The following is a 72,089-nucleotide window of genomic DNA, read 5'->3' as shown; positions in this document are numbered from 1 at the left end:
GTAAGTAGGCTGTTTAGGTTTTTATGTTGGCAACGCCACGTAGCGCTCTGGATGAAAATTACTGACTGTGCTGTGTGCAGTCTGTGGTTGGTTTGCATTGTTGGAATATTCGCTATTGTAGTTTTGGGCAGTTGGATGTGAACAGTGCGTAGCGTTGTGCAGTTGGAGGTGAGCCGCCAGCGGTGGTGGATGTGGGGAGAGAGATGGCAGAGTGTTAAGAGCGGAGGATCTGGACGTGTGTCCGTCAGAAAAAGGAAATTTGTAAGACCAGATGTCATGAAATGATATATAATGACTTTTGAACACTATTAAGGTAAACAAATTGTTTGTTCTCCATCAAAATCTTTCAGTAGTTAGTGCCTTCAGTAATTAGAATCTTTCATTTAGCTGGCAGTATTGGCGCTCGCTGTATTGCAGTAGTTTGAGTAACGGAGATTTTTGTGAGGTAAGTGATTCATGAAAGGTATGTGTTATTGTTACTCAGGGCCTTTCTTTTGTGGGAATTATTGGAAGTCAGATTGCATTGCGCTAAAAATATTCAGTGTCAGTTTAGTGTTGATCAGAATAAGTAAAGAGAGAAATGTCTGAGTACGTTCAGTTTTGCTCAGCTGTTTGAAAATCAAATTACGTAAGAGGTTTACCAGCACTGTCATTCTTAATTTTTCTCAGGAGATGTTTCACCCCTAAACACTTTATATACCCTCTGTTGCTAGTGCTGGCACCTGCCTTCTGTGAGTGGTTCTTGCATATTGACATAGATGGTCGTTACATTAATGTGACTGGACATAACTTTGAATTGCTATAGGCCCTCCAGAGTTACGTACAAAGAGGCTTACGGTCTTGATTGCAACATACAATCATGAATGGTGATACAATCTGGCAAGTCACCGACTCGTAGATGATTAGTAGCGTCGTATTGCGGCAATGAAGTTTCTCAGTGCAGTCTTCCTTACTAAGATTGATACAAGTCTGGAGATACACTAAATCTTGGCGAAGCTCTGACTGTGGCTTCTTAAGACGGCGCACCGGCCAGTCAAAGTCGCAGGCAGTGATATAACGAGGATTCAGGGTCCTGTCTTGACGTTTATGCATTGTGCTCTGTATCGGAGATGCCATGGAAGAGCGAAAATCTCTGGCGGCGGGTGGAGTGGCATGCGCAGCGTTAAGCACGCCGGGTGCGGTTCACGCAGACGCCGGCGATACGTCACGATTTACGTAACACGTTGCACTACCGCTTCTCTACTGATGCGAAGGTCCGATTATTGCATTCGGAAAATGATACATACCAGACAAAAAATTAGTCACCCGCAGGAGACATCACACTAATACTGTGTAACACCGACTCTAGCCCTGATAATGACTCCAATTCAGCTCAGAATGAAGTCCACAAGTTTCTTCAGGTAATACAACATCAGTCGTCCATTGATGATTGGATGGCATAGAACTACTGTACGAATGTATACTGCTGAGTTTCATACGCTGTTCCAAATAGTCGCAGAAAACCCGTTTTGGCCTAAGGTCGGGTGATTTGGCATCGGTTGGTTCAGCGACCTAATCGAGGAACGATTGGAGGTCTGAGAGTTGGTAAAAGCAAAAACCTACACGTGCTGTCCTGTCAACGCTGCTGTTATCATGTTGGAAGACGGGAGTGTCCACGGTGCTGTCTCATCCGAACAAGACACAGCAAGGGCAAAAGCACCACAGGCTCAAAGATGAGAGCTCGTGCGAGTGCCGTAGAGACTCGCCACTTGCCGTGAGTTCCAGCAGCGCCACGGGCGGCACTGAGGATGAAGATATCGACTTCGCCTCTGTCAATCGCCGGCCGAGTACAATCCGCCAATGACCAGACGACAACGGACAGAAGCCTACTCGGAAGATAGAAGAGCAGCTCTCGCCCACTTGGTTATTGATCATCGTCCAGGGCTGACAGACAGAGAACATCGTTTAGTGGCTCTTAGAAGTGAACAGACAGTAGTTTGCTATGTACTATGAAGCTGTTATTTGCAATTAGCCATTGAGGGCACTTTTTGTGTTATATTACAAGCAGTGTTGCAGACTTCATTATTCATCTAGTTACAGGGATAAGTAAACCTTTTAATTCATTTGTGTGACTTTGTTACTAATATCTTCGAGTGTTGTAGAACCTTCGTTCTCCTGTCCTGTTACCTGACTCCGGGGCATAGCTGTACAATAATGGCAGGGAGAAATTGTCTTAGTGGTGTACTGCGCCAGAAGCGTTTACAAACTCACAAACTCGGCCTACCGTAACAACAGTGGCAACTCGATCTCCACAGAAGTAGCTACGAGGCCTTTGCAAAAATGGCGGCGAGGAGTTACAAAACACAGAATACTCGTTATGAAGGTGTAGAAACAAAGATAACACATGGTTGGCTGACAATGTTCGAAAAGCGCTGTGGTTCATATTTATGGTAACCTGAATTAGTTGGCCCAGTCATGATACACAGATCGTCGCAGAACCATTGCCAACCTGAAGTACACACTCACTACACTGCCGGTTAAAACCCCAGTGAGCCTTCAGCACACTAGCTGACTCGTATTATTCGAAAAGAAGCAAAAGCATGCGATTCTCTTTGGAATGTTCTTTCAAACACTGGTAGAACTTGACTTGCATTCAGTGACAGCAGCAGTTCCCATCGGATCTGAAACCGACTGTTATTGATACGGGATAACACTCGTCTTCGATACCTGCTAGTTAGGATCTTTACAAGGCTATGGGTGTTATACCATTTCTTAAAGGCATGTTAGACCGTACGCGTTCATAAACCAGCAAATCTAGCAACTTCACTCATGGGGCGGTCATGGGCACAATCATCATTACATCTCCTTTCTGGCATTCGGTCGCGTCCTCACGTCGATCCAACTTAACGGCTCTGATTCCATAGGACGACTGGTGCATATACACCACTTCTCTTCCAGGAATTATGTCAGCAATGAAGTCACTTGACTGCCTGGTTCTACAACATCTAAAGTGTTCCAGAGACATCTATATTTACATACATACTCGGCAGCCTACCGTACGGTGTGTGACGGAGGGTACCCAGTACCCCTATTAGCCATTTCATTTCCTGTTCCACTCGGAAATAGAGCGAGGCAAAAACGACTCTATATGTCTCCGTATAAGTCCTATTTTCTTATCTTATTTTCGTGGTCCTTAAGCGGAATGTATGTTGGCGGCAGTAGAATCGTTCTGTAGACAGCTTCAAATGCCGCTCAACAATATTCCCCGAAAAAAAGGTCACTTTCCCCCTAGGCATTCCCATTTGACCATTTGAGTTCCCGAAACATTTCCGTAATACTTACGTGTTGTTCGCACCTACCAATAACAAATCTAGCAGCCCACCTCTGAACTGTTTCGATGTCTTCCTCTAATCCGACCAGGTACGGAACCCAAACATTCGAGCAGTAATCCAGAACAGGTCGCACTAGCGTCCTACATGCGGTCTCCTTTGCAGATGAACCATACTTTCCTAAACTTCTCACATTAAACCTGAATCGACTATTCGCCTTCCCTTCCATACTTCTTACCTGTTCGCTCCACTTAATATCGCTTTGCGTGGATATAGAATCGACATGACCCTGTCAAGCAGCACTGTACACATGCTTTATTTCGACATTAAGGAGTTTAATTTTCCTTACTCATCCGCACTAACTTATATTTTTCGTACAGGAAGAGGTAGCTACCAATCGTCATAGCAATTGGAAATTCTGTCCAAGTCATTTTACGTCGATCTACTGTCACTAAACGACGACGTCTTCCCGTGCACCACAGCATCACCAGCAAACAGCCAAAGATTGTTGCTCATCCTGTCACATCATCTACGTATATCGAAAATAAAAGCGATTTTATCACAGTTCCCTGAGGCACTCCTGACGATACCCTTGTCTCTGATGAACACAGGCCGTCGAGGACAATGCACTGGACTCTGTTACTGAAGAAGTCTTCGGCGGCTGGAGTGGCCGTGCGGTTCTAGGCGCTACAGTCTGGAGCCGAGTGACCGCTACGTCGCAGGTTCGAATCCTGCCTCGGGCATGGATGTGTGTGATGTCCTACGGTTAGTTAGGTTTAATTAGTTCTAAGTTCTAGGCGACTGATGACCTCAGCAGTGAAGTCGCATAGTGCTCAGAGCCATTTGAACCATTTGGAGAAGTCTTCGAACCACCCACATACTCGGATGCGTCTTCGTACATCGGTGAGCGAGATATAAGATTACGGAAAGTAGTTTTATCATCCTGTGACTATGTGTTCCTTAAGGCGCGTGCTAAAATTGTGCCTGTCTACGCTATGAAAAACTTAGCACATTTGCACATGTTAGTTATAAACACCAGATGTAGTGAATTTTCATGAGGCGTTGTTGATTTTATGCCTTTTGCCACAGTTCGATGGAACTCATGTACGGAACAAACCCTTTTTCCATTGTACAAGTATTATTCATTGGGCTCTGTGACAAAGGACGTCTTAAAATCGATAGGCAGTGTCCTCTTTGAAATGCACATGTTTATAACATCGCTGTTGTCACTCTTGACAGCAGAAACCCTATTTGCAAACGACACAATTGTAAAGATCTGAGTTTTTACGTGACGAACATATAACAGCAGTACAGGATGTATTTTATACTTTCTATAAATGTATCATATTTACTGTGTACAGATCAGGCTTCTTAGATAAGTATTTCATTTGCATTTTATTACCATTATGGGTTTACGGTGCTAGGCGAGTGATTTAATGTAGGCTCTATTATCCTGTAGTGTGCTCACATGCGTATCTTTGAATGATGTTTACTTTCAGGTGTCTATTACTGCAATAGAATGTCGCGCATTTTTAGAGTGATTACCTTTCAAGTTGCTTGAAACTAGTATTTTTTGTTAAGTTGCTCTTCAGCTCGAATAGCTTTGAGAAAAAAGTCGTACTATTGCTATAAGCTGCTTTGAGTGAATAATGCTTTACTGACAACTATTATGGGTACGAAATAGCATTTTCAAGTCAATCTTCATAACAGAAGCAGTACCACAAGAGAAGAACCGTGTCTCTCTTAAGAGTCGCCAGCGCATTTTCTCTGGTGTTTCAGCCGATGTCTGCAGTTTTGTTTTCACAATGTGTGGTTGGAGTCAGCCAAAATAAATACCACTCGTCACGTCTTTCATACGACGCGCAGTGTCGACGGAAAGCGTCGGTTTGTTTTTCGTTACAAACAAAATTCTTTTGAAACAAGAATGTTGCGTGCCCGTTAGATCGGACTCAGCTTAGTGTAGTCCGATACTCAGTTTATCGACATGTATTAATAGAGACAATAAAACACGAAGAATAACCAGTACAATAGCAGCGAAAGTACTGCCGCATCTAGTACTACAGAGTTGCTGCTGCTTTGCTGTTTATTCTTCGTGTTTTTCTGTCACTGTTAATACACCTCGATAAAACGAGTTTTGGAGCGCTCTATCGAATGGGAACGTAAAATTCCATTTAAATATACATATATTAATGAGAAACACTATTGTCACTGGCCGTCACATAAAAGACGTGAGCAGCAGTAATTGCTTGGGCTGACTCCAGCTGTTCAGTGCAGAAACGGAACTGCCAATGTCTGCCGAAACACTAGATGAAATTGCACCTGACGACTCTTAGGATATATATAATGATAACTGTAACGGGCAGAAAGCTGTGTTTAAGTACCTCCATAAAATGCGTTATATTAAAAACACCTTGGTAGGATAGATAAACATGTAAAACGTCGTGGCTGAGTTAACAGTTGCCAGGGTGAATTTTTTCGCTGCAGCGGAGTGTGCGTTGATTCGAAACTATCTGGCAGATTAAAACGGTGTGCCAGGAAAAGGTTTCAGTCCTAATTAACGGTTAACAGCTATCAAGATGCGAATATAGAGCCGCTGTCACACAGATTTCAACTTCACCTCTCAGTGGTATACCCAACCGAAGTGATGAAGCTCTGGCAAAGGACCATCAGCGTATAGCTGTGAGATCGAGTTCAGAGGAAATGCTGCAGAATACGCAACACTCATTTAAGGAGAATGGAGCTTTGGCTGCCAAACTGTAAATGGCAGCACCATCACAAGTCTAAATTGCTCTCGGTTGGTATCTCATTCAAGGACATTTCAAAACACTTCGGAAAATAAGACGAATTTTCTATGACGGCTCCAGCTCGAGAAACGTACAGGAGAAAATGAATATCTGGAAAAGCAAAATTAGCTACATGGGATGAAAAAGAAATTACTTGCAAAGAAGAAGAACTAGTAAAGACATTCTCATAGCAAGAGATACGTTTTGCAGCTATCTCACAGACTAAGAAGAAGTTGAAAGGTAATAACAATGTTGGAAAATGCGAGGGCCTCCTGTAAAGTAATCCCTCACAGACTAAGAAGAAGTTGAAAGGTAATAACAATGTTGGAAAATGCGAGGGCCTCCTGTAAAGTAATCCCTCCGAATTTTTTACGAAAAAACTCTTAAAGCGTTTTAAATAAAACATACGTATTTGTTTTTCATGTCTACACATATTTATCCCGACAAAGAACACATTTCACCCAACGAGAAACCGGTTTGTTGATACCGTCACTGTAGAATGTTTGAGTTTATTGACGGAACCATACCTCATCTCTTCTTGCACCGCTTCATCTCTATCAAAGTGAGGTCCTCGACGGCGTTCTTTAAGTTTTGGAAACATAAGCAAAGTGGCTGGGGCAAAGTCGAAACTGAACAGAGGATGATCGATGACAGTGAACCCGACGCGTCTGATTGTTGTAGATGTCGCAGCGCTCGTGTGCATTGTCAAACTGAAGTATAGGGTGCCCCGTGTGTGTACAAACTCTTCGAATTGGTGCTTTCAGTTTTCTGAAAGTCTCCCACGCACCGACATAGCTACGTTACACACCACCACGCCACACGCTACAATTCGGAGCGGAGGGTTGCAACTTGCGTCAGCGAGGAGGAGAAGTTGATTGAGTATAAAATGCATGACATGTATGTAATATCTCAGCCGATACTGAGAACGGAATAAAAAATTCGAGGACATTTCTTTTCAGCACGGACTCGTATGTAATGTTGTATAGTAGGGTACAACAAGATGAAAAACCAAGAAGGATGTAGCAACACACATAAACATGAAATGGGAAAAATAAAAAATTATGAATATGTAAACGAAAGAATTACGACGGAAACGATAAAAACTGAAAGAGGAAACCTAACTCTGATAGCAGTTTATGCACCAGAGGAAGGTAAAATTGAAGAATCAGCTTCCTTTTACTACACCCTCAGAAAATAAATAAATAACTAAATAAAAAATGTACCAGTATAACCAAAGACATCAGGTTGTTCTGTTTGGTCACTTAAATGCAAGAGTAGCAAACAATTCAATGCCTGTTCTTGTTAGAATGTACGGGGATACAACTTTGAATTAGAATGGACAAATACTTAGACATTTTCCCACTTTCAACCATCGAAAGCAGATACCATATAAAGCTTTCTCAACATTAAATAAAACAGAAGAGAATACAATTGCTTTGAATAATATTACGAAAGAAGAGTGATTTAAATACTATAAAAACTATGGAATAGAAGAAAGAAAAAATTCCAGAAATAGAGGAAAGATGCCTGGACGACATAATAATAAAAGAATTCACAGTAGCTTTGAAGATCTCACAAAATCGAAGAGCAAATGGTTTAGATGGAGTTAATTAAATGTGAGGGGTTGTCTCTACATCTTAAATTGTTACACACGTTCAACGTATTATGGAAGCAAGAAGATGTTCTCAAGACATTGAAAGACAGGTAAAGTAATGACGATGTATAAGGAAGGAAAAAAAAGAGAAAACAACAGAAGGATAAGCTTAATTGACACAGCGTATAAGCTTTATGAAGGATTTTAAACATAAGACCAAAAACAATAGCGGAATATTTGCTAGTCGAAGAATACATTGGATTTGGAAAGATACGATCAGCGACTGATGCAGTTTTTGTTTTACGACGGATTATTGATAAGCAAAGACAATTCAACTATGAGATACATATTTATTTCATTAGTTTTGAGAAAGCTTTTGGTAATGTGGTTAGAGGAAAGTTATGGAGAATACAGGAGCAAAGAGGTTACCTTTTAAAGCTTATATTAGCTACCAAAATAAAGATACAACAATAATCTCAGATATAGAAGCCATATTTACAGAATAGATACAAATAAATAAAAAGATGAGACAAAGATTTTGTTTTCCACTACGCTTTTCAATATTTTCGTTGAAAATGCAGTTCACAGAATGAATTTTATGATAACTACTACAGTACAACTAAACAATCTGATAAATCCAAAGCAGCTCCTGTATGCTGCTGCTCTTACACTTATTTTTTAAAGAGAAGATGATTTACAAAAAGGAATTTATGGACAGAATAAAATACGTACAGAATATAATATGAAAACATCTTCTAGTAAATCCAAGTGGAAAACATCCAGTGAAACTTAAGATAGTAGTTTACGAAAGAACAATAGAAATATCATAGACGTAAAATGTAGTCTGAATACAAAGAATATAAGCAAATTATGTTGAATAGCTTTGGAGATGTCTGAGAAACAAATCATGGAACTTTAATGAATAAAACACGGAAAGAAACACGACTGAATTTTTAAAAAAATAGTCTCATTGCCAACCCTATTATATGGAAGTGAATCGTGAGTATTGAATAAAAGAGAATAAAAACAAATACAAGAATAGAAATGAGATTCCTTAGAGGTGTGAAGACATGTAGAAGAATAGATAAAACGTGAAAGGAATTGAAAATAAGGAATGTGAAAGAAAAACTGTATGAAAACAAAGAGAAATGGAACGAACATCTCAAAGAGTGGATCTAGAGAGATTACCACGTCAGATAAAGAACTTTAAACCAAAAGGCAAAATAGATCCTGCCAGACTGAGAAAGAGATGAGAGACGCAATGGGCCATAATTGGCTTAATACGGCAAGTACATAAACGGAAGAGAAGTGTAATTCAGTTGTCACTGTTGACAATATATCAACTAAACATCAGCCTCAGATCATTCCCCAAAGGAGCATCGCTTTCTCAGATGGTAAATCATCGATGGTTCCACTTCGAAGTCCCTCTGACGATAATTTAATGGACGCCCACTATTTCTTGACTATCCAAAACGTGTAAATATTAGTAGTTCAACCATTAGAGGGGCGATGTTTCACTCTGTAATAAGAACTTTCCGTAGCAGTAAGCTTCTTGTTGATCAAAACAACGTTTAATATTCTCTACGAGCCTCTGACTGCCAAGTCGCATAAAGTCTCAGAAATTCTGACTGCCTTTAGCTTTAGTTTCCACCACAGTAACCCGCTTCTGAAATCTAACTAACCGACCAGGGATTGAATTTTTTATAAAATACTTCCCATTAACTCTCTCTGACAGACTACAAGGTCACAGAAGGAAGGATGGCGTGCTGATATACAGAATGGGGAAACTCCTGACTCCTGAACTACACTAAATATAACATCCTATCAGTATGATTCTGTAAGGATAAATCATCATCATTATTCAGCAACGATTTAGCTGGATCAGGGGTACAATATGGACGCACATATGCTCAAACGGAAAGACTCACCAAAGAGTTATCAGAGATACGAGTAATATTCACCGTTTTCTAGCCAAAGCTGAATCGTCAAAACTTGTTTGTGCCTCCCAGCGGAAAGAAAACACGAAACGTCATCACGGTCACAATACATGAAGTGAATTGTGACGGGGAAAGCACAAGTTCTGCTCTCGTCTAAATATAGGTAAATGAGAGCAAAGTTAACACTTACGAGCATCCTAGAATGCTTCTAATAAATGACTTTAAAGTTACAGAAAGTTTACAATTCGAAAGACCTGAATTAATACCCGTCCAAAATAACTGACAAAGTGTGCACAGGAGCGGCACATCGCCACAGATCAAGTCAACGGCTGTCTGCGATTCGACTGTAATGTGTCTAACGTCTGAAAGAAAACCAACATGAGTCGCCTCAAAGCAGGGAGACCGGAAGAAGCCTGTAGCGGCAAACTGAGCAGTCATCAAGACGAAATCTTCAGTTGTACCGGGAATTTGTCCAATCAGGAGACAGGAGAGACGTCGCCCATTTACTCACCCTTAAAAATTTTCCATCGGTTCATGTCTAAATTTTATCGAAGGCGTCCCTCGCGCATGATTCTGGGAGAGTCAATCCCGAGGGCGCCCTTTACGAAAACCCGTGCAGATAACGTTCCGACGCGTCTCCTACGCAACGCCCCAAGCCAAGTTGAACTGCCATTTCCTGGCCCTCCGCTGCAAACCCAAACCCAGAAAATTCACATGAACTCACACAGTTGACTGCATTTGTAACTATACCTACATTCATTCAATCTAGCAATCATCCATGTTTAGGACGGGTGGTTACAGGTACATGGTACACTGAATATAAAAATATAATAAAGATGAAATTAAAACACGTTCAGTTTCTATTCACAGCGTGTTTTCACTCCCTGGTATGGAAAAAATATGAAAGACACGGACAGCTAAAAGGCGCCCTGCAGAACTTGATGAAACTACAGAATTATAAAACCTCAGAATTGTGTGAAAGGTAGATAGGCTCACGCCTTTCACTATGTTTATATGCAGATTAACGTGGAGAATGAAAATTTGTTCCAAGGCCGGAATGTGAACCTGAGTCTCCTGCTCACAAGTCAGATGCACTAACCACTACACCATCGTGGCACAGTAGCTTTGCAGAACTGCACGGACTACCACAGCACACCTCCCTCCTCAATGCAAATTCTCATTTACTCCTCCTGAGTTCAATTGGTATTGCCTCCGAATTTCAATAACATTGCTGAGACTCTCCAACTGTGTTGGAATTGCAGTTCAGCATCGAACGAAGTGGGGAATCCGGCCTGAAATCCAGGCGTAGGTGGTTTAATCAAATGAAATTATGTTATTCCATAGACCTTTTAAAACCTCAAAGAACTCGAATGTATATTTGCAGACTGAAGCGATGAATGAAAATTTGTAGCAAGGTTGGGATTCGAACCCGGGATTTCTGCTGACTAGGGAGATGCACTGATCACTACACCACCCTCGCACGGTAGCTGAATTGCACGGACTACCCAAGCACGCCTCCCCTCTCAATCTAAATTACCATTTACGCTTCAGCCCACTTGGTATCCCCCCCCCCCCCACAGTTGAACAGCATTGCAGATGCTCTTTCAACTTTACTGGAATAGCACCTCACCATCGTGTGTGGAGGGGGGGGGGAGGGGGGAAGGAGGAATACCAAGTCGGCTGATGCGTGGAATGGGTATTTAGATTGAGGGGGAGGCGTGCTTGGGTAGTCCGTGCAGTTGAACTATTGTGCGAGGATGGTGTAGTGATCAGTGCATCTCCCTAGCCAGCAGGAAACCCGGGTTTGAATCCCAGGCTTTGCACAAACTTTCATTCGTCGCTTCAGTCTGCATGTGTACATCATAGATGTTTGAAACTTAAAATGATCTCTGGACCCACATAGTTTCATTTGCCTTCCAAAAATTTCGCAACATTGAAAACCGAATATCTATCCTATATCTGGTGGATCTTGAGCACTTCGACGGACTTTTGTGCTGCTCCTCACGGGCGCGCACCTGTCGGGAGTTGGCAGCCCGGTGGCAGGAGGCAACTGTCCGCTGGCGACTCACGCACTGCCGCGATACCGGCCGCGGGTCCCGGCCCAGTGACCCTGGAGGCGCCGTACATAGCTGGGCCCGCCTCTGCGGCCTGGCCAGCGCCAATCAGCGAGGTCGCCGGGTCACTGAGTCACTACGCGCACCGCCCTGCCAGCGCTCAGCGCTGTCCAAGGTGCTCGTCGCTGCCGGCGGCGAGGTCTCCGTAACGTCATCTCAGCCGCAACGATCAGCGCTCGAACTTTTCTCCGATAGAGAAGGCACAGTCTGTAGCACACTGGCACACTGGACTCCCTTTTCACAGGAACAGGGCCAAATAAAATGCGTGCTCTTAAAAAAAAAAAAAAAAAGAGGAACAAAGAACCTTATTCTTTCTTTTCAGATCCAGATCCTAGTGAGCGGTGGAGCATGACATCGAGAAAAAAAGTAAAAAAAAAAAAAAAAACTTGGCCAGTTGCGAGTAGCACTCGCGCACTGAGGGTACCGTACAAATTTAACTGTGTAAATAAGCAGTTCATCCAGTCCGGGAATCGAGAATGTAGACGATTTTTGCCTGTTATCGGCACGGATACTCGCAAGATATCTGCCCTGCGGATTCCAAGATTTTCCAGAGAGTTTTAATTTCAAGTTTGAAGTCGAATACCAAATGACAAAAGAACTGTATTTTTTTGGGTAATGTAAATACAAGGTAACAATTTTCTGATTTTTTTTCCCCTTCAATCCTACTGTGAAACCTCGGTTCTTGCCATATTTCATGATTCTGCGTCAACTTGAAGTAACAAATGTTTTACGTGAATTTGTGAGAGAGAAAATAGGCAACATAAATGACATAGCTTTTGATTGCCTTGACTTAGAAGCTTGAAGTTTTTACACCGCTGAAGAACCATAGAACTTTGCTAGGTGGCATAAATTTCTGCACGGTATGTCTACCCGTTTCTGAGAAAAGTGATTCTCAACAGACGGAGGGACAAACAGACAGTCTGATAACAAATGAAAAAAAATATTTCGTGTGATATGATTACATTTTTCATGCAGCCATTTCGTCTTAACTTTCCTGCGCTTCCTATTTATTTCATTCCTCAGCGACTCGTGTAATTGTATTCCTGAATTTCACTGAAGATTTTTGTTCGTCCTCTTTTCATGGATGAGCTGAAGTATTGCTTCTGTTACCCATGATTTCTTCGCAGTTACCTTTTTGTACCTATGTTTTTCCTTCCAACTTCTGTGATTTCCGTTTTTAGAGATGTCCATTCCTTTTCAAACGTACTGCATATTGAGCTATTCTTTACTGCTGTATCTATAGCCTTAGAAAACTTCAAGGTTATGTTGTCTTTCCTTAGTACTTCCGTAACCCACTTCTTATCTTATTGATTCTTCCTGACTAATCTCGTAAACTTCACCCTACTTTTCATCACTACTACATTGTGGTCTGTGTCTATAACTTCTCCTGGGTACGCCTTACAGTCCAGTATCTGGTTTCAGAATCTCTGTCTCACCATGATGTAATGTAACTGAAATCTCCTCGTATCACCCGGTCTTTCCAAGTATTCGCTTCTACTAACTGAAATTTATTGCAGAACTCAATTAGTCTTTCTACTCTCTCATTCCCATGTTCTCCCAAAACATTTCCTTCTACTCCTTCCCCTACAATTGCATTCCAGTCCCCAGTGACTATTAGACTTTCATCTATGTACTGCGGTACCCTTTCAATATCCTCGTATACTTTCTGTCTTCATCTTCAGCTTGCGACATCGGCAGGTATACCTGGGCTATCTCTGCCCTACCTAATCAGACTATCAGATGTTTAAAGATTTGTGAGGAACACCGTAAACGACATTCAGGATGTCTAGCGAGCTCAGCGGGGCATTTTGAAGTGTAGTGAGTTAGCATATTACAATAAAATTTGTCCTTTTTTGTGCATCATGTTAAGAGGTAGAGGATACTCTGTTTAATGTGCGAATCAAAGTGTTTCCAGTTATTGTACTGCACTGACTCTGAGGAGAACTAGAGCAGTAAACAAAAAGCTTGCCTGCTGAAAATCACTGTAGTGAAAAAAATTGTACAACTGTCAGCGTAATGGGTCTTGAGAAGCAATGCTTGAGAATAATGATTTCACCGTGTTATGGTATATTGAGGCATTTTGTAAATCTGGTACTACTGACGCGTAAAGAGTTTCGTAGAAGACAAAGTACTGGACTCCAGTTTAAGTAATGGGCTCCAGTATTTACTACTCATTTCAATATCAGTAGCGAGATGATGCATTTAACACTAGATATGCTTCAACTGAGCATATAATAGCGCGACTTGTGGTTGAAACGGGTGAATTCCTTCAAATGGGAGCACTGAGTCGTGCAAAAAATACATAATACCATCAATAGGTTACCGCGATCAGTACGCACAGAACGGCGCTGTAATTGATTCAACAGCACGTGTACATTTTCGCAAATAATTCTAGGCATAGCCATCGAAATTTCCCGTATGACTGATTACCTTCCGTCTATTTATTTAATTAATGTTTTTATAAGTTCATATAGTTCCACTTGTCACGGTATGAAGCACGGCTGTAATGCACGTCAATGAGACGAACAAGATCGTTGTACCAGAGATGAAACAGCTAAATGGCTCAACAATTTTATTCATATATGATCTTTCTACAAAAACAAATAGCGTGGTTTGTGTTCCGAGATCTTAAGCATCAAAATTTAAAGTGTGGGGAATTGATAACAAGTGGCCAAATGCGTTTGCTGATGGAGGGTGAATAGGAAGCTTCTTGCCGACCTCTTGTATAACGAGAAATTTTGATCCTTCGCAGCAGCGTTAAAAAGATGTTAAAAGAGCTGCATGTATTATTCAGAAATAATATGAAAAATCTTTTTTAGCTTGTGTGCGAATTCTGAGAAGGATATGCGATTGTTTTTTTCTCAATAAACGTGGCAATATATCACACCAGTAGCGTGAATTTTAGTACATCAGTACCCTTCGCTTGCAGTGTTCAAACGACAATAACTCCTCACCTACTCGCTGCGTAAACGTATCTTTTCAGACTATTTATACACCACTCTACCGAACTACTTGCCAGCGAATCAACCGCATACGATCACGGGCGTTTCCGTTATGAGCTGCAAACCACACGCAACGTGCGTACCGCAGCCCTCTCTGTTAACCACTGACACGTAACGCCGGCCGCCATCGCCAGGCACGTACAGGTAGCCAAGGAACTGTACAACATGACATTCAAATAAGATACGTTGTCTCATCACAAGTATCCGGACACTCCTTTGAAATGCGAAATTGACTATTACATGTAAGGCGCCATTATCAAAGGAGGCGGAGAATATTGTGCCGTCAGCACATAAACAATAGCAGCAGCGTGGATCGGTCAGGAATGCTCAGTTCCTTCGAAAGTTGACTAGTCATTGGATGTCACCTGAGTAACGAAATCGTGAGGCATATTTCATCACTTCTAAGGCTGCCCAGGTCAGCTGTTAATGTGATTGTGAGTCACATGTGATTAATCCGCCTCGGAAGCTGCGGAGTCAGCGTGGCGGATTACTAACCGAAGGTGCCCGGATTCGATTCCCGGCCAGGTCGGAGATTTTCTCCGCTCGGGGACTATGTGGTGTGTTGTCCTTATCCTATCCTCGTATCGTCATAACTGACACGTAAATCGCCTGCGTGGCGTCACGTGACCAAATCTAAGCCTATGTAAGTTCGTACCAGAGTACGACGTGACCCTAATGAACATTCTGAATTGTCGAAGTACATTGGCCTATCGTTTTTCCACTGTAGAAGTGGCTGTAAGGGCACGTATCGATAACAAATAAATAAAAAAATAAAAGAACAAAATCTAATCTAGCAACGTTGTTCTCCGTGACTGTACAGACAGAGTGCCGTAGCCTGTCGAACCTTCAACACATTTTACACCCCGTTAGAACTTGTCTGCTCATTCGTCACTTGCGTTCGACTCAAACAACTTTCACCATATTGCAGCGTCGTCCGACGGTGAAATTCGAGTGATTTCAACCCTTCATCTAACAGGAATCTAATAGCACTCCCCTGCTTCACGTTGCCGCTGCCATCTTCTTCACTGATGAACAGCATCTCGTTCGTGAATAGTTCTAGGGCACCAGTAATAAGTAACAAAGAAGCACAAACTTTGTCGAAGTTTTTCGTTTTTTATAAAACTTTTCCTGTTATTTACTGAGTGGGCCTTGTACTACCGTCTTTTGGTGCACAGGTGTAAATGTAGTGTTCTGAGAAAGTAGAGTCGGCCGGAGTGGCCGAGCGGTTCTAGGCGCTTCAGTCTGGAACCTCGCGACCGCTACGGTCGCAGGTTCGAATCCTGCCTCGGGCATGGATGTGTGTGATGTCCTTAGGTTAGATAGGTTTAAGTAGTTCTAAGTTCTAGGGGACTGATGACCTCAAATGTTAAGTCCCACAGTGCTCTGAGCTATTTCAACCATTTGAGAAAGTAGACGTGAAGATATCCACCTAGAAGCCGGTATGAAGTTCGCAAACCCAATGCTAACGCTGAAAACGTATCCGCAACTTAGGATGACGTGTAGTGTAGGAAATGAGAAGCGGTGACATCCGAAAGACACTAGCACTTCTCTACATAATTACGCTGCAGATATCGCTGTCTCTGAGGGAGTTTTTATTTTGGCCAGTAGTGATCAGCGGTATAGTCGCCTCGACGGTAGCAGACGCTGCGCTGTTCTGTGCTAGAGGTGTAGCAGGCCACTCCGGCAGCGTACGGCGGAGCACACGTCGGCACGGAGCGAGAGCCCCGTTCGCCTTTCGCGGCGCTGGTATTTGGCTCGATTCCTGCTGCCGCTGCCGCTGCACGACCGCTGTCGCGGCGTTGCCGCTTGCTCTTTCGCCACAAGACGCGAAACGAGACGCGGAAAACTCGGTCTGAGCAATTCACTTGCCGTGAAATCGTCCACGTGACTGTCGAGGAAAAATAGGTGAAGTAAACTGTCCAATATATGTTTGTGTACTAAGCAGATGACTGGGCCATGTCAAATCAGTCTGTGGCCATACTAGACTAGAAGATAACTCACAAAATGGCTGGTTCAAATGGCTCTGAGCACTATGGGACTCAACATCTGAGGCCATAAGTCCCCTAGAACTTAGAACTACTTAAACCTAACCAACCTAAGGACATCACACACATCCATGCCAGAGGCAGGACTCCAACCTGCGACCGTAGCAGCAGCGTGGTTCCGTACTGAAGCGCCTAGAACCGCTCGGCCGCAGCGGCCGGCAACAAATCACTACATAATTCACGAAATATAGATAAAATATTTAAAAAGAAAAGTTAAAAATGTTGAAAAAAGGTTTGCGACTATGATTTACAAACAAGTTACACAATGTAACGGAAGCCCCTAAAATTTTACGAGGAACTACTAGATAGAGCAAAAGTTGATGCATCTGCGAAATCCTGAAATGCTGAAAATGCAGCCTACAGAATAGTGTACACCTTTCTCTACAATAGTTCTGTTACCAGAGTGTAAATCATTCAGCTGTCTAGTAGTCACCAAATTAATTCTACATTTCCTTTCTAATGAGTAAATTTTAGCAGCCACAAATCTCACGAAGGAGTTGACAGAATTCCGGACGCTTGAACAATTTCCTACACGATGTTCGCACACTCTTCAGTTAGCTCTAACTAGCTTTACCTGCACAAAAAATACGGAGGATGAACAAATCTAATTTTGCTATTGTTACTGACAGTGGAGATTATTCACATAGTAAATATCTTTCATTTTCTGCATATAATCCTGAATGTAATGCTTTCAAAACAACTTTTCATGTATCCCTATCGCTATGGATTGAGTTTGTTGCACTTCACTGATTATTTTATCATCCCGCGATAGTGAAACTTCATCTGAACGACCGTTCTATAATGAAAACGCACGGTCTTCCTTTACGTTTAAGCGACAATCTTTTCTTTGTAGTTCATTAGCTAAGCTTAACCCTGTTTCTCAAACAATTTACATAATATTCCTCGTATTTCACATCACTCACGTCATCAGTAGTACGTACCAGATGATTATAACCAAAGTGCTCACGGAGGTCCACTGGCGGTTGTAGTTATCGCATGATAGCGAAGCGCAGTAGATATGCTAGTACCTTAATGCGGAACCGATTTACACTGAAAAAAATTCCAATTTTGGCCACCACGTCAAAATTTGGCGCTGTACACTGTTTGTATGACGGTATAGCATCCATGCTGTCATTTGACAAGCATAACGTGAGCGAACAACAAGGCTATCAAGAAGAGAGACAGTGCTCTGTTAGTGAAACTTTTTATATGAACGGCAGCAATCATAATGCTGCATTGAGAGAGTATCGCTGACTGAAAGGTCCGAGGACGGGTCTGATGTCATTAAATGGTTTACGCTGTAGAAACTGAAACTCATGATTCACTGCAACGTTCTGAATCTGCTCTTCGGTTTCTGGCACAGATCGAAGTTGACGAAACGTGCCTACGAAATATTCTGTAGAGCGACGAGGCACATTTTACATTGCAGAGTGCAGTAAGTGCACAGAACTGTCGAATTTTGTGTACTGTTAAACGGCGTGTTGTACAGGAATAGCCATTGCACTCGCTGTATGTTACTGTGTTGTGTGGATTCACAAGAACTTTAATCTCGGTCAGTTCTTCTTTAAGAAGAATTCTGCACGATATCGAGACCATCCTGTACAGCACGTGATTTCTTCTGTGGAGGAGCGCATCTCTCTGAAAACTACTGGTTTCATGCAAGATGATTAATAATAAAATCAACATTACGCCTTTCTTACTTGTTTGACTTTTTCTGTCCATGTTCCGTCCCGAGTCCATTACATATGGAATCATTTCGATACGTCTTTCTTGCATACGCAATGCCAGGTCTTCACCTGGTGGCCAAACCTGGAACTATTTTTCTCTGCCTAAATCGGCTCCTCTTTAACGCATTAGTATACCTACCAGGTTTCCGTGCTCGACCTCCGTAAGTAGCTGCATTTTAATTACAAAATGGTTCAAATGGCTCTGAGCACTATGGGACTTAACATCTGTGGTCATCAGTCCCCTAGAACGTAGAACTACTTAAACCTAACTAACCTAAGGACATCACACACATCCATGCCCGAGGCAGGATTCGAACCTGCGACCGTAGCGGTCACGCGGTTCCCGACTGAAGCGCCTAGAACCGCACGGCCACACCGGCCGGCTTTTAATTATAACCACCTGGTATATATATAGGGTGCTAAAAAGTATTTAATATTTTGAACGGTAGTAGTATGGACCAAAACAAGAGAAAAAGTCCAGTAAGTTTCTCCTCTAAAAATGCGTACCTTAAGAGCTATGAGCGCTTCTTTATATTCGCTGCTGTGAAACTTACCTTTTTTATAGCAAGCTTTTTGGTATTACGAACGACCTACAGACTGCAGTCAACCAATGAGGACCCATGCCTCTGTTGTTATGAATGGTAAAGCCAACGAATGTGAATGCGAAATGAAGGTTGTGGTAACAGACTAAGGTGTTGTGTAGACTGATATTTACGTTCACACGACATTTAGCATGCTTCAGTACATCTGAAGCTCTGCTGCTTCACAGTAACAGGAAAATACGACTATGTTCTCATTTATTTGTTCTTCTGTTTAGTGCGTGCTCTACGTTCTTTGTAACAGCAAAACAGCTAAAGCAGAAGTGATTTATTTCGCAGTAGCAAAGAGGTACAAGTGCTCGTAGCTCTTAAAGTATGTATTCTAGAGCGTATGTTTATCGCATGGTTTTTCTTGTTTTGGTTCACAGTATCACCTTTCAAAATACTTGTTTGTAGTACCATAACACATATAAGGTTATAGGCACAGCATTAAGAACAGCACTTCAAGAGCTGTGGTTTGGGGATGGAAAAAGGGCCCATTCTGAGAGAATTGAAGTAATGTGGGCACAATATTAATATACACCACATCGGAAGCCTAATGAATTCTCCCCTTTCGAATCCCGTATTCAGCAGTCTGGTCGTTTTTCCACTCTTTTCCTGACCGCTCCCGATGGTCGGCGTTTTTTGTTTCGTTCTGTTTCCCGTTTTCGTTACTTTTAGTTACCGTCTTAATCCGTTCTAACAATTTCGTCTTTACGTTCTGCTGAGTACCGCCAGCCGGTGTAGCGAAGCACTTTAAATCGCTTAATAACGTCAAGTAAAGTCCGATCGGTGACTAAATGAAAACCACACTGAAAATTAAAGCCGGCCGTTGTAGCCGAGCGGTTCTAGGCGCTTCAGTGTGGAACCGCGTGACCGCTACGGTCGCAGGTTCGAATCCTGCCTCGGGCATGGATGTGTGTGATGTCCTTAGGTTAGTTAGGTTTAAGTAGTTCTAAGTTCTAGGGGACTGATGACCTCAGATGTTAAGTCCCATAGTGCTCAGAGCCATTTGAACCATTTTTTTTTGTTGAATACCAAACAAGAAGTACGCAGCAAATATCGCGAGAGGCCGCCATCTCACAGGCACAACCACTCGCCTGGCGCCTCTCAGGTCCGTGAAGCCGCCTCCAGATGGTCCTCACAAGGGCGGACCCGTCTCTGCTTCTGTGCCACCTCCTCCAGTGCTTTGTACATCCGCCAGCAGAGTGGACAACAGCCGATAGGGAACTCTGTCAGCTGCAGGATACTTCGCGTCCGCCTTGTACTGGCTGACATGGGAATTCTTCCATCTACAGACACCAAAATAAAACGCGCCGCAGACACTGAAACACGAACCAGCAGTCAGACAGTTTGTTTCAATACCTGCAGTCAGTACAGTATAATATTCTGAATACTACCTTCCATCTCAGCAGTCACTGTTCACGGAGAACTACGAGCAGAGACTTTAATGTAAAAGACAACATAAGCAACAATAATGTAATTGTTTATCCATGGACGTAGATATTAGTAGCAATAATGAAATATATCCTTCATAGCAATGAGCTGCAATCGTGATGCAGATCGTATTTCAGTGTCAGCTGTCTGCAAACATTACTATCAGTGATATTATAACATTATAGACTGCCAAGAGACAGAAAAGTTATTTAGATATCGCTGTTCTGGGTTTAGGACATCAAGCGCTGTGCATCAAATTGTACCAAAGTTTAGCACCATTTGCAACGTGTTCCTAATAAATTTTATTTGTCGGTTATTGCTGAGTTGCCACTTTTTTGTTGTATTGCCGCCCTATCAGACAAACGTTTTTTTTTGCAAACTTGCAGATCAGCCGCGATAGCCCCGCGTGCACACGTCCATTGCAGTGGATAACCGTTAATGGTCACTTCTTTGCCGTTTTCAATCAGTTCTGAGTCTGCAATTGCATGCGAGGTACAGAGCCTGTAAGGAGTTTCATCTGGAGGGGACTGCGTGCACTTTCAGTCTCAAGACAAATTGAGAACGCCAAAGAAGCGACATTAACAGCTGTCCACTGCAGTGGACATGTGCACCAAAGGGTTAAGGAACCGTAGATGTTTGGGCTGAATTAGTAACAGCATTCAATTAATCCATTCATAATGTGTTCCAGTGACGATTTACTTGCTGGAATCTTTTTCACTCCCATACAGGAGGCGTCAATTTTCTTTAGAAGACTGCTTGCATTAATTCAACCTTAACGTGTAGCCTAGCTTCCTAGAAAGCAGAACTATTTTTCTTATTCAGCTCCATCTCCTCCACTTTTGTTAGCATGCTTCTCAACATACAGTTGTAAATAAATATGTACACAGATTTTTAGTGTTCAGAGAAGCTGAAATGAAAAGTTTTTCTTATGCAACAAAAATGTCAGTGGTACTCTATTGCCCTGTTTGGGGTCCATTAAGGTTTTGACGCTAGTGAAGTTCAGAGACGGTGTTCAAAATGCTGTGTGAAGACCTGCCGAAGGCAGAACACAAAGTCATTTAAGATATTCCATCTTCCATTAAAGCTTTACTCGAATTCAAAGTAATTTAATTTTTTCATTTTATTTGTTCAATATTTCAAGTTTTCTTACGTGAAAGAGGATGCCAGATTTGCTACTGCGCACATTCTATCCCGTATACTGTGAAAGATTAAAACGGGACTCAAACTGGAAGCCATATTTGTTTGCGGGAAACGTTCATATCGGTCCGAGATTCGCGTCAACACATAATATTAATCTTTCAAGAGATTTGACAACGGAAACGCTGCTCTGCAGAGCGAAAGTTTCATTCTGGATATTATGCTCTGCCGTCAGCAGTAACTGCGAATTGAGGCAGTATGCAGTATCGCTGTTTTTAATTCTGACATGACTAGTTAAATGAGCACTATAGGTAGTAATATTAAGCATGTACACATATTAGTGATTGCTGTCAATGTTGCAAGTGGAACCTATACCAAGTACGCCATTCCAACAGAGGATGTTAACACTCACTATAGAACGCGAGTCATGTCAAATGTAACCTCTTCGAATAATTGTTGTGAAAAACATTTTCATTACTGTACGTGACTCGATTCCACACTTTTCTCCAGTGGATGGTTCAAATGGCTCTGAGCACTATGGGACTTGACATCTCAGGTCATCAGTCCCCTAGAACTTAGAACTACTTAAACCTAACTAACCTAAGGACGTCACACACACCCATGCCCGAGGCTGGATTCGAACCTGCGACCGTAGCGGTCACGCGGTCTCCAGTGGATGGACTACATCTTGAACTGTCATGTGGAGTTGCGTGCCTTTCGGTCACTTATCCGGCTAAAGAAATAGGAAAGTAATAAATACAACTATGTGGGTACAGAAATAAAAATTAAGTACTTATTATTTTCCGCCCTGAAAGTATTAGCAGCTGATGTCCCCTTCATCTTTCATCACAATCGGAGCTAGGACATATGTATCTCCTTCATAGGGATTATACAGAACTCTGTAATTTCATTTAGATTATCTGTGCAGTATTCTAGAATGTTCTTTGTGCTAAATCTATTATTTACGGGCAGTTTTGTGCCTTTCAGGCCTTTCACGAGGAATTGACTCTGAGCAGCTGTCATCTGCTTCGTTCTTTCCTTACGTTGTGTATCTAATATTTTAACATCTAATATTTCCTGCGCTAGGATCTGAAGAATGCAATACTACTTGCACGTTGCCAAGAGGGAGAAGTGGAGACTATGTTGTTACCTTAGCCGCAGAGTACAAAAGCGAAACCACTGTTAAATATGATTAGCACTTGCAGTCTCTGTCAGCAGCATTCTATTTGTCGTTGCGTGGAACAGCATTGTCACCATATTGTACCGGTCGCAGCGAACGGCAAAGTCGGCACTGCAGTAACCGGTTCGTTGCAGTAATAAAACCGTCTCCACTTTTGTATTCGTCCTGTGTCGTCTAAGCTATTGTGAAATGTTTTAGTCGCTGACACAGTTTCATTCCTATTAATGTAGCAGGCTATATTTTTACGTTGGCTCTTAACAACCTGGACTGATTGTCTTACCTGCTTTTAATATCAACACGACGTCGAGCAGAGGTCTGTAATAAGTATATGAAGTCCGCGGCGGAGAAATGAACTAAGATAAAGTAGCCTACTTTTGGGAAACTTTCTCGGGTGTACCCGACTTCAGAGACACATTTTCAAGTTATCACGGTGTGCATGTGTCTTCGTATAGATCTTGAAGCGAATTATGTGTCTACAGTTTACACTTCGAATGTTTCACAGTCAATTCTGTATCTTCGATGCAGGTACGGTTCGACGTAGCCGTGCTCTTGACAGAAACGTTGTTGCTGTGTCTTTCCTTAACACTGCTCCGCTGAAAAGTCATTGGTATTAACGAAGCCGTTGCCTGGGGCGCAAACAATAATACGATACTATCCTGTAGTTGGAGATCACTTCTCGTTTCATATAATAGAGTAAGGTCCTCGTGCGTGAAAACTTTCACAAAATTAGTAACCAGGTTCAGCTAAAGTTTACCTGTCGAATCGACTTTACTCGGTATACTCATGAACAGATTCACATACAAATGTAATAGGCTCTATATTTTTGTCTGTGACATCGTCCCAGAATTAAATTAAAGATAGATCCCCTACGCCGGTGCTCACCAAAATTTTCTGGATAGGTGCGATGCCACAATTCGACGAAGTTGTCAAGAGTGGATGAACAATGGCCGAACAAAGAGTCAAGAATATCGGGGTCGACATAGGACACTCAGTCCTCAATAGAGGCACTCAGAGCCTCGGATTCATCATAATCATCGATCCGAAATGAAGCTAGTGTTGTGACCACAAGGACCACTTACAGGCGGCCCGCAGGAAGGAGACTGAGGTCAAGGTGCCACTTGCGCCAACTGCTATTGATTTCTTTACACCAACAAGCACGTTTGCAGTGGTGTCGGGCACATTTGGCTTGGAATCTCATTGACTTGAGTAGAATCTTCAGTTACAAGCCACGCTTCGAAGTGAGTCCCGATGACCAGCGAAGACGTGTCTGGAGACTCCCGGGACGGCGTGGGATACCGCCCTGACTATCGCCTGCCATACTGCCCGACAACCAGGATACACGTTTGATAGTGAATAATGGACTAGGGAAACACAGGAGAAGCAGAGAAACTATCCACTTGAGACGTGATACTGTAGAACAATATTGAAAATTAGTTGAACTGATAAGATAGGGAGTGAGGAGTTCTCACCACGGACTAGGCAAAGAACGGAACATAAAGAAACCGATGACAAGAAGAAGGGACACGACGATAACGCATGTATTGAGATATCGCAGAATTACTTTCGGCCGGCCGGGGTGGCTGGGTGGTTCTAGGCGCTACAGTCTGGAACAGCGCGACCGCTACGGTCGTAGCTTCGAATCCTGTCTCGGGCATGGATGTGTGTGATGTCCTTAAGTTAGTTAGGTTTAAGTAGTTCTAAGTTCTAGGGGACTGATGACCTCAGAAGTTAAGTCCCATAGTGCTCAGAGCCATTTTCTGAATTACTTTCGTGGTAGCAGACTGAGGTGTAGAGGACTGCTGAGGACAAATACATACACTACTGGCCATTAAAATTGCTACACCACGAAGATGAAGTGCTACAGACGCGAAATTTAACCGACAGGAAGAAGATGCTGTGATATGCAAATAATTACCTTTTCAGAGCATTCACACAAGGTTGGCGCCGGTGGTGTCCCCTACAACGTGTTGACATGAGGAAAGTTTCCAACCGATCTCTCATACGCAAACAGCAGTTGACCGGCGTTGCCCGGTGAAACGTTGTTGTGGCGCCTCGTGTAAGGAGGAGAAATGCGTACCATAACGTTTCCGATAACGGTCAGATGGTAGCCTACGATTGCGGTTTATCGTATCGCGACATTGCTGCTCGCGTTGGTCAAGATCCAATGACTGTTAGCAGAGTATGGAATCGGTGGGTTCGGGAGGGTAATACGGAACGCCGTGCTGGATCCCAACGGCCTCGTATCACTAGCAGTCGAGATGACAGGCATCTATTCCGCATGGCTGTGACGGATCGTGCAGCCACGTCTCGATCCCTGACTCAACAGATGGGGACGTTTGCAAGACAACAACCATCTGCACGAACAGTCCGACGACGTTTGCAGTAGCATGGACTATCAGCTCGGAGACCATGGTTGTGGTTACCCTTGACGCTGCAGCACAGACAGGAGCGCCTCCGATGGTGTACTCAACGACGAACCTGGGTACACGAATGGCAAAACGTCATTTTATCGGATGAATCCAGATTCTGTTTACAGCATCATGATGGTCGCATCCGTGTTTGGCGACACAGCGGTGATCGCACATTGGGAGCGTGTCATCGCCATACTGGCGTATCACCTGGCGTGATGGTATGGGGTACCATTGGTTACACGTCTCGGTCACCTCTTTTTCGCATTGATGGCACTTTGAACAGTTGACGTTACATTTCAGATGTGTTACGACCCGTGGCTCTACCCTTCATTCGATCCCTGCGAAACCCTACATTTCAGCAGGATAATGCACGATCGCGTGTTACAGGTCCAGTACGGGCCTTTCTGGATACAGAAAATGTTCGACTGCTGCCCTGGACAGCACGTTATCCAGATCTCTCACCAACTGAAAACGTCTGATCAATGGTGGCCGAGCAACTGGCTCGTCACAATACGCCAGTCACTACTCTTGATGAACTGTGGTATCGTGTTGAAGCTGCATGGGCAGCTGTACCTATAAACGCCATTCAAACTCTGTTTGACTCAATGCCCAGGCGTATCAAGGCCGTTATTACGGCCAGAGGTGGTTGTTCTGGGTACTGACTTCTGAGGATGTATGCACCCAAAATGCGTGAAAATGTAATCACATGTCAGTTCTAGTATATTTGTCCAATGAATACCAGTTTCACATTTGCATTTCTTCTTGGTGTAGCAATTTTCATGGCCAGTAGTGTATATAAAAAAAGAGTACTTAGTTCAGTCGGTTCTTACTAGCCGGAATCACGTAAAAAGTTTCCTGAAATACGTTGATACCAAAGGAAAATAAAGACTTCATGACTCTTCAGCGCCATAATCGGTCTTCACTCTGTTTGTAAAATGTTTCCCACGTAATTTTTAAACGTTGTGCTCGAAATAATCACTTAGAAAAATGGAAGTCGTGAACGATGTTCTCATCTGTAGCTTTAGTCTTAATTTTTTAATTATTCCATGTAATAACTCCCATTATCAATCAAATTATTATAAAGCATAAGTCCAAAGATACAGCGGGAAAATACTCTTCGTGATGAATTTGTTTGTTAGTAAAAAAAAGCTTATAGATGAGAAAGAGTTCGATGAAGGATGTATAAGACGGGTATCAGAGCTTACGTGATGTTAGATATCGTTTGTTTTGTTTCTCGAGCGTTACGATCTTCGGTTTAAGTTACAGCGAGCCGTTAGATTTAATGTGTTTTTAACGCGATACTTAGAGTAGCAGACGAAGGAGAGGCGCTACACTACGTTGCTACCGGGCTGGCAGCCGCTGTTATTGGTAACAGCTGCGAACACTCGAACTAACACGTAACACATGAGCTGCATAACAGAAGGGGAGGATAAGCTATCTAAAAGTAAGAAGTGATGCAGCGACAAACACAGGTCGCTTTGAAGGCTCGATGGCTTTCGCAGCTGATTCGGTGACGCCTCCATCACCGGAAAATGTCCTCCCCTGGTAGCTGAGTGGTCAGCGCGACGGAATGTCATACCTAAACGGCCCGGGTTCGATTCCCGGCTGGGTCGGAGATTTTCTCCGCTCAGGGACTGGGGTGTTGTGTTGTCCTTATCATCATCATTTCATCCCCCCTTTTTTTTGGTCATCAGTCTACTGACTGGTTTGATGCGGCCCGCCACGAATTCCTTTCCTGTGCTATCCTCTTCATCTCAGAGTAGCACTTGCAACCTACGTCCTCAATTATTTGCTTGACGTATTCCAATCTCTGTCTTCCTCTACAGTTTTTGCCCTCTACAGCTCCCTCTAGTACCATGGAAGTCATTCCCTCATGTCTTAGCAGATGTCCTATCATCCTGTCCCTTCAGCTTATCAGTGTTTTCCACATGTTCCTTTCCTCTCCGATTCTGCGTAGAACCTCCTCATTCCTTACCTTATCAGTCCACCTAATTTTCAACATTCGTCTATAGCACCACATCTCAAATGCTTCGATTCTCTTCTGTTCCAGTTTTCCCACAGTCCATGTTTCACTACCATACAATGCTCTACTCCAGACGTACATCCTCAGAAATTTCTTCCTCAAATTAAGGCCGGTATTTGATATTAGTAGACATCTCTTGGCCAGAAATGCCTTTTTTGCCATAGCGAGTCTGCTTTTGATGTCCTCCTTGCTCCGTCCGTCATTGGTTATTTTACTGCCTAGGTAGCAGAATTCCTAAACTTCATTGACTTCGTGACCATCAATCCTGATGTTAAGTTTCTCGCTGTTCTCATTTCTACTACTTCTCATTACCTTCGTCTTTCTCCAATTTACTCTCAAACCATACTGTGTACTCATTAGACTGGTCATTCCGTTCAGCAGCTCATTAAATTCTTCTTCACTTTCACTCAGGATAGCAGTGTCATCAGCGAATCGTATCATTGATATCCTTTCACATTGTATTTTAATTCCACTCCTGAACCTTTCTTTTATTTCCATTACTGCTTCCTCGATGTACAGATTGAAGAGTAGGGGCGACAGGCTACAGCCTTGTCTTACACCCTTCTTAATACGAGCACTTCGTTCTTGATCGTCCACTCTTAATATTCCCTCTTGGTTGTTGTACATATTGTATATGACCAGTCTCTCCCTATAGCTTACCCCTACTTTTTTCAGAATCTCGAACAGCTTGCACCATTTTATATTGTCGAACGCTTTTTCCAGGTCGACAAATCCTATGAAAGTGTCTTGATTTTTCTTTAGCCTTGCTTCCATTATTAGCCGTAACGTCAGAATTGCCTCTCTCGTCCCTTTACTTTTCCTAAAGCCAAACTGATCGTCACCTAGCGCATTCTTAATTTTCTTTTCCATTCTTCTGTATATTATTCTTGTAAGCAGCTTCGATGCATGAGTTGTTAAGCTGATTGTGCGATAATTCTCGCACTTGTCAGCTCTTGCCGTCTTCGGAATTGTGTGGATGATGCTTTTCCGAAAGTCAGATGGTATATCGCCGGACTCATATATTCTACACACCAACGTGAACAGTCGTTTTGTTGCCACTTCCCCCAATGATTTTAGAAATTCTGATGGAATGTTATCTATCCATTCTGCCTTATTTGACCGTAAGTCCTCCAAAGCTCTTTTAAATTCAGATTCTAATACTGGATCCCCTATCTCTTCTAAACCGACTCCTGTTTCTTCTTCTATCACATCAGACAAATCTTCACCCTCATGAGGCTTTCAATGTATTCTCTCCACCTATCTGCTCTCTCCTCTGCATTTAACAGTGGAATTCCCGTTGCACTCTTAATGTTACCATCGTTGCTTTTAATGTCACCAAAGGTTGTTTTGACTTTCCTGTATGCTGAGTCTGTCCTTCCGACAATCATATCTTTTTCGATGTCTTCACATTTTTCCTACAGCCATTTCGTCTTAGCTTCCCTGCGCTTCCTATTTATTTCATTCCTCAGCGACTTGTATTTCTGTATTCCTGATTTTCCCGGAATATGTTTGTACTTCCTCCTTTCATCAATCAACTGAAGTATTTCTTCTGTTACCCATGGTTTCTTCGCAGCTACCTTCTTTGTACCTATGTTTTCCCTCCCAACTTCTGTGATGGCCCTTTTTAGAGATGTCCATTCCTTTTCAACTGTACTGCCTACTGCGCTATTCCTTATTGGTGTATCTATAGCGTTAGAGAACTTCAAACGTATCTCGTCATTCCTTAGTACTTCCGTATCCCACTTCTTTGCGTATTGATTCTTCCTGACTAATGTCTTGAACTTCAGCCTACTCTTCATCACTACTATATTGTGATCTGAGTCTATATCTGCTCCTGGGTACGCCTTACAATCCAGTATCTGATTTCGGAATCTCTGTCTGACCATGATGTAATCTAATTGAAATCTTCCCGTATCTCCCGGCCTTTCCCAAGTATACCTCCTCCTCTTGTGATTCTTGAACAGGGTATGCGCTATTACTAGCTGAAACTTGTTACAGAACTCAATTAGTCTTTCTCCTCTTTCATTCCTTGTCCCAAGCCCATATTCTCCTGTAACCTCTTCTTCTACTCCTTCCCCTACAACTGCATTCCAGTCGCCCATGACTATTAGACTTTCGTCCCCCTTTACATACTGCATTACCCTTTCAATATCCTCATACACTTTCTCTATCTGTTCATCTTCAGCTTGCGACGTCGGCATGTATGCCTGAACTATCGTTGTCGGTGTTGGTCTGCTGTCGATTCTGATTAGAACAACCCGGTCACTGAACTGTTCACAGTAACACACCCTCTGCCCTACCTTCCTATTCATAACGAATCCTACACCTGTTATACCATTTTCTGCTGCTGTTGATATTACCCGATACTCATCTGACCAGAAATCCTTGTTTTCCTTCCACTTCACTTCACTGACCCCCTACTATATCTAGATTGAGCCTTTGCATTTCCCTTTTCAGATTTTCTAGTTTCCCTACCACGTTCAAGCTTCTGACATTCCACGCCCCGACTCGTAGAACGTTATCCTTTCGTAGATTATTCAATCTTTTTCTTATGGTAACCTTCCCCTTGGCAGTCCCCTCCCGGAGATCCAAATGGAGGACTATTCCGGAATCTTTTGCCAATGGAGAGATCATCATGACACTTCTTCAAATACAGGCCACATGTCCTGTGGATACACGTTACGTGTCTTTAGTGCAGTGGTTTCCATTGCCTTCTGCATCCTCATGTCGTTGATCATTGCTGATTCTTCCGCCTTTAGGGGCAATTTCCCACCCCTAGGACAAGAGAGTGCCCTGAACCTCTATCCCCTCCTCCGCCCTCTTTGACAAGGCCGTTGGCAGAATGTGGCTGACTTCTTATGCCGGAAGGCTTCGGTCACCAATGCTGATTATTTATCAAAAATTAGGCAGTGGCGGGGATCGAACCCGGGACCGAAGATTTTTTGATTATGACTCAAAGACGCTACCCCATCGACACGCAAGTCGCCGAACTGGCGTCAACTCGAAGGATTTGCACCAGGCGAGCGGTATGTCCGACGCTAGGCACTAGCCACAAGGCATTTCCGTTTCCATTACTGGGAAATGCATATATAGTTTAAAATAAAGTTTAGTAATGTGACATTTTTCTCATCCAAACTTACCTAAACTTTTTTCCTGTTCTAAGAGACCGCAAACAGTTCATTGTTGTTTCATCATGTGTATGGATTTACAGTAGCTGGAAACGAAGCAGATAATAAGTTCGCCTTGGAGGAAACCGAAAACCATATGGAAAACCTATCGAGATTTATGTATTTTAACACGAAGCCATCTAAATATGGGCATCTTAGCTGGATTTGTCTAGGAAACCTTGGACATACACCCTATTCTCTTGTTATGCAGTACTCTTAGCGTGGGACGACATGTGTAACACTTTCTGGAGTCCCTAAGTATCTTCAAACGTTCGTGCCTTACTTTCTTATCTCGATACTTTGATTCAGTACCTTTAGGTGACTAAGCTATAAAATTTGACTATTTTAGGTTTCTTTTGATCACCTGTTTCATTGAGTAGTGGATGATAATTAATTTATGGCTCTCTTAAACTGCGTTAAAGGAGCTGTGATTTTTATGTTCCATTTAGGCATGAACGAAGAACTGTTATTAGGTTAGGTTAGGTTAGTGTTGTTTAACGTCCCGTCGACAACGAGGTCATTAGGGACGGAGCGCAAGCTCGGGTTAGGGAAGGATGGGGAAGGAAATCGGCCGTGCCCTTTCATAGGAACCATCCCGGCATTTGCCTGAAACGATTTAGGGAAATCACGGAAAACCTAAATCTGGATGGCTGGAGACGGGATTGAACCGTCGTCCTCCCGAATGAGAGTCCAGTGTGCTAACCACTGCGCCACCTCGCTCGGTAAGAACTGTTATTATTCACTTACCCGAATTTCCTAATCACAAAATTTTTGTTGCCTGGTATTATCTCCTTCCTTAGCTGGACATGCAGCAAAAGGCCTGCTCAGGGACTGGGGTGTTGTGTTGTCCTTATCATCATCATTTCATCCCCATCGATACGCATATCTTCACGCATGGAACAACTATTTGGGCAGAAGCTGTTATACAGCCAATCGTTTGGTTGTGTTTAGTTACATGTAGAAAATGCTCCACTTAATTCAGATCTTGTTGTCTGTGTCATTCAGAGCAATCATACGGAATCCGGGAGATAGGCCAGTCTCACGCAATATGATAAAGAACCTCAGAACATTACTCATTCTGGTGTTCTTCGTTCAGGAATTATTGTTGGTATTTCGTATAGAAGTCCTCGCATATCTATTTCATTGGTCCTAGACTTACAACACGGCGACGTATTCTGGAAGGAAGGCATACATGGACATTACAGCAAGTACACTATCTGATGGACACTATCTGACTTGAACAAAAGATGTGGGATGTATTTTGTTGCCAGTATAAAAGTAGTAAGAACAGAATGTGTAGGTCAGGAGAGCTCAGTAACTTAGAACTTGGACTAGTCGCTAGATGTCATCCGAGCAACATGGCCATGAAGACATTTCTAAAGTCGAATGTTCGTAGTGTGATTTTGGACACGGGTAAGCACAAACATAGTTAAAGCAATACCCAGACAAACTTGGTATTGACTGAGAGGTACCGTCGAGCATTTCGGATGGTCACTGTAAAAATTGGATGAAATTAGTGGAAGCAATCACTCGTGAGCTCCATATGCAAAGTCCATGTAGCCCAATGGTGGTGCGTAGAGAGTTAAGAATTGTGTACAGTGGTCTATCGGCACCTCATAAGACACAAATTTTTGTAGTCAGAGGTCAGCGACGCTTGGCCTGGTGTAAAGACCGGCGTCGCTGGACAGTGGATGACTGGAAACGAGTGATTTGGCTGCATGAATCACTCTGTACCCTTTGGCAGCTTAACGGATGGGTTTGACGGATGACTGCAGAACTACCTGCCATTATGTCTATTACGAACAGTTAAGTACCGAGGTGTTGGAAGTGAGGTACAAGATCCGTGAATATGTGATTGGTATGATTAATTCATCCAATTAATATAATAAAATCCGGTGTTAGGGAGTAGTCCTCTTTTTCGGCTTGATAAAACGCTAAATGTGGAAGGACATGAGCACATGTTACAGCATTATGTACTGCACATTCTGGAGAAATATTTCAGAGACGTTCATTGTTCCTGTGAGCATGATAATGCACCGTGTGATAAAGCAGTATCTGTGAGGAAATGATCTGTGGACAACAACGTTCCTGAAATGGACTGGCTGGCTCAGAGTTCCGCCATGAACCTAGCTGTGACTCATTTGGGATGAGTTAGAACGTCGACTACAGACCCCAGCATCCTACAGCACTTCTTTGTCTCGTTTCGGATCTTGAGGAAGTATGGGCAACCAGTCTTTCACAGTCATTCAGACACCTCACTGAAAGTGTAATGAAGGCAAAGGGCGGACACATCCCATGCTAATGTACACTGATAAGTGTCCGTATACTTTGATCAGATGGTGTGTTACCAACTACACTTGAAAACTGCTCCATCCTTTACAGCTAAGACATCACTCATCACCACAGCTTTCTGAACAATTTACTCGGTTCTGCGTAAGCGATATGCACTTCAAGTGACCAACGGAGCTAAGCTTGTGCAATTCAGAGGGTTGAGAAACAGAAGCTATACATACCTGATGTTTTCTCTTCATAGTGGTTCATAATGAACCATGCTACTACCTCTTAAAGCGTGAAGGGGCATCGAAGTTTGAATTATTACCTTGAAGAAAAAAACGAAGTCTCGCAATTAATTGTTTTGTTTGTTTGCAAGTACATATCTTCAGCCCCGAGCCACAGTACCCTAGCACTCCGTTAGGGGCGCCAAAACAAAATATCACAGCTTATCTCCACATTGGCTCAAATGGCTCTGATCACTATGGAACTTAACATCTGTGGTCATCAGTCCCCTATAACTTAGAACTACTTAAACCTAACTAACCTAAGGACATCACACACATCCATGCCCGAGGCAGGATTCGAACCTGCGACCGTAGCGGTCACGCGGTTCCAGACTCAAGCGCCTAGAACCGCACGGCCACACCGGCCGCATGTCTCCACATTATCATTGGGTTGCGCCATTTATGTTTTGGCTGCTCTAGCAGCGTACTCCGCCACAGTTGCACTGTGATTTCAGTCTGTAACAAGACTATAGACATGTGCCTGCAAACAGGGAAACACTATTTATCTGTTGTAGGTAATAAAGCCTTGTGACTACCCTTCGTCAAGTATGTTCACCTTTGAAAAATGGACTACACGTGTATCTCGAATACAGATGCGCAGGTGTACTAACCGCTACTCAACGAGACGTGAGCAACGACCTGGGTCTTGCGCTGGCCCCTGCGTACAGCTGCCGGGATGTCCCACCAGCCGGCTGCTGCTGCTGCTGCTGCTGCCTGCGCCGGCAGCGGTGCGTGGTTCCTGCAGGCGGGGCCGCGCCGGCGCGTCTGCCCGCGCCGGCTCATTCACTGTGCTCTTCTGGACTATGGCAGTACAGCCATCCCAACGCGTTAGTTTGTTGCACATCGGCGTTTTAGTGACAAGAGGTGTACCTACATACATAACACTATTATACTCCATAAGCAACTGTGTGATAGCTGGAGTAATAAAACACGGTCCACATTTATGTGATCACCGCCTATGTTCGACGTGAAAGAGCAATAACGAGTCACAGGATGCTGGTGGCAGCAGTAGCAGTGAAGGGGATATAAAGTGTGTCTGGTGAAACAGAGGAGTGGTTGTCGTATTGCGGAAACGGAGCATTTTATCTGATGTCCAGAAGGCCAAGACCATTGGCTTTTGGGCCATGGGTGGAAGCATTTCCGAAACGGCTAAGTTTCTGAACTGTTTGTGTGCCGCCGTGGTTAAAGTATACCGTCACGGTAAAATGACGATATCCAAAACCTGCGTCGAGGCAAATATGGTGCACCACGGCCCATAGATGACAAAGGTGAACTACGGCTGCAGAGATTTGCGCTGGCGAATTCCCCCCCTCCCCCCCCACTCAAACACACATAAACGAAGGGATTACCAACTCTGTCTCCTCAACGACCGATCAGTGAAAAATCAATGATTGATGTATACCGGGTTGTCAGAAACAGTCTGAAAAGCTTGTAAGTGTGTTACAGGGCAGAGTGTGCTTGGAAATGGTTGTTAAGATAAAAGATTCGATACTTTGCGCCGTTTCCGAGTTTATTGGCATTGAAGTTACCCAACTAGGCCACTACGCGTACAAATTCAAGCGGCCCACCAGAGATGGAATCGCCAAAGGTGTTTCCGTCTGGTTTCCCAAAATCGAACAAGGGAATCTGCAACATCCTTGCAAGCTTTTCTGACTTTTTCTGACCACCTTCTATATGCAGATGCCAAAGCTTTATTTGGAGACAGTCAGTAGACTCTGGCCCAAAATGATGGCAGCAATTTATGAGCTTTCGGCAGTTTTACAGAAAGTTTATGGTACCAGACTCGCTGCTCGTTATTTCATGCGTTTATTAGTAGATGTAGATCCGTTGGTGCGTATGCGTTCTTTATGCAATCGCGTTAAGTTCTGTAAGCAAGAGCAAGAGCCCCAAATTTATCCACGACCCTTCTTTATTATGATGAAGTGGTAGAAATGAAAATGTCTGTGACATCATTTACATTAAACCAGTCATTTTTATAGCCCTGAAACGTATCGACAAGACTGTAAAACACTTACTTGTAATAGACATGGAAGACAGCCCACGAAGTTGTTATTTGAACTGAAGCTTGTGATAGACATAACATGCTGACAGAAACATACCTTTCATCTAACAACAGCTCGAACCACTAGTCGATATTATACACGTAAAACGTCACAAGCTGGAACTAATAGACGGACATAAGTAATTTCATCGCAAAAACACAAGACGCAAGTAAGAGCCGCTTACGACGGCTCAGCTGTTGATGATTGTGAGGACAAGTGGTTCTCGTCGGGTCACGCCCACTGAAACCTTGACGCGTGCCAAGTTCCCATCCTCGGGCACTGTGTTTCGTGCTGTCTGCGTTCTCCCGCACAGGTCTAGCGTAACCTCAAAGCATTTTCAAGATCTGATGCGTGGTTGTTTCTAATCGCCAATGTTATTAATGTAGCACAATACACCCCCTCCTCCCCCTCAATTGTGTTTGGCGCATCCATAGATGTATGGTGTGACATGTATCTACGTTCGTGGTAGGAGAAAGAGGATACTACACGCAGCTTGGGAGGCGCGTCTCTGATCCATTTGCTCGTGTGTAAATGTGACTCACAAAACGGTCTCAGAAACGAATTTGCTCCTGTCCCTAAAAATGTTGCTTGTTCTCGAGAGCTCCACTTTCTACTCAAACGCGAAGAGTCTTGAGCAACGAGAGAATTTTATGGAAGTCAGCGAGCTCAGTAATCAAACACTTGCGTTATTCTCGTCGTCAAATAAACTGACGCACTGAAATTTAGTCACGGATACAGTTTCTTCTAGGTAATCCATTGTTATTGTGTACCTATTATACCACAAACGTGACAACGAGGCAACTGTCATGTCGGTGCGGGTTAATGCTTGAAGTTCCTATAACGGGCGCTCCTAAAGAACGTAATATCTCACTCTACTCATTGTCTGTTGCTTACTAAAATATTCGTTTCTTGTTAACAATATCGTTTATTTATCTGAATCGTGCAAATTCTCTTTATCTCAGTTATCTTGAGGAATGGAATTCAAATTCCGGTAATGACATATCGTTCTTGAAGTTCCGTAATTTCAACGATTGTTGGTCCTGAGCCTACGCATGGACCAAATGATTAGACACGTACCTCTAATCACCTCACGATGGTAAAAACCGCGAGCGAGGAAAGGTTGTAGTTAAACGTATTGTAGACATGGAAATCATTATGGTACATTAACTCGGACTGCGGAAGGAAGGGAGTAAAGAACCGAATCACGTATGACTGGAATAAGACTTGGCCGGACGATCACATACATACATACTTTCCATAGATGACGAAAATCACTATTGGCCAACTTAACACACACAACAGTCGACTTGTAATGCAGGAGCTGCGAAGGGAAGTGGAGGAGAGGAGGCTAGATGTGCTCTGTCTACAGGAGCCGTACTCCCTGGACGGAAAGATTACATTTACAGCCGCCACGTGGCAGGTAATCAGCCAAGGAGACAATCCAAAAGCGACAATAATTATTACAAACAAAGCCCTGAAAGTGACCACCTTATCACAGTACACCAATAGTCACTGCAACGTCGTGGAGCTGCTATCTCCCCGTGAATCGATCGTATTGATCAACATGTACTTTCAGTACGGAGATAACATTGAAACGCATCTCGACCATCTGACAACAGTAACCACGGCGTTGCGGGGACGAAGGATGATAATTACGGCTGACATAAATGCAAAATCCCCCCTGTGGCACAGCGGCACAAGGGACACCAATGGAGAGAAAGTAGAGGACTTTATTATGGCATCACAGCTAGTAATAGCCAATCAACCTGGTAATCCTCCAACCTATGCGGCGGGAGGAGGACCGGGGACGAATATTGATATAACCTTAGCCACCCCCAATGTAATTAATATGATACAAGAGTGGAAAGTGGAAGAAAACGCCACTACAAGCGATCATAATTTAATTACGTTCATCGTAGGTGGAAGGGGATCGTGCTGGGCCACGGGGTGGGAGACGCAGTTTAATTACAGAAGGGCTGATTGGGAACGACTAGCCAGGGAGTGCGTCATTCCTGCCTTGCCGGAGGGTGAAGTAGACCTTTACATTGAAGTAAATGACCGAGCAGAAGAACTGACTAACGCTATAACCAGCGCGGTGAAAGCTGCCGTACCAACCAGGAGGAAGGCCATTGCAGCCTCTCCATCACCATGGTCGCCCGAATTAGAGAATATGCGCCGGTCTGTCAGAAGGCTGAGAAGGTATTACCAGCGCAGTGTCGTCTGGCCAGAACGGCAGAGATGGCTGATGCAGTATCGGGAAGCTAAACTTCGTTTTCAGAAAGAACTCCAGGCTGTTAGGATACAAAGCTGGGAAAATTTTGTCCAGAGCCAATTGGCATTGGACCCCTGGGGTACACCGTATAAATTAGTACGAGAAAAGATCCGCTCTCCACTGGAATTAACAACAGTCAGGCATGGGGACAGGATGACGGAATCTTGGCAGGAAACTGCTGAGGTCCTCCTCCGGTCTCTGCTGCCTGACGATAGCGCGGATGGAGAATCTGTACAGCAACAACAACTAAGACGAGACAATCTAAATGAATACATTAACAACACGGCAGTCTACCCTTTCTCGGAGGAAGAGGTGGCTGCCCACATAAAATCACTTAAAAGAGGCAAAGCTCCCGGGCCAGATGGCATTGTAGCTGAGGTGGTGCAGTTCCTAGCTCCCCAGCTAACTGCACCACTCACTCACTTATATAATGAGTGTCTAATACAGCAAAAAATTCCAAGGGTGTGGAAGTCCGCAAACGTGGTCATTATTCGGAAAGGACCAGATAAAGATCCTACAAACGTAAAGTCCTATAGACCAATCTGTCTAATCAATATACTAGGGAAAATATTAGAAAAGCTACTTGCTGACAGACTGGCTGCACATAGAATGCTGCGTGGGGTGAGCGACAGACAATTCGGCTTCAGGCCTGGGCGATCAACATCTGATGCGATCGCCCTGGCTGCTGAGGTCTGTGGCTCTACCCCACACAAGTATGTGGTGGGCACTATGGTTGACATCAGTGGCGCCTTCGACAACTTGTGGTGGCCTTCGCTCTTCTCCTGCCTGCGGGAGAAGGAGTGTCCAGGGCCGCTATATGGTTGTCTGAGGAGCTATTGTGAGGAACGGGAGGTCTGGCTATCATCCTCTAGCAAGAGAATTGGAAAAGTTATAACCAAAGGATGTCCTCAGGGTTCCGTGTTAGGGCCCCTATTCTGGGACATCCACATGGAGCCCTTATTAGACACACTACAACAAAGTGAAGAAGTGCTAGAGGTGATAGCCTACGCGGATGACCTCCTCCTGCTGGTCGGCGGCCGTAGCCGCGAAGACATCGAACCTAAAATAGAGAGTGCTTTAAACAAGCTACAACTATGGTGCCAAAACACCAAAATGACGGTGTCACCAAGCAAGTCCACCTACTTACTATTGAAGGGACAACTAATCCGCAACCCAACTGTACGAATCAACCGCTCGCCGGTTCTTCGGAGACGTGACGCACGATATCTGGGCATCATCATTGATGAGAGGTGGAACTTTGGAAAGCACATTGAAACCGTAACCCAGAAAGCACTACAAACGCTGAATAACCTCATATCAATAGGACACAGAAGATTTCACCTTCCATCACATCTGATAAAACTCTACCATAACAGTATATTAACATCGATAGTGGGTTACGGTTCGGGGATCTGGGCACACAGGCTCACGAGGGTGGTGCCCGCCATGACAGTGAGAAGGGTTCAAAGGAGCATGATTTTGAGATCGGTAGGTGCTTATAGAACAACACCAGGGGGAGCACTACTAGTCCTAATGGGGCTTTGCCCCCTGGACATTAAAATTAGGGAGCAAGCTGCATGGTTTTGGATCAAAAAGGAAAATATAACAAAAATAGAGGAGATCTTAGGTGTTAGGGCAAGGGACAAGGGAGAAATTCGGCAAAGAGGAGTACAATTATGGCAAGAACTTTGGGATGCGGATGAAACAGGGAGGAGGACACATGAGTTGATACCAAGTATTAGGGAGCGGCTAAAAATGAAACACTTTGAACCTACCAGGGGGCTAATCCATTTTCTCACTGGACATGGGAAAAGGGCCACACCTGCGTGTGAATGTGGTGAACCGGAGGGCACTCCCGATCATGTGATTTACGAGTGCCCCCTCTTCAATGATGTTGCCTCTACATTACGGGACCAACTACCTAATCATGACACCTATAACCTAATAAGACAAGAAGACACCTTCCATATTATAAATAAACTTGCCAACGAGGTATCACAGAAGGTGTTAAGGGAATACATGAGGGAACGAGATTAGATAGCACCGATCACGACCATTGTTCCCTACTCCCATTCCGCCTGCGCGGGGATAGGCCGACCCTTAGTCTGGAATCCGCCACGCGCGGGATTAGGGGGGGTGGGGACAAAAACCCGAAAGTGACAATACACTGAATATGACGTAGATTTAGAATTAGTTAGTAGGAATTAGATTAGAAATTTAGATTTTAGAATCCTGCAGCGATTTACAACCTGGCCAGCCCAGTGTCAGGGGCACGCCCATCGGGATTAGCTCGATGGGCAAGGCAATATAGTAGGTTTGTACACTGCTGACACACTTGTGACGCTGCAGGAAGTAGAATGTAGGTTAGCCAAAAAACTTAGAGATTAGCATAAACTACATAACTGCCCATTAAACTAACCTAGCTGTAGCTCACAACTAAATATAAAATAGAATTAGCTGCAATTGTAACTAACAGTAGCAAGTAAGACCCACTAATCAAGTAAGGAGGTGGGTTGTATGTATAATTATTATTTGATGGTTAATAAAGAGTTTTTAAAAAAAAAAAAAAAAAAAAAAAAAAAAAAAAAAAAAAAAAAGAACCGACCGTGGCCCTTGTCCAAAGAACCATCATAGTGTTCATAAATGATTCAGGAGTATTACAGAAATCCTACATTACGATTTATCGAAAGGAATTTCGAACATTTTTCCTCCCGAAGGCTGATTCAATTAGCAAGAAACTTCGTTAAACAAAATACCGGGGAAGCTCAATAAGTAAGGAAACACATTTTTTTGCTGCCCAGTTTCGCTTGGAAAAATACGGAATCTGTTGTGGTACACCGTGCAATATTTCTACTTCGGCCCTTATGTTTCACGAAGTGGCGGTGTCTGCAACGGAAGTGCATCTCAGACAGAAAGCTGTCATTGAGTTACTTTTGGCGGTAAACCAGAGAATCGCAAATTTTCATAGGCTTTGGAGACCTGGCAGTGAACAAAGACACGGTGAGTCGTTGGGCGAGGTGTCTGACATCACCGGCCGGCCGGGGTGGCCAAGGGGTTCTAAGCGCTACAGTCTGGAACCGCGCGACCGCTACGGTCGTAGGTTCGAATCCTGCCTCGGGCATGGATGTGTGTGATGTCCTTAGGTTAGTTAGGTTTAAGTAGTTCTAAGTTCTAGGGGACTGATGACCACTGCAGTTGAGTCCCATAGTGCTCAGAGCCATTTGAACCATTTGTTATCAGCGCGGCATGGTCGCGCAAACTTGTCTGGTCTTCCACATGCCGGCCGGCCACAGCTGTGACTCCTGCAATGCTGGGACGTGCGGACACTCTACGATCAAACACCTTGCTGCACTACTGAACGTCTCTGTTGGTAATGCTGACATACTCGTCCACAGCCGGCCGGAGTGGTCGAGCGGTTCTAGACGCTACAGTCTGTAGCCGCACGACCACTACGGTCGCAGTTTCGAATCCTGCCTCGGGCATGGATGTGTGTCTTGTCCTTAAGTTAATTAGGTTTAAGTAGTTCTAAGTTATAGGGGACTGATGACCTCACAAATTAAGTCCCATAGTGCTCAGAGCCATTTGAACCATTTCAACTCGTCCACCAATTGGGATACAGAGTAGTGCTTAGAGCCATTTGAACCATTTTTGAACAAAACGCCCCAATCCATAGACTGACGCCATACCACTACACCTCCGAAGAAAAAGTTCAAAGCCACAGCCGGTGAAGTCATGCGACAGTCTTCTGGGACTCTGAAGGAATTATTCTGAGCCGTGCGGTTCTAGGCGCTGCAGTCTGGAACCGCGAGACCGCTACGGTCGCAGGTTCGAATCCTGCCTCGGGCATGATGTGTGTGATGTCCTTAGGTTAGTTAGCTTTAACTAGTTCTAAGTTCTAGGGCACTAATGACCTCAGAAGTTGAGTCCCATAGTGCTCAGAGCCATTTTGAATTATTCTGCTTGATGCCTTTCCCCATGTTGCAACGATCAACTCTGAAGCCTATTGTGCTACCTTTAGGAAATTGAAGAAACGACTTCAGCGTGTTCGTCGTCACGAAAATAAAAACCAACTTCTCCATGACTTGTGCACCCTTAAGGAGCTCAAAAAACTTCATTGGGCTGTTCTTTTCCACCCACCCTTCAACCAGGATCTCGCATCTTCCGACTTACACCTGTTTGGACCAATGAAGAATGCACTCTGAGGAAACAGTATGTGGATGATGGGAAGGTTATTGATGGAGCAAGACATTGGCTCCGACGTCGACCAGTAGAGTGGTACCATTCAGGCCCTGCCAGTTAGGTGGCGTAAGGCCGTCACATTGAGTGGAGATTATGTAGAAAAACAGGGCCCTGTAGCCAAAGAGTGGTGAATAATACAGTCTATTGGAATCTTATATAGAACCAACCTTCTTTTAGAACAAAAACGTGTTGCATTACTTATTGATCGCACCTCGTATATCAGTCTGTATGCGAGTTTTAAATGTCTCTTGCAATTTTCTGCTAGGTAATTCAGTAGCTCTGTTAACGACTCTGGAAATAAAAATAATAACAGCTGACAAAGCCACAGTAGTGAGAGAGCGGATAGTTCCGTGGCAGAAGAATACACTGGACAACATGTACATAATAAAGTACACGTATATGCCCGCAACAGGTCTCGAGCACGCATCAGTTTACAAAAAATGGTTCAAATGGCTCTGACCACTATGGGACTTAATTTCTGAGGTCATCAGTCCCCTAGAACTTAGAACCACTTAAACCTAACTAACCTAAGGACATCACACACATCCATGCCCGAGGCAGGATACGAACCCGCGACCGTAGCTGTCGCGCGGTTCCAGACTGTAGCGCCTAGAACCGCTCGGCCACCCCTGCCGGCCATCAGTTTACAGACTGTGCTGATACAGCTTACGGAACAGGTTCCTTAAATAAAATGGAGTGCGTAAATTAAAGAAAGGTGACTGCCTCAGCAAACTAGCTTCATATTTTCGATTCATTTTGTTGCGAACTGTTGAAGAAAAAACATGCGTTCACATGCCTTTTACACACACACACAGTTACGTAGCATTCAACCTCTCGAGCGGCACACTTACGGAAACACTAGAGTCTGTCTCTCAGCAAGTATCCTGACAGCCGTGTCCGCTGCAGCACCAGACTTCGGGAAGGCTTTGCAGGCTGCACGTCTGCGAACTGCGAGTGACGTCTTGGAAGCAGCGGTGAAGGGCCGAGGCGCATACCGATAGCGGTTCCCGTTACTCCGCGCTACGCCTGTTTGCTACGCTGCAAGCCCGCTGCGCAACTGCCAATTTCATTCCGCTACCGGCTTGTCTACATCGTCGCCTTGTTTCACCGAGTAAATGGAGGCATTTCTCTTCGCAGTGTTGAATTTTGAAGTGAAATGTTGGATGGATAATGGTGTACACATTTTGCATACGGGGAAACTGTAACGGTGCTTAGCTAGTTTAGCAAGCAACGAAGATGTTAATGACATCTCATTGCAGAATGGTGACACTTTGTATCTTGTTCCTGCTGGTGTCACATTCAGGGGTATGTTATTGATAGGTTGCAACCATTATACGTTTGGGTGAGAGGTCTCCGAAGATACACTCGTTGGGCATGTTAATCGCTTTCTGCAGAAAGGCAACTAGTCCGATACTTATAAATTTCCGATTTTTGACGATTGTTTTTGTGAGTAGATCAGTGCGTTCTTTACTGCAAAAAGGAAAGCTGTTTGCACGATAAAACGCGTCTGGCAACGTCCTCAATTTTCCGTTGACTGCAGATTAGGATCTAGTACGGGAAAGAGGAAAGATACTATACAGTGGATGACATTGTTGAACGCATACAACTTTCCTCCCGCCTCTCTCCCCCCCCCCCCCCCATCCCCCCCAAAAAAGAACGATAATAATTAACAAGATTTACATTGCTCAAATAGACGTGCATTCTTTTATCGACAACAGTTCCTGCTGACCTACATTTTATAAAAGAATCTTGGAGCAATGATGTGTATCGTAAAGTCGTTCCTGGATACCTGAAATGGTTCTTACTGTTTCAGAACACTATGAGACGTATTTTCTAGCAAAAGTCAGCATAGTGTTACTTGCACGTGAATATTATTTTGATGATTGACGCTTTTAGGCTGAGAAAAGCTGTACACCCAATGAAACTTCCTTCGAAGAAAGCCTATATCTCTGTAGTGCCTTCAAACAACGTCAAAATGAATGACATCAAGGAATCTTTGATCCATCAAGATGCAGAATTTCTTCAGTCACATCAGAGCCAACAACAACGGCATCTCGTGGGGCAGATGAAGATAAATGAGTAATGAAACCATGCAAAACGACAAATATTTTTCAGAAATATGCATAAAACAATGTTTATTGCAGGCGCGTATATGTACAATTCTATTTTAAAACAAGAATCTTAACTTTGAAATTAAGTTGAAGAATCTGCTGCAGAAAGGGATCATGTCCAACATCAACGAAGTCGTCCGTCTATCTTCCCTTACGTCGTACTTGACTTTTATACCTATTTGACATGCTAGTATACGTAGTAAAGAGACCAGAAATGTATGTCAGGAGATAAACTGCTTTAACACGGCTTTATTTAGATTTTTTTTCTCTGTTGTAAAAATAGGAAATGCAGACGTGTTGCTTTTCTACAGTGAGTGGTTCATATATTCACAGTCCACTGAAACTATATAGTGCTCAGCTGGGAAGAAATATCCATGAAGAAATAGTGAGGAGGGAGATAAGCAGCGGAAGACAGAGGCCACAGGTTTTTTGGAACTTTGGCATATGTCGAATAAGTCGGTAAAATTGACCCTCCTGGATAACCGAGCGCGTTACGTCGCCTCCTTCGGGATGTGGGGAGGCGAGTCTGCTCCGGATCGAATCTACCAGCCAGGTTGTGGCTTTTAGGCGGCTTCCCACATCCAGCGAGGTTGGTTGGTTCTTTTGGGGGAAGAGACCAAACAGCGAGGTCATCGGTCTCATCGGGTTAGGGAAGGATGAAGAAGGAAGTCGGCCGTACCCTTTCAAACGAACCGTGCCGGCATTTGCCTGGACTGATTTAGGGAAATCACGGAAAACCTAAATCAGGATGTCCGGACGCGGGATTGAACCGTCGTCCTCCCGAATGCGAGTCCAGTGTGCTAACCACTGCGCCACCTCGTTCGGTCCAGCGAGGCACCCACGTCCTGACTCAGATATACACTACACAAATATTTAGAAAACGTTCTTTTCACACTTCAACATGAGATTTACTCCAGACGTAGACAAATGGGACGCACGTATTCTTTGCCCTGGGACGTGGTGGCGTCAAAAAGTGTATTCGGCCCCAACCCATAGAATAATGCCACCCCGTAGAGAAACGGGAAAAGGCGACGATGTAGAAGAAAAAGAAGAAGCAGAGTGAGTGGTATAATCTATTCCTTACCTAGAGAGGTACAGCTTTACGTTTTTTAAAATTGGGACAGCGTTGTTCTAGCGTCTGACCCTAATGCTCTAGCCAATGTCTTCCTAGACTGTGAGGTAAATGCAGCAACGTACAGCCAGTGCCTACCTCTTTACAAGTAGTAATAAAGGGAATTAATTTAAGCACCACATTATGTACTACCTCCCCTTTTTATATATTCACGAAAATAGTTTAATTATTCATCTTACAACATCTGATGGAAGGAGCTAATCTTCTTAGGCGTTTAGAATGGAAAATAAATTAGTTATCGTTGTCACCATTCACGTGTACTTGCTGTATGGTGGTCAGAGGCGTTGTTTAGGCGCGAGCCATCTTAGCCATGGTGCAGGGGCCCGCACCTCAAAAAATTGAAATAAAGAGTCCTTGTTTTACTATCGTGGTCCGGTGCTTCGCAAAAGACGTAGATGTAATTATTTTATAGATGCTGGCTTTCTCAGTGGCCCGCGGATACGAAATACACTCCTGGAAATTGAAATAAGAACACCGTGAATTCATTGTCCCAGGAAGGGGAGACTTTATTGACACATTCCTGGGGTCAGATACATCACATGATTACATTGACAGAACCACAGGCACATAGACACAGGCAACAGAGCATGCTCAATGTCGGCACTAGTACAGTGTATATCCACCTTTCGCAGCAATGCAGGCTGCTATTCTCCCATGGAGACGATCGTAGAGATGCTGGATGTAGCCCTGTAGAACGGCTTGCCATGCCATTTCCACCTGGCGCCTCAGTTGGACCAGCGTTCGTGCTGGACGTGCAGACCGCGTGAGACGACGCTTCATCCAGTCTCAAACATGCTCAATGGGGGACAGATCCGGAGATCTTGCTGGCCAGGGTAGTTGACTTACACCTTCTAGAGCACGTTGGGTGGCACGGGATACATGCGGACGTGCATTGTCCTGTTGGAACAGCAAGTTCCCTTGCCGGCCTAGGAATGGTAGAACGATGGGTTCGATGACGGTTTGGATGTACCGTGCACTATTCAGTGTCCCCTCGACGATCACCAGTGGTGTACGGCCAGTGTAGGAGATCGCTCCCCACACCATGATGCCGGGTGTTGGCCCTGTGTGCCTCGGTCGTATGCAGTCCTGATTGTGGCGCTCACCTGCACGGCGCCAAACACGCATACGACCATCATTGGCACCAAGGCAGAAGCGACTCTCATCGCTGAAGACGACACGTCTCCATTCGTCCCTCCATTCACGCCTGTCACGACACCACTGGAGGCGGGCTGCACGATGTTGGGGCGTGAGCGGAAGACGGCCTAACGGTGTGCGGGACCGTAGCCCAGCTTCATGGAGACGGTTGCGAATGGTCCTCGCCGATACCCCAGGAGCAACAGTGTTCCTAATTTGCTGGGAAGTGGCGGTGCGGTCCCCTACGGCACTGCGTAGGATCCTACGGTCTTGGTGTGCATCCGTGCGTCGCTGCGGTCCGGTCCCAGGTCGACGGGCACGTGCACCTTCCGCCGACCACTGGCGACAACATCGATGTACTGTGGAGACCTCGCGCCCCACGTGTTGAGCAATTCGGCGGTACGTCCACCCGGCCTCCCGCATGCCCACTATACGCCCTCGCTCCAAGTCCGTCAACTGCACATACGGTTCACGTCCACGCTGTCGCGGCATGCTACCAGTGTTAAAGACTGCGATGGAACTCCGTATGCCACGGCAAACTGGCTGACACTGACGGCGGCGGTGCACAAATGCTGCGCAGCTAGCGCCATTCGACGGCCAACACCGCGGTTCCTGGTGTGTCCGCTGTGCCGTGCGTGTGATCATTGCTTGTACAGCCCTCTCGCAGTGTCCGGAGCAAGTATGGTGGGTCTGACACACCGGTGTCAATGTGTTCTTTTTTCCATTTCCAGGAGTGTAAGTCAGCTCGCCATCCTTCGAGGGAAATTCTCAATGGTATCCGGCGAAACATGTGGCACTTCGGTTGATAAAATAGCTGGGACGTGTAAAATAGGTTGAGGAGGTGCTGATTTGTCCGAAAAACTTCTATATTCGTTTCGTCCAAACCAGGATCTACAATTTCCTTTTATTTCTGATCATTAGATGAGAGTTCTTGAGCTGTAGAAGTTGACAACAACCATTTTCAGATAACTTTTATTTTCCAGCGAGGTAGTAAAGTTCAGTATTGTATTTGAAAAATATTATTGGAAAGAACACCGATCTGGAAAACTTTTAATTTTTTTGAAAACAGTCTCGATTACTTTAGCCTGAAGATGATCATAATCTATTGAACGAGGTTTCTATTTTTATAATATTTTTATGTCATCAAGACTGTTAAAAAGAAATAAAGTACTGAGTTTGAATTTAATATCAGAAAAAGTTGTTTCTTTCTTATAATCCTTTCGTTACCTTGAATTTGGCTAGTAAATTTGTTTGCTTGTAGCTGCAATGTTGTTTTTAAAACTGAGATACTGATTTTTAATTTAATATGATCCCCATTTCATTTTTCTAACAAATGTAGCTGTTCATAAGGATTTGATAAATTGTGTTGAATATCTTAATGATATCATACCTTTACATTACGTTGGTGGTTATTATATCCCAATATGTATAGCAAAATTTTATAGAATTAAACGGCAAATGCTACGTCGTCGACATTTAATTCGAAAATTTAATTGAAACACAATTCTTACGGGTTAATTATCATAAAATTTGGATAAATATAAGGGACTGATGGCTTTTGAGACAGACTGAAGTTGGGGCAAGGAATTCAATGACAAATAGGTAGCTTTGACAGCTAAAATAGTAAATGTAGGACGGGATGACATAGGAATAAAGGTAAGACCTAGGTTAAGTTGAAAGGTGAAAGGAATATACAGAGGTCTGTTTACGAGAAGTAAACATGAGAACAGTATTGTAGAGAGGAAGAAGAGATGGAAGATATGATACAACACGAAAAATTTGACAAAGTATTGCCGCGCGGGATTAGCCGAGCGGTCTTGGGCGCTGCAGCCGTGGACTGTGCGGCTGGTCCCGGCGGAGGATCGAGTCCTCCCTCGGGCATGGGTGTGTGTGTGTGATTGTCCTTAGGATAATTTAGGTTAAGTAGTATGTAAGGTTAGGGACTGATGACCTTAACAGTTAAGTCCCATAAGATTTCACACACATTTGAACATTTTTTTTTTTTTGACGAAGTTTTGGAGGCCCTGTGTGGATACAAGCACACCAAAATAGACACCCCAGGAAGAATTTGACAGAGTATTGGAGAACCTACGTGGAAACAAGGCCCCTGGAATAGACGACATTACCTCAGGATTACTGAGATCGTTGAGAGACCCAGACATGACGAAATTATTCCACACGCCAATTTTTTTTTTTTTTTTTTTTTCGAGTCATTAGTCTACTGACTGGTTTGATGCGACCCTCCACGAATTCAACTCCTGTGCTAACCTCATCATCTCAGAGTAGCACTTGCAATCTACATCCTCTATTATTTGCCGGATGTTTGCCAATCTCTGTCTTCCTCTACAGTTTTTACGCTCTACAGCTCCCTCTAGTACCGTGGAAGTTATTCCCTCATGTGTTAACAGATGTCCTGTCGTCCTGTCCCTTCTACTTATCAGTGTTTTCCACATATTCCTTTCCTCTCCGATTCTGCACAGAACCTCCTCATTCCTTACCTTATCAGTCCACCTAATTTTCAAATTCTTCTGTAGCATCACATCTCCAATGCTTCAATCCTGATATTAAGTTCTCGCTTCTCATTTCTACTACTTCCCATTACTTTCGTCTTTCTTTGATTGACTCACAATCCATACCCTGTACTCATTAGACCATTCCATTCAGCACATCGTGTAATTCTTCTTCACTTTCACTCAGGATAGCAATGTCATCAGCGAATCGTTTCATTGATATCCTTTCACTTTGAATTTCAATACCACTCCCGAAACTTTCTTTCATTTCCATCATTCCTTCCTCGATGTACGGATTGAACAGTAGGGGCGAAAGACTATATCCTTGAATTACACCCTTTTTAATACGAGCACTTCGTTCTAGGTCATCCACTCTTGTTATTCCCTCTTGGGTGTTGAACATATCGTATATAACCCGTCTCTCCCTATAGAATACCCCTATTTTTCTTAGAATTTCGAACATTTTGCACCATTTTACATTGTCGAACGCTTTTTCCATGTCGAAAAATACTATAAACGTGTTTTGAGTGTTCTTTAGTCTTGCGTCCGTTGTAAACCGCAACGTCAGAACTGCCTCTCTCGTGCCTTTAGCTTTAATAAAGCGAAACTGATCGTCATCTAGAGCATCCTCAATTTTATTTTCCATTCTTCTGTATATTATTCTTGTTAGTTACTTGGATACGAGCGCTGTTAAGCTGACTGTGCGATAATTCTCGCACTTGTCAGCTCTTGCCGTCTTCAGAATTGTGTGGATGTGCTTTTCCGAAAGTCAGATGGTATGTCGCAAGGCTCATACATTCTACACACCTACGTAAATAGTCGTTTTGTTGCCGCTTCCCCCAACGATTTTAGAAATTCTGCTGGAATGTTATCTGTTCCTTCTGCCTTATTTGATCTTAAGTCCTCCAAAGCTCTTTTAGATTCTGATTTTAATACCGGGTCCACTATCTCTTCTAAATCGACTCCTGTTTCTTCTTCTATCACATCAGACAAATCTTCCCCTTCATAGAGGCTTTCAATGTATTGTTCCCACCTATCCTGCTCTCTCGTCTGCATTTAACAATGGAAGTCCCGTTGCACTCTTAATGTTATCACCCCTTCTTTTAATGTCACCGAAGATTGTTTTGACTTTCCTGTATGCTGAGTCAATTCTACCGACAATCATTTCCTTTTCGATGTCTTCACATTTTCATGCAGCATTTCGTCTTAGCTTTCCTGCACTTCCTATTTATTTCATTCCTCAGCGACTTGTATTTCTGTATTCCTGTGTCTTCCGAAACATTTTTATACGTCCTCCTTTCATCGATGAGCTGAAGTATTTCTTCTGTTACCCATGGTTTCTTCGCAGTAACCTTCTTTGTACCTATGTTTTCCTTTCCAACTTCTGTGATAGCCCTTTTTATGGATGTCCATTTCTCTTCAACTGTATTACCTACTGAGCTATTCCTTATTTCTGTATCTATAGCCTTATAGAACTTCAAGCGTATCTCGTCTTTCCGTAGTACTTCCGTACCCCACTTCTTTGCGTATTGATTTTTCCTGACTAATGTCTTAAACTTCAGCCTACTGTTCATCACTAATATGTTATGATCTGAGTCTCTATCTGCTCCTGCGTACGCCCTACGATCCAGTATCTGATTTCTGACCACGATGTAATCTAACTGAAATCTTCCCGTATCACCCGGCCTTTTCAAGTTATACCTCTTCCTCTTGTGATTCCTGAACAGAGTATTCGCTATTACTAGCTGAAGTTTATTACAGAACCCAATTAATCTTTCTCCTCTCTCATTCCTTGTCTCAAGCCCATATTCTCCTGTAACCTTTTCTTCTACTCCTTCCCCTACAACTGCATTCCAGTCCCCCATGATTGTTACATTTTCATCTTCCTTTACAAATTGAATTATCCTTTCAATATCCTCATACACTTTGTCTATCTCATCATCTTCAGCTTGCTACGTCGGCATGTATAATTGAACTATCGTTGTCGGTGTTGGTTTGTTTTCGATTCTGATAGGAATAACCCTATCACTGTTCACAGTAACACACTGTCTGTCCTACCTTCGCGTTCATAATGAATCCTTCCCCCATTATACCATTTTCTGATGCTGTTGATGTTACCCTATACTCATCTGACCAGAAATCCTTGTGTTCTTTCCACTTTCTACACTTACCACAACTGCCTCTAGATTGAGGCTTTGCGTTTCTCTTCTCAGGAAATGTATATCAGACAGGGGACACATCATCAGATTTCAAGAAGAATGTAACAATTCCATTTCCAAAGAACACTGGAGGTGTCAATTATGAATACTACCGAACCATCATTTTGATATGCCATGCTTTAAAAATACAGACACGAAATATGTATAGAAGAATGGAGAACTTCAGAAAAACCGACATCAGGAAAAATCAGTCTGAGTTCCTGAGAACTAACCCTCCATCTTATCTTAGTAGATATTCTGGAAAAGGGCAAATAAAATTTGCATAATTTGTAGATTTAGAGAAAGTTTTTGACAATGTTGAGTGTAATACATAATTCGAAATTTTTTGGGTAAAGGGATAAAATATAGGAAGTAACAAATAATCTATAAGTTGTACAGAAGCCAGACTGCAAGTTCCCAAAGATATGAAACGAAGCAGTACTTGAATAGAGAATGAGACAGGGTTGTAGGGTTACTCTGATGTTGTTCAATCTATTCATCGAGAAAGCAGTAAAGGAAATGAAAGAGAAATTTAGAAACGAAATTAAAACCCATGGAGAAGAAATAAAACTGGAGGTTTACTGATGATGTTGTAATTCTATTAGAGAGGGCGAATTATTGCGAAGAAAAAATGAACAGAATGGATAGTGGCTAAAAAGATATTACCAGATGACCTCAACGAAAATAAAACTAGGGCAACGGACTACAGTAGAATTAAACCAGCCATCGCTGATGAAATAACACTAGTAAATGAGGCATTGAAAGTAGTCTATGAGTTTGTCTCACTGGGCAGCAAAATAACTGATGGTGGTTGAAGTCGAGAGGCAATAAGAGAGCTTTTCGGAAAGTAAGGTCCGATCCGTCGTGAAATGACAACCATTCTGAAAATGAAAACTGTTTTATTTGGAATAGTTTGGTACACCTTCCAGCTACTTATCTACATAATCGCTGCTCCGGCTTAGACAATTATCGTAGGGTTGTACCAAGTTTCCAATACCCTCGTATAGAAAGCAGCCTCCTGTGCTATCCGTCACTTCTCTGCGCTAGTCTACAGCTCAATGTCTATGCCAAAATGTTGACTACATTGCCAGCGGTTCATGTGAGTGGAGATGAACATGTGAGGCAACCAAGTCCGGGCTTTATGGTAGGTGATGACACACTTCCCATCGAAAAATCTGCAGGACGTTCCTTGTTCCCCCTCCCCCCCCCCCCCACCCCCTGCAGTGTGTGGCCCTGAATTGTCATGAAGAAGGAAACGGATGACACGTCTGCTATGTGGGGTTGTATGAAATCAGGCGAAACACTGCAGTGGGCCTCCATACTTTGAGGGAGACGTTATTGCTACAGGCATCTTTACGTGCTCACTCTGTGCTCAAAACTGAAAAGAGTCAAGTGACGTGGTCGAGTGGAATATTAGAGACACTGTCCAACACACCTGTGCGATGCTTCATCGGATTTTCTCTCTCGTTTCCATTTCAGGACCTATCGGAACTTACTTTCTGTGTTGATCATCGATTGTGTTCGAAACGGGTATTCAGGCCAACAAGAATGGCCCCAGGAAATCGAAGAATAGGCTTAGCAAGACCATTACAGCTCCATAAGATGACTGGACCTTCTTTGGTCTGGGCGATGATGGACGTCTCCATTCCAGAATAGTGACAGCACGTTTCATCTATAGCTGCAGTCCTCTATAGGAATGCTGTGCAATCCTTCTGGTATTGCATGAGATACAGACCAAACTCGTGCTGTGGGTGGATAGAGGAGTCGGATTCGTGTGGGACGGCAGCTCACCATCAAGTTACCCAGACTAAGACAAAAGCTGGAAAGGTTTCTTAGTGCAGAGGACACGGCCGATTTTCTTCCCTACTCCGAAATTGCACTCCGTCTCTAATGAAGTCATCGTCGAACGTGCGTTAAACCGTAATGTTTCTTGCTTCGCCTAAGATATCTCTGACAGATTCTCATTCACGATTCTTCCTGCTCGTTGCAAATTTCGTAGGAAATTTCACAGTGCCCCTGTTCTGGACCGGCACCATGTGTGTAGGTTCTCAAAATAATGTTCACAGCAACTGTCAGTGCACATATAGTTGTGAGGCGATTCTCCACCAACGTTACGATACGAACAATTGTTGCAGCACTGAGTACTATCTCCTTACCATGGCGAGCGAAATCCGCTTGCAGACCATCGAACACTGTGCTACTGTTCAAGCATGTTTCCACATAAACGTCTTGCTGTCCCGCCTTCTTAGCGCGTACATTGAATATTGCCAGGCTGTGTTTATATAGAGGTGTCGGTCACACACCTCAGCTGTTACAAGTGGTTGTTGCACGTGGCGCTGTTGTCTCTGATATTGAAATGCTCTGCGCAGTTGCGTCGTTAGCGTCAGGTTCGCTACGTAGCAATCTCGTCGCCGAATGATGAATCTTCCCGGCGGCGCTTATATTACATTACTAATCACTTTAGAGGTTAGTATGACACTGTATTGTCGATGATCACTGTGACGAGAGTGCATCAGTGCAGTATCTCAGTAAGCTTACTATTACTTCTATTGCAAATCCCCTCACGATTGTAATACAACAATAAATTCCATACTGAAAAACGTCTGTAAAAGGTAGAGAAACAATAATTATTGTACACGAACCGCGAAAATTTACAATTTGAGTCTCATTTTACAAGCGAGTCACAGAGTAAATACGTTAAAAAACAACATATATTCCGGTATTGCAATGGAGTGAAACAGGTAATGAAACACTCGCAACTGTCTGTGTATCTCATTTGCTTTCTTCCTATCCAATAATGAACCATCATCCCTATCTCATTGTCAACTTTCTCTCAGCTGTCCTCATTTCCTTCTCTTCCATTTTTTATTGCTTCGGTCTCCTTTGCTTTTTATTTCAGCGTTCGTATAGCACAGTTTTCCCATTATTTTCTGTTCCACGGTAGACCAATTAACCACTGCTATACGTTTCTGCTAGTGTGCCAGTAGGTTTCATACAACATGAGCGTTCCACATCAAGGAATGTATTTATCACAATGTAAAACAGAGCGCAGACATGTGTATATTTTGATATGCACTTCGATAGTAATTCAGAATGAACTTTCACTATGTAGCAGAGCGTGCGCTGATTTGAAACTTTTGTGGTAGGTTAAAACTGTGTGCACCAGTCTAGCACTCGAACCTGGAACGTCTTCCTTCTGTAAGCTATTACTTTAACGACTGAGCTGTCCGCACACGAATCGCGACTTTCCCTCACAGCTCTATTTCCACCAGTGACTCTCTTCTAGTTATCAAATTTCACAGAAATTCTGCTGAATACTTTGGGGGACCAGCACGCCTGGACGAAAGTGTGGCATAGAGGATTTTTTGCCAGAATGGAATTTGACTGTGCAGCGGAGTATGCGCTGATTTGAAACTTTCCTGACAATGGTTCCGGGTTCGACTCCCGATCTGGCTGACAGTTTTAATCTGACAGGAATGTTTCCCATCGGAGTGTTATGTGGATAGATAATCTCTAGTGATGTCTGTTATGTGTAGGAGAGAGCCTCACAAATCAAAATAAACGCTTTCATAAATAAAACAAAAGAAAGATTTTGCGACTTGGCAAACACTTGATCATGTACCCACGCAATACGAAATGCATTATACACTGCGCAAGTAACATATTTAAATGAAGCAGGGCATCATTTGGACTAAAGTAATTTGAGATTTTCACTGCAGGGATCCTGAGGATGGGCATATTCATCGAAACACTTGTTATATTTGTTACATAATCGATTCACATGGTGATCACAGTGATGGAAGCGCTTAACTTGATAGAAACCGTTGAATTTGACTGTACTTTCCTTTCACTCTGGAGGAGTCAGTCTCGTTCACTGTCGTTCTGGCGCTGTAGCTGCGAGACGCCTTGCCGCTCAGATCGGAGGTGAGAGGAGGGAGCAGCGAGTGCGCAGACTCTTGCGCAGTTAGGCGGGTGCGCGGCGGGTGCGGTACTCACCATCTGTGCTGAAGTATCCCCACAGCGGCAGTCCGACGGCCGTAGCACCGACGGCGAAGCACACGAATCCCAGCGTCGCTACAGCTGCCGAGTAGAAGGTCTTCTTACTGCTGGCCGCGTTGTCCGCCATGGCATCTTGCCCTCGTCAGTGACGTTGGAGCGAAGCCTTTGGGCGCGGGAACTGCGGCGTCCGACACGAAGAACGTCGAGAACACTGCTGTCAGCGCCGCCAACCACGCATATCAAAGGTTTAACATCACACTAGAGGTGGTGGATAAGGATGAGAGGGAAGGGGTCGTAGAGATAAGGAATGGCGGTAGGTGGCACAAGAAATCGCTTTTACTTTGTACACACTCACGGTAGCATCGTGTCACACAAAAATCACAAACACACTACAGAACTGTAACGCAGTGGTTTCCGCATCGCGTCCTGCCTGCGGCGACGGTGAGTATAGGGAGGGCGTGGCGGCTGACGCCAGATAACGATGAGGAGAGTACTCGACTGACGGACCGAAGCGGTTGTGACGGGCGCGAGAGGCATGCGACCGAGCACCGCCGATGCCACGGGGGGCGGGTTCCGCCGGCGGCGGCTGCACTGCGGCTGCACGTGAGGCAGGCGGGGCGACGTCACGAAGGCCTTCCGTGTCCCGAGGGGGCGCGCCACTGGTAGCGGACGAGCACGCGACGGCGGCGACGCTCGGCGCCGTTTCCGGGTGCGGCGGCGTCTGGCGGAGTTGCACGGGGCACGGTGCGCGGTGCGCGGCCTGGCACACACTGAGCGCGGCCGGCGAGCCGGTTTTTGAAACCACCTTGCATGACGTGTTTCGGAGCCGCAGGAGTCGTGGCGGCCGCCGCGGCCCGCCGAGGTGAGCGTGGAGGGGGCAGCTGGCAGCGCGCTCACTTGGCTGGAGGGGATCGCGGAAGGTGGGGGAGGTGGGGCCGCTCTATTGAGGTGGGGGAGAGGCGATCTAACAGCGCGACTTACGTATGCAAGGCGCCGCGTCGTACAGTCCGCACCGCGGCCAGGTAGGCGCCGGGCGCGCGCGGCCGTCCGCGAGGAACTCCCAGACGCGACCACAGGGATCTGTTCCGAGTTCAGAGTTTCTGAATTTCAACAATGCGCACCCCGACAATACTACTCTGTCGAGTATAGTATATAGCTCACATATTAACTGGACGAGATGCAAGCGACGACCAACCAGTGGCAACTCTGGAGGCGTTGTTTCTTACACTACTGGCCATTAAAATTGCTACACCACGAACATGTCCTGCTACAGACGCGAAATTTAACCGACAGGAAGGAGATCCTGTGGTATGCAAATGATTAGCTTTTCAGGGCATTCAACACAACGTTGGCGCCGGTGGTGACACCTACAATGTACTGACATGAACAAGTTCCTAACTGATTACTCATACACAAACAGCAGTTGACCGGCGTTGCCTGATGAAACGTTGTGATGCCTCGTGTAAGAAGGAGAAATGCGAACAATCACGTTTCCGACTTTGATAAAGGTCGGATTGTAGCCTATCGCGATTGCGGTTTATCGTATGGAGACATTGCTGCTCGCGTTGGTCGAGATCCAATGACTGTTAGCAGAATATGGAATCGGTGGGTTCAGGAGGGTAATACGGAACGACGTGCTGGATCCCAACGGCCTCGTATCACTACTCTTCGAGATGACAGGCATCTTAACCGCATGGCTGTAACGGATCGTGCAGCCACGTCTCGATCCCCGAGTCAACAGATGGGGACGTTTGCAAGACAACAACCATCTGCACGAAGATTTCGACGACGTTTGCAGCAGTATGGACTATCAGCTCGGAGACCATGGCTGCGGTTACTCTTGACGCTGCATCACAGACAGTAGCGACTGCGATGGTGTGCTCAACCACGAACCTGGGTGCACGAATGGCAAAATGTAATTTAGCGGATGAATCCAGGTTCTGTTTACAGCATCATGATGGTCGCATCCGTGTTTGGCGACATCGCAGTAAACGCACATTGGAAGTGTATATTCGTCATCGCCATACTGGCGTATCACCCGGCGTGATGGTATGGGGTGCCATTGGTTACACGTCTCGGTTACTTCTTGTTCGCATTGACGGCACTTTGAACAGTGGACGTTACATTTCAGATGTATTACCACCCTTGGCTCTACCCTTCCTTCGATCCCTGCGAAACCCTACATTTCAGCAGGATAATGCACGACCGCATGTTGCAGGTCCTGTACGGGCCTTTCTGAATACAGAAAATGTTAGACTGCTGCCCTGGCCAGCACATTCTCCAGATGTCTCACCAATTGAAATCGTCTGGTCAATGGCGGCCGAGCAACTGGCTCGTCAGAATATGCCAGTCACTACTCTTGATGAACTGTGGTATCGTGTTGAAACTGCATGGGCAGCTGTACCTGTACACGCCATCCAAGCTCTGTTTGACTCAATGCCCAGGCGTATCAAGGCCATTATTACGGCCAGAGGTGGCTGTTCTGGGTACTGATTTCTCAGGATCTATGCACCCAAATTGCGTGAAAATGTAATCACACGTCAGTTGTAGTATAATATATTTATCTAATGAATACCAGTTTATCATCTGCATTTCTTCTTGGTGTATCCAGTAGTGTAAATATTCCCTACAGTTGTTGCAGGACTTACACAGCCAGCAAGACGATCGAGACAGCACCACCAGTCCTCGAGGGCCTGTGTGGTGGGTACCGCAGTGATCTGTCCCAGGTCCACAGTTTCTGGATTTTAACAATATGTACCAAGAGCTACGAAAGGAGGTTATGGCAGTACTACTCTGCAGAGCCACTTTACATAAACTTTGTGGGCCACACAGTAACTGACTGAGGCAATTGCCAACTTGGGTAACTTTCAGTATACATCCGCGGTGTAGAGAAGCAATTTAAATCGCTTAATAAAGTCAAGTAAAGTCCAACCGGTGACGAAATGAAAACCGCACTGAAAATTAAAGCCGACCGGTGTGGCCGAGCGGTTCTAGAGGCATCAGTCTGGAACCGTGCGACCGCTACGGTCGCAGGTTCGAATCCTGTCTCGGGCATGGATGTGTGTGATGTCCTTAGCTTAGTTAGGTTTAAGTAGTTCTAAGTTCTAGGGGACTGATGACCTCAGATGTTAAGTGCCATCGTGCTCAGAGGCGTTTGAACCATTTTGAAAATTAAAATTGTTTTATTAGCAGCAGTTGCTACATCTTCCATCTACTTCTCTACATAGGCGCCGCTCCGACATAGACATATGTCATAGCGTTGTACCAACTTCCCAATGCCCCCGTCATAGAAAGCAGACGCCTGTGCTTTCCACCACTTCTCTACTTTGTCTGTATAGATCGCTTTCTGGGCCAAAATGTTGTCTACATAGCCAGCAGTTCATGTAGGCAGAGATGCACATCAGAGGGAACCAAGTCCAGGCTGTATGTTGGATAATCGAACATTCCCCATCGAAAGTGCTGCAGGGGCTTCCTCTTTGCCCCTTCAGTGCACGGCCGAGAATTTTTCATGAAGAAGGAAATGCATGACAAGTACGTTATGTGGGGTTGCATGAAACCAGGCGAAACCTTGCAGCAGGCATCCACACTTGGCGAAGACGCTGTCGTAGTAGGCATCTTTATGTGCTAACTGTGTGCTCAGAATTGAGAACAAAAATGTGACAGGAGTTCTAGAGACACTGTCCAACACATCTGCTCAAATTTTCACCCGATTTTCACTGTTGTTTCCATTTTGCGGCCTGTAGGAACTTACTTTACGAACAGCCCTCATTGAATATATAATGGCTATAGCAAGCAAAGCATTTCGGAAAAAGAATAGTTTGTTAATATTTTGTTCGACTTTAAGTGTTAGCAAGTCTTTTCTGAAGGTACTTGTCTGGAGTATATTTTTGAATGGGAGTGGAATGTGGACGACAAGCAGTTCTGACAATAAGAGAACATAAGCTTTTTAAATGTGGCGCTATAGCAGAATGTTGAATGTTGGATGGTGTAGATTGAATAGTTAATGAAAGGTCTGAATAGAATTAGGGAGAAAAGAAGCTTATAACCTAGCTTCTCAGAAAGAAGGGGCCGGTTGATAGAACATATACCGAAGCATCAAGGAATCCTTGTTTTCAAGTTCTGCCTAGGGATCTATAGATCCTAAATGAGATCCTAGCAAAATCGCTGATCCAGCCTGTATACCAGTCAGGTCCCTTTCAGAGTATGTTGATACAGTATTTCCACACTTAGCAATCATATACAGCCGCTCGCTCATCGAAAGATCTGTACCTAAAGACTGGAAAGTTGCACAAGTCACATCAATACCCAAGAAACGAAATACCAGTAATCCACAGAATTACATACGCAAATCGGTAACGTCGATTTACTGCAAGGTTTTGGAAAATATACTGTGTTCGAACATTGCGATTTACCTCTAAGGAAAGGATTTATTGACAAACAGCTTCCAAAGATTCTGAAGATATCTTCCTTGTGAAACGCAACTAATTCTTTATTCTCACGAAGAAATGAGTGCTGTCGACAGGGAATGTCAAATTAATTACATATTTTTAGATTTCCAGACGACTTCTCTGACACCGTTCATCACAAGCGACTTATAATAGAACTTCGTGCCAACCGACTATTGTTTTAGTTGTCTGTCTGGATTCGTGATATCCTCCCAGAAAGGTCACAGTTCGTTGTAACTGACGGGAAGTCATCGAGTAAAACAGAAGTAATGTTCCGAAACGCGTAAACGATTTAGGAGACAATCTGAGAAGCCGTTTTAAATGAGTTGCATTGGTGCTGTCATTTACCGTCTTACAAAGTGATCATATGGTCAAAACAAATTGAAAAATGATTTACGCAAGGTATCTATTTCTTGCGAAAAGTGGCAATTTTCTCTAAATAATGAAAAGCGTGAAGTCATCCACATGAGTACTAAAAGGAATACATTGAATTTCGGCTACTCGATAAATCGCACAGATTTAAAGGCTGTAAATTCAACTAAACTCTTCGCGATTAGAATTACGAATAACTTAAATTGAAACGATTACATACATAATGTTGAGTTGAGTTGACTGCGATTTATTGGCATAACACTTAGTAACTGCAACAGGGCTATTAAGGAGACTGCTTACGTTACACCTGTCCGCCAGCTTCAAGAATGCTACTGCGTCGTGTGAGATCCGCATTGCCGGCTGCTGGTGGCTGAGCGTTTCTAAGTACTTCAGTCTGGAACCGCGCGACCGCTACGGTCGTAGGTTCGAATCCTGCCTCGGGCATGGATGTGTGTGATGTCCTTGGGTTAGTTAGGTTTAAGTAGTTCTAAGTTCTAGGGGACTGATGACCTGAGATGTTAAGTCCTATAGTGCTCAGAGCCATTTTTGAGATCCGGATCAGATAAGATCGACAGAGGACATCGACGAAGTTCAAAGAAGGGCAGCCCATTTTGTACTTTCGCGATATAGGTGAGAGATTGCTGCGTATAGGATTTTGGAATTGGGGTGGTTGTCATTACAAGAAAGGCGTTTTTAGTTGCGGCAGGCTCTTCTCATGAAATTTCGATCACCAACTTTCTCCCCAGACTGTGAAAATATTTCATTGGTGTCCACTAGCAAAGGGAGGAATGATCATCATAATAAAAGAAGAGAAATTCACAGCTCTATGGAAAGATTTTACTGTTCGTTTTTCGCGCGCTGTTCGAGAGTGCAACGGTAGAGGAATAGCTTGAAGGTTGTTGGCTGAACCCTCTGCCAGGCACTTAATTGTGAATTACAGAGTAATCACGTAGATGTAAATATAGCGACTAAGCCCTGGTGATTTCGTGCGGTTACTCGCAGACATTCCGTTTTCATTAATTCCGACAGGGGTTGCAGGATTTACGCAGCGGCGACTGATCGAGATGGTGCCACATACATTCATTTGCTCTACCATCCAAGTAATATGGGGGACAGGAATACATTTTGAAATATTATGTGATTCTTCAGTTTCTCCCGGCGTATTTGTTGCTCGAACAGTCCACGGGTATACTGTCGGTTCATAGTGTCCAACGGGCACAATATTTCGGCGATGCCGTTTGCTGAGTGCTCTTGCATTCCTGTCGTACCGAGCAGATTCTGCCGAACTTTGCTAAGGTCACGCATCACATCGATTCTGCAGCAACCTAGAGAATTAAGAGACGGGCCAACCTTGCCTTGGTACGTGAGAGGGTGCACTTTACTCGCCGCAGCCTTGAATACAACTAGCAGGAATTATTTAAACTTCATCTTAAACTGGCCAATCAGTTTAATTCGTGGACCTGGGACTGGGTGGATGGTGTTACCTGGACGACATCCGATTCTGCACATAAAAAGGCCACTGGATGTCAGATTTCAAAATTCTCACGTCTCCCGGATAAACCATCGCTGGAGGCACCGTGCAAGACGATCGTCAATCTCACTGATATGGAGCTGTATTATGAGTCGATTTCGGTTCTGGAGATGGGACTCAACTTTGCTCCCACCCCTAGGTTCACGCCGGTCTCGGACATCGTCAGGGCAGTGGAACAGGTTGCAGCGCGATTACCACCTGAAGCAGCAGAAGAAGGGCGTGGGGAAACCTGCCGGGCTCTGACAGAACTAAACCTACGAAGACTAACATTACCAGTAGAGAGAGGGCGGCCATTCGGGACCTAGGAGAGTGCTCTGAGATTGTTATCTTAGGACCTAAGAGAGTGCTCTGAATTTGTTATCTTACCTGCTGAAAAGGGCAATGTCATTGTTGTTCTTTCCCGTAAGGACTACATTGAGAAGATACAGCGCCTGCTAGATGACGACTCCTATAGGAAGATCAACGCTGACCCCACGAAGAAGATGGAGAACAAGACCAGGGCTCTACTCAAGGACGCGGAGCTACCGGAGGGGGACGCCAAGAAATTGTCACCTCAAGGACCTGTACCACCAAGACTTTATGGACTCCCTAAGGTCCACAAAGAGGGGGTACCTATGCGTCCGATTGTCAGCAACATTAGGACACCTACTTACTTGCTGGAAAAATACCTGGCTGAATTACTTAGCCCCTTTGTAGGTAAATGCCCTCACCAAATCCGTAATTCCGTGGATTTCGTGAAACGTCTCGACAACGTCAGACTGAAAGACACAGTGAGCTTCGACGTGGTCTCACTATTCACCAGGGTGCTTCTACGGCAGTCAGTCGAGCTTATTGGGCAGAAATTTGACGAGAAGACCACCGAACTCTTTAGGTATGTCTTGAGCTCAACTTATTTTCTGTTTAATGGGGAATACTATGAGCAAACGGATGGAGTCGCAATGGCAGCCCACTTTCGCCAGTGGTCGCGAATTAGTACATGAAGTACCTACTTGTTTCTTCCGTTCGTCATCTGGCCCCATGGTAGGGACAAGCTCCTGGATTTCCTTACACATCTAAACTCCATACATCCAAACATCAAATTCACTATGGAGACAGAAGCAGAAGGAAGGTTACCTTTCCTGGACGTCATGATCAAGAGCAGAGCTGATGGTACCCTGAGCCACGGTGTGTACAGGAATAAAACGCACACTGACTTGTACCTGCATGCAGACAGCTGCCACCACCCTTCTCAGAGGAATGGAGTACTAAAAACACTAGTACACAGGGCGCGCAGCATCTCAGACGCAGAGAATCTGCCCCAGAAATTGGAACACCTCAAAACCGTGTTCCGAAAAAACGGGTACTCGGAATGGCAGATTAGACGCGCTCTCCGTCCCACCACCACAGAGCAGCCTGTGAAGACGGATGAAGTCACGGAAGAAGAGGTAGCCACTGCTTTTATTCCGTACAATGGCGCACTATCGGGGAAAATCGGACGTATTTTAAAGAAACACCGAGGTAAAACCATATTTTGCCCGCCCAATAAAACACGGGCATTACTGGGAAGTGTGAAAGATGACCTCGGTTTGAGGAAGGCCGGCATATATCAAATTCCCTGTGAGATGGGGTAGACTTATATTGGACAAACAGTACGCACCATCGAAGATCGTTGCCGAGAACATCAAAGGCACACTCGACTGAAATATCCAAATAAGTCGGCGGTAGCAGAGCACTGTTTATCCGAGAAACACGAGATGGATTATGAGCGTACCAATATCCTGGCTCAGACCTCTAAATATTGGGACAGCGTTATAAGGGAGGCTATCGAAATTCGCACCAGGGAAGATCTTACCAACCGAGATTGCGGCTACAATCCCACCAAGGCTTGGGACCCGGCATTGAATGTAATAAAGAAGACTCTCAGCAAGAAGTACGAACTGGCGACCAGGTCGGACGTAGCAAGCACATCGACGCTACGACTGATTCCGACGCCCACGTCTTCGCGACCGCCGGCGTGCGGGCGCGGACGGCGAAGAGAGTGGCCCGCGGGGGGAGGGGATTCAAATCAGCCGCCCGCCCTCAGGAGCTCAGTTCGTCAGCGCACCTGACGATGGCGACATGTCTGATCGCCGAAATATTGTGCCCGTTGGACACTATGAACCGGCAGTATACCCGTAGACTGTTCGAGCACTTTGAAATATTATGTTTCTTAAAGGTTTGAACCTTAGAGGCCATTTTCTATGGATACCACCATCCTCCAAAGAGCCTTTTATAAATGAAACTGCCTACTGCTATTAGTTAACTATTTCGACTCAAAAATCTAAAGTTATGCCCTGCAAAATGTGGAAAAATAGGAATCAGACAGAATAAATGAGTTTGGATCCTTGGGAGAAACGAAAATCGTTTAAAAACGAAAATCACACATTGAACAAAATAAAAAGATGCAGTTGTATCCCTAGGATCGTATAGAGAATACTGAATACAAAAGTGGAAAAACACCCCTCAAAAAGTTCTATGAAACAACGGCAATGCCATACATTATACTACTCGACAGGAATGGAGAACACGGTCTATGGAGATGAGAGTTTTCAGAAGGCTACCAAACGGAATAAACAATACAGCAGACAGTCAAGAAATGGTGTAAAAGTGTTAACAAACACACTAAAGACCGTAGAAACAAGTGGAGAGACTGTCATAAGGTTAAACCGACTTTTCCGGCAAACAATTGAACTACTGCGGAACAATGTCAAGAAGCTCGGTTCTGGATCCTTTGTAGCGTTGCAATGAGTGAATATGCGGCCTTTCCCCACAATACAACTGCGTATTCTAACACTGGTCAGACCAGCGTTAGCTACAGTGTGATGAGTGTTGTGGCAGTAGTGTCGACTCTGGGTTCATCAGCGGTTAGGGAGCGCGAAGGCACCCTATGGTTCTGCTTCTGACGAATACGAGGCGCCCAAAAGAAGCTTTGGTCTAGGGTAAGACCTAGGTACTTCCCGTCTTGCACCAAGGAATAGGTGGTCGCAGGATTCTGATGGCTCCATTTAGTCGGGTGAAGCTCACTGCCTCACTCTTCGATGCGCTGAATTTCAGCCATCATTTCGTTCACCATGAACCCAGAGTTTCCCACCCGTTCGTGTTGCGGGTATACAGCGCTGCGTCATCGGCGTGCGCCATCCTCGATATATCGGCAGTGAGTACAGCAAGGGGCTGAGTAACGACCCCAGCGGCACTCCAGCAAGTATCTGTCGGTCTTGGCGGGAACCTGGAGCCATTATAGTATTGCTTTCCTAGAGAGACATGCAAATCAAAATATACGAACTTCAATGCCAATTGACACCTCATCAAGAACAAGCAATGGTTGTGCTTGAGGAACAGGAATCATGGAAGGACTGGCCAAGATGATGGTTTAATTGAACATCAGTTACCATGATATTTTATTAACACCATTATTGTAAACTGATGTAACTATACTGAACATTCAAGTGTAATACAATTAATGTTTTAACAATGGCAAGTATTAAAGGGGAAAAAACAATCAGGCAGTAGTTTAAATTGAAACAGTAAAATGAAACTATACAAGGACCAAGAACTAGATAACCATTTCCTGTTGACCGGAGCCACCTTTACCTACAGAATAAAACATTAGATCGAAATGACAACACAAAATCAGGCACCCGCCGAACATCAAAACAGCGAAATTACAGTAGCTCCACCAGTTCATACTCAAGCAAAACCTTAAGACTATAGTAAGAAAGCAATACAAGTGAATAACAAAACTCCGACGGAGGTTCGGGTCCTCCCTCGGGCATGGGTGTGTGTGTTTGTTCAAATGGTTCAAATGGCTCTGAGCACTATGGGACTCAACTGATGAGGTCATTAGTCCCCTAGAACTTAGAACTAGATAAACCTAACTAACCTAAGGACATCACAAACATCCATGCCCGAGGCAGGATTCGAACCTGCGACCGTAGCGGGCTTGCGGTTCCAGACTGCAGCGCCTTTAACCGCACGGCCACTTCGGCCGGCTGTGTGTTTGTCCTTAGGATTATTTAGGTTAAGTAGCGTGTAACCTTAGGGACTGATGACCTTAGCAATTAAGTCTGATAAGATTTCACACACATTTGAACATTTTGAATAACATAACTTAATAATGCTGCACTTACCAGCGCGTCAACAAGCGTTCATTCAATGGCCAAACCGCGTGGACGATAGCCACACCGTCCCGTAGAACCACTGGACTACACCCATGCAACAGACCTGTCCAACTAGGGCCCCACACAAATGCTGAGCTAAAACAACCACAAACCAAATTATAATTGAACTCTATAACAGTAAAACATCACCAGTTATCTTCTATGTGACTGATTATAAGAATGATTCACTGCACAGATGAAAGCATAACCAAGTGACACACCATTACCGCCATTTACATAAGGCGTATCCTACAAGAATTTGCTAGGAATAAAGCAGCCTGCAAATATATGCATACGTATGTACACATATCAAAAAAGGTTTTGTATGACCTCGGTTCCGAGAGTTCCGGAACCTGTACAGAAAACTGGAATAGAGATCAACATGACCGTCGTTTCCGCCCTTTGTATTGCTTATAAAAACCACAAAATGCATGTTGTACCACCATACAGCGAGACCTTTAGAGATGGTAGTCGAGAACCGAGAACGCTGTACACACCGGTACCTCTAATACCTCCACTTGCATTGATGCATGCCTGTATTTGTCGTGGCATACTATCCACAAGTTCATCAAGGCGCTGTTTATCCAGGTTATCCCAGTCTTCAACAGCGATTCGGCGTAGATCCCTCAGAGTGGTTGGTTGGTCGTGTTGTCCTTAAAGAGCCCTTTTCAGTCAGTTCCAGGCATGTTCGATAGGGTTCATGTCTGGAGAACATGCTGGCCACTCTAGTTGAGCGATGTCGTTATCGCCGGCCGGAGTAGCCGAGCGGTTCCAGGCGCTGCAGTCTGGAACCGCGCGACCGCTACTGTCGCAGGTTCGAATCCTGCCTCGGGCATGGATATGTGTGATGTCCTTAGGTTAGTTAGGTTTAAGTAGTTCTAAGTCCTAGGGGACTGATGACCTCAGATGTTAAGTCCCATAGTGCTCAGAGCCATTTGATGTCGTTATCCTGAATGAAGTCATTCACAAGATGTGCACGACGGAGATGCGAATTGTAGTGCATGAAGACGAATGCCTCACCGATATGCTGCCGATATGGTTGCACTATCGGTCAGAGGACGGCATTCACGTATCGTACAGCCGTTACGGCGCCTTCCATGACCATCAGCGGCGTACGTCGGTCCCACATAATGCCACCCCAAAACAGCAGGGATCCTTCACCTATCTGCACTCGCTGGACAGTGTGTAAGGCGTTCAACATGACCGGTTGTCTCCAAACACGTCTCTGACGATTGTCTGGTTGAACGCACATCAAACACTCGTCGGCGGACAGAACGTGATTCCAATCCTGAGCGGTCCATTCGGCATGCTGTTGCGCCCATCTGTACCGCACTGCATGGTGTCGTGGTTACAAAGATGGATCTCTCCATGGACGTCGGGAGTGAAGTTGAGCATCATGCAGCCTATTGCGCACAGTTTAAGTCGCAACACGACGTCCTGTGGCTGCACGAAGAGCATTATTCAACATGGTGGCGTTGCTGTTAGGGTTCCAGCGAACCATAATCCGTAGGTAGCGGTCATCCACAGCAGTAGTAGCCCTAAGGCGGCCTGAGCGATGCACGTCATCGACAGTTCCTGTCTCTCTGTATCTCCTCCATGTCCGAACAATATCTCTTTGGTTCAATCCGAGACACCTGGTCACTTCCCTTGTTGGGAGCCCTTCCTGGCACAAAGTAACAATGCGGACGCGATCGAACCGCGGTACTGACCCTCTAGGCATGGTTGAACTACAGACAACATGAGCCGTGTACTTCCATCCTGGTGGAATGACTAGAACTCATCGGCTGTCGGACCCTCTCCGTCTAATAGGACTGCTAATGTATGGTTGTTTACATCTTTGGGCGGGTTCAGTGACATTTCTGAACAGTCAAAGCGATTGTGTCTGTGATACAATATCCACAGTCAACGTCTATCTTCAGGAATTCCCAGAACCGGGGTGATGCTGAACTTTTTTTGGTGTGTGTATATAGATCTCCACAAGTAAGGAGAAATATATTTTGAAATTCTGTGCGTATAAATAAATGATGACTTGCTGACGCTTATTTTAACACTATCACCGAGAATAACAATAAAAATGTACAAGTAACTTTTAAGCAGTGGAGACAACTTAAAGCTCCTTGGAATAAGTGAGGAAAAACAACCGTTCAGCTTAATGATTAAATCAAATTTCTGATCACAGTTTAACTAATAATAGGCTAGCCTATGACATGAAATATTTACTTTGAGTAAGACAGGGTACAGACCATGGAACTTGGAGCTCAAACTTTATAAAATTGTCGTAGCATTAACACTGAGAGGTTGAACCAGTACCAGAATGCAAAAGCGACAAGCCTGACGCAAAGCAGATAACTAGTCAACTTAGTTGCTAATTTATTTCAAACAGTCAGAGGTCGCAAAGGAGGCTGCGAGTAGCAAATATTATACTAACTTGCTGTTGTGGCCGGAAACGCTCTGTCAATATCCCTAGTTACAACTTTCCTTTCGCCGCTGATAACAGCAGAAGTCAACTTCGGGTTGAGTTAACAATCCCCGCCGAGTCGTTCGTAACTGCCCGTCCTCCAGCAAAAAGCGACCATCCAAAGCCATACAGCCACAATCCGCCCCCGAAAAGTAGCAAGCCTCCACATGCAGCACTCAACGGCTGCCAACTCGGTACACTCTTTACACGTCCGCTGCCACAAACACGCTCAGTATCCAAGCGCTCCCGCTCACTCCTTTCCACTCTCATTTCTAAAGCAGACCCGGTCAAGGAGGCAAAAGACCGTGAAGATGGGAAAACACCAAAGATGTGAAAATAGCAATCGGCTGTAGCATGCGAGCCACACCGGCTCAGTACCTTCGTCTGCCCTGACTCCGCTAGGTAGGATCTGAGGAGGACCGCTTGCGACGTCGATATCCCGAGCAGAAAGAGATTGTAAACGATACCGTTGTGCCAGAAGCTATCGAAGGCTCTGTACAAATCGAGGAATAATGCGCCAAGGTACTGTCTTGTTTCCAGTGCTCTCTTCGCCGGCTCTACCAGTCTCAGAAGCTGGTTAGAGGTTCAATGGCCGCTACGAAAACCGAACTGCTCGTCTGAGTGACGTGTTCCATCAGCATTTTAGCGTACAGCCATTCGAAAATTCAAGAGTGACGGGAGCAAGCTCATGGGCAGGCAGCCGACGATCTGGAATGGCTCTCTGCCAGTCTTCAGGATGGGCACAACTTCCACGTTGCAGGTAGCTGCCTGTGCGGAGTTCTCGTTGAACCGGTCGGCTAAATGCCGGTGTGCTCCTGGCGGGAGGATCTTCAGCAGTTCGTTGTTTATTCCGTCGCTGCCTCCTGCTTTACAGATGGTCAGGAAACGAAGTTGTACCGCGATCTGTTCCTCTGTAATCGGCTCTTTCACGTCCTCTTCATTCCTGGTTGCTGGGACACCGACCTGACAGCTATGTGCCTCATCCACGAAGTTGGGCACTGGCGTGAAGTTTGCGGCGAATGCGTCTGCCAGCACACTGGCTTTTGCATCTAGGTCGCTGAAGAATTCTTTGCCGAATTGTAGCGGAGGTACACGCTATAGTTGCTGCAGGAGATTCTTCTCGATTTTCCAGGCGCTGCCGACGTCTGGGTTTGGGCGTGGACACTAAGTCTGCGTATTCTCTGTTCCTATGTTCCTCGACTGTTGTCCTTATCTCAAAACGCATGCAACTAATGTGATGTTTGGTGTCGCTTTGGCAAGTGAATTTCCACTCACAGAACAATCGGTTCTTGATAGCTGCCAAGAAATGTGATGGTAGCTGACGTGAGAAGTGTCGTGGGCGCTGCGGTCGTCTCGGGATGGCTGCATTTGCGTCTGGTAGTATTCTTCGGTTGAGGAAGGCAAGGGCCGTGTCGGCACTAAGCACTTCAGGATTTGCAGGATCTTCGAGTGACTAGCAGTCCAAGTTTCTGTAGCTCGGACGCTGGTCTGCAAGGAAAGGCCGATCACATCCGTGACAGGGACATAGATGATAGGACGTTCCATTCCTTTAGGAGTGCGAAGAAGATTACGTTCGGTCGACTTCGGATGTGAAAGTGTGTGGGGTCAAACGGCCTCAGGCAGACTGCACCGTATCAATGAACGACGATGGAGAGTCGGAGCCTGTTGGTGTTGGTAAGGCCCTGTTAGTTTGAGAACGGATCAGAGACACATGCCGCCAGCTTGAATCAATACGACCCAAACTCTTTTTGCTGCATCTAGAATTGGTGTCCTCGCTCGCAGACATTACCTGGGAATGGGTTAAATTTTGATCCTGGACGCAGGCAGAAGGGACACGATGAAATACATCTATGAAACAGTCTCCAAAATTCAACGCTCTAACATCAAAACAGCCAATACAAGATACTAGACGGACCGTCATGAATCTCATAGGTAAATCTATCGATGACGCAGCGTTGTCTGTCCTTGAGAAAGTTTAATCTTTGCCCCAACGCCAGTAGCATTACCTGTCGCAGAAATTATCAGCGGAATGGAACAAGTTGCGTCCACTCTACCACCCGATACGGTGGAGGAGATACAGCGGGAAACTGCCGTAGTCTGGCCAGGTCCGCGCCGCTGAGGCATAACATCTCCAGACGGGAAGACTTGACGATCGAGACATGTCGTCATCCCAATGAATAAGGGGCTCATAACCGTCTTACTAACAGTCGCAGAATACAAAGAAAAAATATGCGAACTCCTAGACGACACGGCTTACAAGTTGATGACAGATACCACCCGTAAGCAGTGCAAGACGACTGAACTTCTCCGAAGTAGTTTTACAGAAGAGACAGTGAATAAACTTCGCCCACGTGCTGCCACACCTCCTACGCCCTATAGGCTTCCAGAGGGAACATCTCTGAAACCAATGATGAGTATACTAAGATCGCAAACGTACCAGCTCGCTGACACTTGAATTTAGTTCTGAGTACGTTGGCTGGCAAATGTGAGCACCACATTATAAAAATTACTGTAGCGACCATCAAATTTGACGAACCTTCAAGCATTATCCAAATTACAGCCGACACCCGATGAAGACAGACAGAAAAAGTTAGTCTACATTCCATATGCGGATAACGTATCTACAAAAAATGGGTTCAAATGGCACTGAGCACTATGGAACTTAACATCTGTGGTCATCAGTCCCCTAGAACTTAGAACTACTTAAACCTAACTAACCTAAGGACATCACACACATCCATGCCCGAGGCAGGATTCGAACCTGCGACCGTAGCAGTCGCGCGGTTCCAGACTGAACGCCTAGAACCGCTAGACCACCGCGGCCGGCACAAAAAATAGGTAGAATTTTAAGACAACAAAATATAAAATACGTGTACGATGCAAGTGAGGCAAAGAATATGTCGGTCAAACGATTCGCACTACTGAAGAAAGATGCACGGAACACAAACGCCACATCGACCTCCAGATGCTCCCAAAATCAGTGGTGTTTGTTGCACGACTCTACTGTGAGTCATATACGAAATATCGTATTTCGGAAGTTTCCACGCCAACACTCATTAGTGCCATTTATCCAGCGTAGTTGCTAGGTACGATGTTATGTCTGCTTACAGTGTGCTTGAATGTTCCTTGAGTGCATTGCGACTTGCTAGTCAGTTAGTGTGTTACAGTCTAAGCAGTGGATCGTGAGCGGACGATGGGATTTACCAATGCAGAAAAATTCGACCCGCTCAAGGTGTATGGGACGTGCAGGAAGACTGCAGTTCGTACTTGCACGGTGTACGCGGCAAGATATTCCAATAGACGCCGACCATCGCGTTAGTTATTTATCAACTTCTTCACCTAGTTACGTGGAAGTAGTAGTGTAACACCCAGATAACGTATCAGAAAGAAAAAAAGTGATGACAGAAGAGGGGAAATTAATTTGATCCGCATGTTAGCTTCCGCGCACTCGCACGAGGAAGTGGCATGAATCAGCTAAGGGTCCTACGCCTTCTCCATCGGCTTAGGTTCCATACCTACCACTTCTCTCTCCTTCACGAGCTGCATGAAAACGATTACGAGAATCGTGTTAACTCCTGTATGTGGGCATTAAGACAGGATACTCCAATTGTATCATGTATCATCTTTAGTGATGAAGCCACATTTACAAGTCATGCTTAGGTAAACCTCCTAAACATTCAATATTGGTAGGCTTTGTCATGTGGAACGTCAATGTCCATGGAGCATAAACGTGTGATTTGCGATAGTGAACCATCAGATCATAGACCTGTTTTTCATAGACGTCACGCTGAACGCACACAAGTACTGCAACTTCCTAACAGAACGTGTTTCACCGATGCTAGAGGACGTCCTCTGCAGACCTGGAGGAATATGACGCCTGTACAGCCGATAGTGCACAAAGTACTACAGCTTCTCTTCACGTCGTTCCATACCAGATAGGAAGCGTGTATTGTCACTGCCGGTGATCATTTTGAACACAACCTGCGATGATCAATTGTCTCCTTGCTGGTCAGAAACAACATAACTAATGCATCCACTTGTGTCGTTGTTTAGTGTGTCCTACCACAGGTATTGTACAAATATCGGGGTGGAACTTTTCAAAATACTATATTTGGTAAGCGACTCGCACTGGAATCCAGCAACAAACACCACTGACATTCTAATTTACCATACCTTTAGTTTGTTAATGTAAATAGGCATTATTCCATTTCGAAAGAGTATGTTTGCATACCTAGATATTATTATAATCTGTTTATTGGCTAAAAATACGAGCCCCTGAGTACTAATACATTCTGTGAAAACCGCACGTCAATAGCACTTTCCATTTCCCCAATATTCGAGGTCCAAGTTAAAGGTGATTCACCGTGTATATCGCGCCCACTGGTCCAAGATGTCAGTCAGCAGAAGTAATCTGATGATGACGGCGCTTTACGCCGTAGAAAGTTCGTTCTTTTTTCTTCTTTTCTTTTC

Source organism: Schistocerca piceifrons, chromosome 3 (genome assembly GCF_021461385.2).
Source record: "Schistocerca piceifrons isolate TAMUIC-IGC-003096 chromosome 3, iqSchPice1.1, whole genome shotgun sequence".
Lineage (NCBI taxonomy): Eukaryota > Metazoa > Arthropoda > Insecta > Orthoptera > Acrididae > Schistocerca > Schistocerca piceifrons.
This window is presented reverse-complemented; position numbering follows the sequence as displayed.